The sequence below is a fragment of the Amaranthus tricolor genome, chromosome 7 (genome assembly GCF_026212465.1).
Source record: "Amaranthus tricolor cultivar Red isolate AtriRed21 chromosome 7, ASM2621246v1, whole genome shotgun sequence".
Taxonomy (NCBI): domain Eukaryota; kingdom Viridiplantae; phylum Streptophyta; class Magnoliopsida; order Caryophyllales; family Amaranthaceae; genus Amaranthus; species Amaranthus tricolor.
In genome coordinates this window covers 5,455,702-5,511,777 of record NC_080053.1, presented here as the reverse complement: position 1 = coordinate 5,511,777, position 56,076 = coordinate 5,455,702, and the positions used below count along the sequence as shown (strand labels likewise).

General features: G+C 32.2%; 3 protein-coding genes across 5 annotated transcripts; 1 reads left to right on the top strand and 2 right to left on the bottom strand.

The window, feature by feature from the left end:
* The first annotated feature begins 6,345 nt into the window (after positions 1-6,345).
* LOC130818392 (phosphopantothenoylcysteine decarboxylase-like) lies at positions 6,346-16,218 on the top strand. 3 transcript variants are annotated; one of them, XM_057684556.1, is made up of 3 exons: positions 6,346-6,426; positions 10,058-10,369; positions 13,947-16,218. In XM_057684556.1, the coding sequence occupies exons 1-3, from the start codon at positions 6,424-6,426 to the stop codon at positions 14,235-14,237; spliced, it is 606 nt and encodes a 201-aa protein (XP_057540539.1). In that variant the 5' UTR covers positions 6,346-6,423; the 3' UTR covers positions 14,238-16,218. The 3 variants fall into 3 exon arrangements, with proteins under 3 accessions (XP_057540539.1, XP_057540540.1, XP_057540541.1); XM_057684557.1 differs by lacking the exon at positions 6,346-6,426 and adding an exon at positions 7,629-7,808 and having other exon boundaries at positions 13,947-14,651; XM_057684558.1 differs by lacking the exon at positions 6,346-6,426 and adding an exon at positions 9,551-9,916 and having other exon boundaries at positions 13,947-14,651.
* Positions 16,219-25,494: 9,276 nt separating this feature from the next.
* Positions 25,495-29,726, bottom strand: LOC130818023 (expansin-A8-like). Its single transcript, XM_057684047.1, has 3 exons — positions 29,422-29,726; positions 28,426-28,738; positions 25,495-26,115 (listed from the first exon to the last, which is right to left on the bottom strand). The coding sequence occupies exons 1-3, from the start codon at positions 29,543-29,545 to the stop codon at positions 25,812-25,814; spliced, it is 741 nt and encodes a 246-aa protein (XP_057540030.1). The 5' UTR covers positions 29,546-29,726; the 3' UTR covers positions 25,495-25,811.
* Positions 29,727-30,423: 697 nt separating this feature from the next.
* On the bottom strand, positions 30,424-30,951 carry LOC130818420 (uncharacterized mitochondrial protein AtMg00810-like). The gene has a single exon (XM_057684591.1). It carries the CDS (start codon positions 30,949-30,951, stop codon positions 30,424-30,426), a length of 528 nt encoding a protein of 175 aa, XP_057540574.1.
* Between the last annotated feature and the right edge of the window lie 25,125 nt (positions 30,952-56,076).

Sequence of the window (56,076 nt, the reverse complement as noted above, 5' to 3'; positions counted from 1 at the left end):
AAAGCAAATAGTAGTCTAGAAAGATATAAAGCTAGGCTCGTTGCAAAAAGTACAACAAAAAACATGGCATTGATTATGATGAAACATCCTCACATGTGGTTAAGATGACTACTATAAGATGCTAAATAGCAGTAGCAACATGTAAGAAATAGACATTAAATCATCTAAAAGTGAACAATGCCTTTCTACATAGAGATTTAGAAGAAGTATACATGAAATCTCACCCAGAATATCCTAATCCAAGCAACAGAGTTTACAAACTCAAAAAAAATCCATGCTTGAAACAAGTATCAAGACAGTGGTTTGCAAAATTAGCATAAGAATTAATAAAAGAATACATTTAGTCTATAAATAACTATTCTCTTTTTGCTAAAAGGAAAGACTCCAAAGTGACATGTTTAGCCACATATGTCGATGATGTTATCCTAACTGGAAATGATCTATAAGAAATCAGACACACCAAATCACACCTCAACAAAGTTATTAGCATTAAAGACCTAAGAAAACTAATGTATTTTCTAGGGATAAAAATGCACTATCTACTATCAGGAGTTGTCTTACATCAACATAAGTTCACTGAAGAACTCCTTCTTACCGGTGGTTTCAAAAACTTTAAAAAGGTAGCAACACCCATACCATCTAAACTAAAGCTTTCTGCACATAAGGAAACTTTATTAACCGATCCTACTTTATATAGAAGTCTTACAGGAAAGCTAAATTTCCTAACAAATTAGCTCCAATTACGTTAAATTATGACAATCAATCTGCTATATATATATATATATATATATATATATATATATATATATATATATATATATATATATATATATATATATATATATATATATATATATATATATAAAGTTTAAAAAATAATACAAAAAAACGAGTTACAGATGTTGATTTGGACGAGACTTACTTATCCTATCCACATTTTGATGTGGGGTCCCCTCAAGTTTTTCGGGTGTCTAATACTAGTTCTATCCACTACCCTCACAACACAGTACAACCTCTTACTACCATAGCAGACGAACTAGGACATCTTAGATACAAAATGTAAATGTAGATGAGGATGATTAGTTTAGGACATTGTATAGATTAGAGTCATTATACAAACTTTATTGTATATATTATACTATTTTTATATATTTTGTTGAGCTTATATAAGACTATTACACAAATTGTATACATATCTAATGTTGAATGTGTTCATATTAGAGTCATTAATGCTTTAGGGTTTCAGCGATGAAATAATCCATCGTGAGCTTTGTAACACCCCTGAATTTCTGACCCTTCTACGATACCAAAACTGCAGAGGATGGGAAAAATTTGGGTGTTACATTGAAATAAAATAAATAAAATAATATTAAACTTTAAGAATTATGAATAGAAATTTCGGCAGCATTAGTGCTAAAAATCGATCATGTGGTAGAGCAATTAACACAATAAAAACATTAAACTAATCTAAGGCATCATTGCCTTTAAAATCTCACACCACGGCAGAATTATTCATCTTCGGCTTCTCAAATCAACATGCCAAGCATGGATTGTGGTTCCAGTGTCAATGCTTGCATTTTAAAATGACTTAACTCTTTAAAATCATATAAAGTTATAAACTATGCAGTGGAAAATACAAATTACAAAGGAGGACACAAGGCGTCATAAGAAAACGTATACAAACCAATGTTTACAAACGATAAATAAGAGCTACAAAATCAAAAGATAATGGTATGACATAGGTTATGCTTTGCCCTCATTACTCTCCCCCAATGCAATGCAATGCAAAAGAAGCTCTAATACCTGCTACGCTTGTCTATGATACTCCTGCTGCTCAACATCAAACCAAAGGCCAATGTGTCATAGCAGGACAATCATAGCAAGTCATCAAACAATCAAACAGAAATACAAACACGTACACGTCAGTAACTAACATCAAATATAATAAGGCCAAACTACTAGATAACAGTATGTTATACAACAACATAAGATGGTTTCACAAGACACAAGAACAAATAGTAATCGTTTATCATCCACCTATACTTCTTAATCTCATTACGTCCTCTCCAACCCGAACCATGTTTTCCTAAGTAAAATGCAAGTCTTCACACTCCTCTTCTCAAAACATAAACTCTTGTAAAACTTGAGTAGTATTAACTCAACCAAGGCATTAAATAGACTACCTAACACATGACCTTATAGAGCTTGTCTATCCTAAAGTAAGTGTGATCATAGTCTATCTTTGGGATTGGTAACCCCTTGAGGTAACTTAACTTAGGCGCACTTCTCACTAGCATGAACTAGTCTATCAATGAATAAATTTTCTATCAATGAGTAAACATTCTATTAATGTGTAAGCTTTCTATCAACGAATAAACGTTCTATCAATGAGTAAACTTTCTATCATTGAATAACTTTCTTTCAATGAATGAACTTTGTATTAGTGGATCTTTTCTCTACTTCATGGCATAGTGACAAGGCCAAGGGCGTTATCGGCCATCCCACACCCATGGCAAAGTATGAGCTCATACCCCCTCCGGCTGACCCTCTCGGATCCTACCTTCGGGAAAAATATAACACATTGGGACACCAATCCAGTGAAGAGGCCACCATATTGGAGTTTGCAAAGCCCACGTGGTAACACCTCGGTCAAGGGACGATGTCGGTCATCCGGTACCCAATGATAAAAGTATGCTCATACCCCCCATACATTGATCTTGTCGGATCTCACCTAGGGAACTATTAAATCAACTAGACATAATCCAGTTGAGTCACGCCATCTAATCATAATCTACTGCTTTATCAAATAGGAATAACTCCCACTTTCTACTATTAATGAGTGCCCTGAGATAGCAAAACCCACTGAGCAACTCAAACAAAATATGAAATTCACCTATAAAGGAGTCATTTTAACTCCAAGTAAGATATAATCCAATTCTTAAAAAAATAAGGGGATGGTCCCCGCCTTCTACTAACACTCTTATTCTCTAAACTATTCTAAGCTCAAGGATTTCATAATCGATAGCTCTTCATATAAAGTTTACTCACAGGTACCTCATAGTTTTGATACAATGCATATTATCACAATAAACAATCATGTCTTAAAGGAAATTGCATATAAGGGTTAGTTACTGCGTGTACGTACCTGCAAGCGTCACTGCACGACAAAAATCACAATAATCACTCAACTAAAGTTCTATCTCCCTCTTATGAACTAGGAACCTATACAAATTTGAAGTAGAACTAATAAGACTATTTGTCTTCACTTAAGAGCATCTGAATGCCAGAACAAGCTATCATTCACCCATTCAAAGTAACTTCCACTTATTCTAACACATGTTAAACCAATTCACAAATTCAATCTATACTTGCTCATAAGTTATGACATTAATTCAACAATCAAAGAAGCTTCCACATCCACTAAATCAACGATCAAATAAGTTTTCACAACAACAATGTGTACTTTATGACCATATCTTTAAACTTATGAGACTTAAGTTATAAAACTACATCACCATGTAATGTCATAACTAATAACACTTGTACAACAATATTAAACTAATAGCTTATAATGATGTTGATGTTAGTGATAACCTCAAGTTGGGGTATAATCTACTACAACATACAAAATTATGCATGATGACAAAGGGACATGAAAAGAAACATTTTCTCTAATAATTTGCAATAATAATGACAACAATGGCTTTTCCTACTTCAACCATAATAGTATTCAACTCTAATAACTACGACCAAACTACAATTAACTAACAATAATACTCAATAATATAAACAATATCCACCATCATCTTTAAAATACGAATGACAATTTACACCACTTTTGTGACTAATACTCTCAATTATAACAACTATTACCACTTATTCACAATTTAATCTGATATTGACTCGATCTATAGTAATTAGTATTTCGTAGCTGAATTCTACTGGAAAATAATACCCGAACCCGATCTGTACCCGGTAAAGCTGAACCAATTATTAACCGATGACAGTCCGAGACCGATTGACTACTCGACACGAACTTCAAACGACACCGAACCGATGCTAACCCGATAGCTCAAATAACTGATATTCAACTGAACCGTGACTAACCGACTTGACCCGATTGTGACCCGTCGTAACACACATCCGAAAAATAACTGATTCGAAATACAATTGAACTGAATGACACCCGTCCAGAACCGACCTGATCACCCGAATGAACACCTCTAGGTGTGAGGCGTGAGTTTTTTTCAGAATGTGAGGGAAAAAGTCTCACTTAAAACCCTAACTCATCCTTTTTTTTTCTTATTTTATTTGTTTATTTATTGTTCTAGATTCATCTTCTTGCAAGGTCCAACTAAGAAAACTCTCTTCGTGTGGTCACAGATTTTTGTAATAAAATAATAATTTTATTTCGAACTTCTTTATTTTAAAAATAGCAAAATCTATTTTTAATATAAATATGTTAATATTTAAATTTGTATATGAAAGAAATTTATTAAAACTAATTCAAAACGATTTAATATAATTATAAAATCTCCAAAAGTAATTAAAATATTTAAAATTATCGTTATAAAAATCTTGAAGTGTTGCAGAGCTTAGTAGTTGATTCACTATTAACTCATCAAAATAAATCAATGAAAATATAGGCCAAATATTGTTGAAAATTTGATATATAATTCATTATGATATTCAATAAGAGTTTTTAACTACAACATTCATTTATAAAATAAAACCATACCGCATAGCATTTTATTCCTAAAAAACTAATTCAATACCCGATATTACTTTTTGGGTTTCCTCATGATCATCTCCATTTCTTAACTTCTATGCGTATTCAAAACTTTATTTAATCGCTTCTTCAAGCTGTCTTAACTCGCTTTGTAGCTTTTATGTCTCTTCATTGAGGTTAGTATGATATCTTTCTGCCATTTTGCCCTCCCGATAAACCTACCTAAATTAACTACACCCTACCCGTATAACTTGGATCTATGGTCGTCGATTAGCACGTGCAAAGTTGTCTACAACACAGGACCCTGTTATCGGAGGGGCTTTAAAAATCAAATTTAATACTCATTTTATTTATTATTTTAATTACTGCAAGCACATATCAACTATTTCACACGAGATTAAGTAATAAAGAGCCAAATATTATTATTTATTTCAAAATCCGTGAACTATTAAGAAAGAAGCTAGTTGGATAGAAAGTTTCATTAATGGTAAGATTTTATCATATTAGTATATTTTTTTGTAAACTTTAAGGGTCTATATGATAAAGTTGGCATAGAACTCCAAAAATTTTTTGGGACGACTTAATTTGGATCAAAATCATTCTAATCTCAATCATATTCAACTTCGTAATTACGGTGACATCACTCTTGAACAATATCAATGCTTCACATCTAAACACAAAGATTAATACAATTAATTAAATCAATTAACTCAATCAATTATTAATTCAATCAAAGATCATCAAATAAATAAAGTATATTAAATAATAAAATAAAATTAAAAAGTATTATGAATAATTAATTCATAAACAAAGATATTAGAGTTATATACCTTAACTAAACTTACGAATTGGGATCACCATATGTTTTGAATACTTGTTGAGACAAGACTTAGGATGAACTGAGGGCAAGCATTTTCATATATTTTTATAGAATACTTGCTCTTCATGACTAATAACAAACTAAGTAATGACTAGTCAAAGCACTAACAATGGTCAAAAAAAGTTTGGGATCTTTTGTTAGTTATTACTCTAGGACTCTTTTTGACTTTTTATACTATCAAATCTTGTCGTTGTTCATAATAGTGAATAAAGTCCGAACATAAATTTAGATGTAAAGACGCTTATTTTGAAAATAAGATGTTTAAATATTTATTTTGGAAATTTTTGAATAAAATAACTCATTTAAAAAATAGTACTTATTTCTTTGAATTTAGACTATACTTCACTATGAGATAAACTCAATTGAAAATTTGTACATGGATAAATAGTGGAATTAACCCGTCAATAGCTAATATATTTTTTTCACTAGCTCTCTATTAAGGCCGTCTCATCGCAAGACAACTTCAATTATTTTTTATTATTTTTTTCACTACCAGGCTTTTTTATGAACTCATCTTACGATGAGATGGTCGCATACAAGATCGACTTTTTTTTTGATTTTTTGATTTTTGATTTTTTTTATTAATATTAATAATCGATAGTTACCCACGGATCAATTGATTTTTACCCTCATCCAACCGTCAGACCCCGACCCGTGCGAGCTTTTGTTGACATTCGAGATTTAATAGTGGAATTTAAACTACTTTTCAAGCAGTCCATTCTTTCTAGTCGCTGCATTCGATTGCCGGAGTCGGGACACTCCGCCATTGTTGACAGTTTTATGCGGCAAGCCACCGCTGTATACTCTTTCTCTGATGGTACTTACCTTTGGTTTTCATATTTTTCATCAGTTGGCATTGATATTTGATCAAGATTATATATTCCTAATTTGCTTAAGAAATTAATAATTTATGATTTTACGGTCAATTTTTTATGATAAATAGATTGTTTCGACTGCATTTTCCATGTTCTGCCTATTTATTAATTTATTTAAATCTGCATTCTTCTGTACTTACTTCAAGAATTGCCATTACTTTACTGTAGTAGCATTTAAGTATGGATTTTGTATTTTGTTTTTTGTTTTTTTTGAGTAAATTTTGTATTTTTTAAATACTTCTTGAATTATAAATAAACATTTATTTTCAAAAGAATTTAAGGAAACTATTTTGATTTCTAATTGACGTGATCTGTTTGTTTTTTCTTTGTTGAATGGGTATTGTGTTGGTTTTGATGTACTTTGCAATGATAAAGGATATTGTTAGTGTAATTGGTGACTTGAGTGCACCAAATAAATTCCATGCATTAGTGTGGTTGCATAGAAGAGGAATCTTATGGGTAATTCAGTGTTGAGTCTTAATTTGTGTGTTAATGATTGTGTTTAAGTTGGTGATCGGAATAAATGGTGTGTTGATGGAGGTAATTAAACATGCATATTATGATGGTAATTAAGGCATGATGAATGATAGTTAAGAAGACTAAAGGGTGAAGATTCTTGTACGAGGCATCGAAGTAATGAAGCATTGCCTTGATCGAGCATTGGATTCGGTTTTTTGACTCTTGATGTTTCTTGAAGTTGTTTATTGTGCATTAATCCTTAGCCTTAATTATGTAATACTCATTAATATTTCAAACCTCTATAAATAGAGGTCTCATATGCCATTGTACACATCCACAAAATACCCCAAGCCTAAACACTTAGCCTATCTCTCTTGTCTATTGTAATTCTCCATTTGAGAGTTCTTTGAACTCCTTTGTGATAATATAAGTGAGATACTACACACCGGAGGACGTAGCCTTGATTGGGTGAACCTCATTAAATCTTTGTGTCATTTTATTGCTTTATTTTCTCTTGCAAACATCATTTTCATTGAAAGTGTAATTTGTTCATCACAAGACTTCATACACTCGATCTTGGTGATATTAGAGTTTGAAACACGCTGTTTGAACTCTAATGTAGCATCGTTTTCAGATAATCATTATTTTTTTTAATGGATGAGAAAATGACCAAATTTAGGTCAAAGAAGAATAATAATAAGAGAAATTTCAAGGAATTAAAGAAAGAAGATAAGGTTTGAGAGCTTTGCATGATAAATGGGTTATAATAATAAGAGAAATTACCCAAGCAATGTTCCATCTGATGCATGGTTTGGATTTTTGAATTTAGGATTGAGGTTGTTTTATTCTAGAGTTCTAATATGGAGTAAGTTTCTTATTTTGAAATTTATTTTGACTTTAATTGTTACGCTTCAAGAAACTTGTTTTGATAAATTGGGCATTTGATCATGGATCGTCTCTGTTGTTCAATTATAGTTTTTCAGGTTGAGTAGCGTAAAATAATAGTTAGTGGTGGCAATTAAGTACTCAGTCCCAGTTGGTAGGGCTAAAACAAAAAATTTAAGTTGGTTGCTCAACAAAGATGACCTCTTGTGTTGTGTAGGTGGATTAACATTCCAATGTTATGCTTTAAAATAATCATGCTAAAATTGGATATTTTATAATGTAGTAGAGGTTTTTTGATTGGATATTTGAAGTTTATTTGTTGTCCATGTCTTAATATAATCAAGCTAAGGGTGAGTTACAATGAAATAAAAAAGTGAAATGGGTTGAAAATGTGTGATTTGTCCATGACACAAGTATCTAAACATAGCGTAGAAACGGTTGATGTGCAAAGGTGGGTTTTAACCTTCAACGACAATGAAACCTACTTATAATGGTTTTGATATTATCTATCTGGTCAATTGTCATATATATAATTAATATAAAATTAAGTTTAGAACTTCTTTGTACTAGATCATGATTTTATAAAGTTTGGAAGGAAGAGGATTATCAAAGGTATAGTATAGTCATTCATATGATGTACCTTATGAATTATCAATGCTTAGTGACTGTAATAAGAAAAGATGAAATTGCAACTCCGTTTTAGTTCATTTATTACAAGGTGTGATTTTAGTGTTCTAGATAACATGTTCTAGATAACGAGTTATATTTGATTGGTTCACATACATGACTTGCTTTAATTATATATATGGAAAAGAATAGTGTTGAGTGGAATTTTGTTAGTATTATGAACTCAAGTGATTCCCATGAATAAAAATGTTATAATTGCAAACCTTTTGGAGAGAGCCTTTATGTTCTTGAAAGGTGTTTTCAAAAAGAGTTATATTTTAAGATTGTTTAGATACTTTGACGACGATTCTCAGAAGTTAACATATTGGTGAATTTCTATTGGAGTAATTCATGAATGAATACATGCTTATGGGTTATTTCCAGATTGCTCGAGGTCTTCAATCATTTTGCAAGGGCTTTGTAGGGTCATTAGGAATAGGTCTTTATTGAACAATTTTCCAGTGGGGTTCATTTATCTTTTTTAATTTTCAAAATGTGTCATTTATTTGATGCAAAACAACCAGGGGTGACTTAAAGTACTAAGCTATTTTGTGTTCAAAGCTCATGCATTAAGCTAGAGTTTTGAGAGTTTTTATGTGAAATTTGATGAAAAATAATTGATGGTATAAACCGATTTAGTTGGAGCCTAATCATCAACCTATTTAAATGACACTCAAGCACGAAATAAATGTCAAATGAGGCATGATCCATCATTTGATGTTTCAAGATGGTGATGGAAAGGAAAGAAATTGAAAAATTAAGTTTAGAACCGTGAAATTCTCTTCGCGCTCCTTGAGTGTGTCTATGAACATTTTGTAATTTTTATATAAAGGCGACTGATAGTACTCAATATGGACATGTACATCTAGAGGTAGTAGTTAGGATAAGTCATTGTAAGTTGACTCATAATGTGCATATTTTTCTCATGCCAAGTATGGCTCTCATTGGATTTAGGTTTGTCACTTATTTGAACCAAAATTAGTTTCTTAGGGTTGATTTTAGGTCATTCTTCATCTGGGTTTTTGGGTTAGTCGACCAAGTTCGGATATGCCTAAAAGGTGTTAAGAAATTCAGATAATGTTTTGGTTTTTTAGGTTACCTCAATAGGGGCGAGTAATTCTTGCCTGGTATATGTGCTTATGTGCTATTTTGTTTGTATTTGCTTGTGTTTTGCTTGTTGGGAATCAATGATGTACGTCGGTATTTGGCTTTTGGTATTCAAAATTATGGAATCAAAGAAGAGGAAAATTATGCTTGTTTCCTATTGTTTATTTGTTTGTTGGTCTATTTAAATAGCTTCTTGTCTGATTTTTAATCATTACCTTTTCTTTTATATTGTGAAATGTGTAGTTTTCCCTCTCAATTTGTGTAAGAACATGGAAAAAAAATGCGGTTGCATGGAAATTTTTTTGAATTTTGATTGTGAGTAGTTTATTTTATATATCTTTTAAGCATCTTCAATTAATACAGAGTAGAAACATACACTGTTTTTGTTGATCATATATTTGCTACTTCTTGGTAGCTAAATTTTCAACCTTTTGAGACTAACATTGCCTTTGTTAGGTCATGGCACAAGGAGACACAATTACACCTAGGCTACCCAGAATTATTCTTGCTGCTAGTGGAAGTGTTGCTGCAAATAAGTTTGGAAAACTATGTCATTACTTTTCTAAATGGGCCGAAGTTAAAGCAGTGATCACTGATTGTGCCTATCACTTTCTGGACACCTCAACAATTCCAGAGGATATTGATTTGTACAGAGATGATGATGATTGGGATTGGAACATGTTAGGTGACAAAATTCTGCACATTGAACTTTGTAGGTGGGCTGACATCTTGGTTATTGCTCCCCTTTCAGCAAATACTCTTGCCAAGGTAAATTATTGTACATAATCTGATCGCTTAACTTACTTTTCTTGTTCGTATAGCCTGTTGTTTAAAATATTAATGCCCATTATTTGTCTCAAAATATATCAATACACTTTATGAAAGCAATGCTTAGTTATTGATGAGATGTCATAGAATTGGGGACTTGTTTTTGATTGTCCTGTTTTAAATCTTTCTTATTTGGTAAACATTTACCTTGGTCCCACTACTTTATCTCGACGATTTATGATATTTACTTCCTCTCTCTTTTACATTTCTCCATCCTCCTTGGTTTCATAAGTTACAATCACATATTAATAAAAAAGAGGTAGTATATTTGCTATTATTTGAAAATTTTCTTCCTTAAGGCTGTTGGGTTATGTGGACCACGGTTTCTCACAATGGAAATAGTTAATTAAGGCTCTTCCGATCATATTACTGTTTGTTATTGCATGAACAAACATACTAAGGAGTTTAAGTAATGATATTGAGGAAACTTTGATCAGAGAAAAATAACTCTGTATAATTGACTAAAATATGGATATTTGATACCATGCTGCAATCAATGGAAGGCATTACTAGTGACATAGTTGATGACTTGTACATTGATTTGATTTTAGGAATTTAGTTGAGATAGAAGGTATGAATATTATGGGATGAAGGGGTGGAAGGAATAGTACATACTATTTTGCATTGATTTTCAGATCCAGGATGCTTGGCTGTTTTTTGATTGGGATGACCGATCATGTTCGATGACCGTTTTCGTATGATTCATTGTTGGATGCATAGTTGGATGCATAGTTGAGCTACGACGAGCAAAACGTCATCTAACCCTACCCAAATCTCGTAGAAGCTTGAACTCTTTCGAAGACAAAACCGATCGTTGGAAAGCTTGAGGGTGCGCTTGTTTATTGGTGAAATACGACGAATAAATTGCTTCACAAAGAGATTTATTGGTATCATTTGAAGAGTCAAACTGTTCTTATTTTGAATGTATGGGTCATCTTGCCATACTGTGTACTACATAGGATTATTTTCATAGTTTACCATAAATTCAATTATTAAATTATGTGCACTTATTTATGTGAAGTTGGAGATGATGTTTACTATCAAGAGTCAATCGAAAACAACCGTAAAATCCTCCGCTTAGGTGGACGTCTGCGTAGGAACCCCCTAGTGCTTTTGGGGTAATGGAATGTTGTTGCTGGTACCATAAGATTTTGATGGTATTATGAATCTGCTATTGGCTTTGGTGCTTGTTCTCTATTGGGTTGAGTATTGACGTCCTTTGTCGCTGGAGTGGAACATGAATCTCTTTTGAGGAGGTGTGGAAGGTGGGAAATGACTCAAAATTGAGTATATTCCACAGCCACTATAAAGCAGAGTGAAATGAATCAATTTAGAGTGAAATGAATCATTAATTAGCCGTTGCTCTTTCTTTTGGGTCACAACATTTGTGGGAGATAGTATATTGTGCTACTGTGACATTGTCAACAGAATGACCTTGGATTTCTTCCTTTGGAATAACAAACATTGATAGATGTTGGTGCTTTCTTTAGTTAAATGACTTCGTCCCTTTTCATCTCTACGTTCAATGGTCTAGAACCCTGATGAGCGCAATACACTAAGTATGATGATGATGACGATCATGTATAATAGCCTAGAAAAATATTAGCCTGCAAATTTGACATATAGTAGCTAGCATACCAACACAAAGAATACTTAAGAGTTTTTGAGCACATATCATCATTGGAAAAGAAAGAACTATTGAAGTTTCTAGTTGAAGATGATGCATTCCATGACCATTTGTCCTGGTTAATAAGCTTAATTAATCCCTCAAGTCACATTATGAAGATACTATTTCAAGCACTACAACATGATAACTGTCGTTTGCTGATCAATCGGCGGGCGTTCATATGTTTGCTAATATAATATAATAATATTAGTGAAATCTTCCAACTGCTGAACTGATAGTTCTGTTTGAGGAAAAACAAGTTGGGACATTTGTTCTGCATTCTGAATTAAATAATAGAACTCATTATTAGTTTTTTTTTTTTAATCTTAAAATGTTTCTTGGCTTTTGTACAAAAAATACTTTTCAAATTTGAGTAGCATTCTTATTCCACATTTCAATAACAAACATTTCATTGTTCGCAGCCTACCTGTTCACATGTCAGTATACATGCTAGTGTCCTTGGAAAATTAAATTTCACCATGTTATATAAACTGCTAAAATTAGCTCAAAACTTTCCTATTGTGGATATAAATAGGTTTAGCATCTTGTCTAAAGTTGGATTATTTTGGTCAACACTATCCTCATGAAGGGAAAGTGTGAACCAAAGGGAACTTGTTGATCATTTATTTTAGTTTTGTTTGGCATAATGTTGTAACAATATTCTTTTTCCTGTACAAATTAGATCAAAAAAATTTTGAGAGCTATATCACCAGTTTGTTTTTCCTTTGCATTTTGTGTTATTTATAATGAATTTTGTTCCTAATCTGGTATGACATAATTATTAAATAGAGCTAACTTCAACACCTCGGCCTAAGGGACCGCTGGTGACTACTCATGGAGACTGTAGACTGGCCTTACAGACCAATACAAGTCTTTTCAGCGCACTTTGGCCTCACTCGTGCGCACCCAGGAAAACTTCCCAGGAGGTCACCCATCCTAAGATTGCTCCCCACCAATCAAGCTTAAGTATGGAGTTCTTAGCAAATAGACTCCCATGAAAAGAAGATACACCTTGTTGATATGAGTAGTCTATCAATCCTTTTTAAAGCCAAATCTAGGGTAGTCACATGTACAGTTTTCTAGTTTTGTTTGACATAATTTGTAACAGGAATCTAGTTTGGTTTTTCGGATAATTATGCCCAGGCTTGTTTTTTTATTTTTATTAATATTTTTTTGTTTTGTTTTTTCTTATCTTGACTCTAAACAGGGTTGGGGCCTTGGGGCGTAAACTAGCCAGAGGGATTGCATATTAAATACTATTTTTTGGGACTTGATTTAATGGAGATGGTTATAATAGTCTCGAGTGAGGTTGTTGTTTTGTCCATTCTTGATGGAGCAAACGATTCGTGATTTCCTTATCTTCTATTATTATATGTGTATGAATACATACATACATGATACAAACCTCGATAAACTCCCTAGATGTGAGCAACCTTAATAGCATTGCAACGATGTAGTGTTGATTGCTGAGAAGGTTCTTGAAATACAAAGCTTTGGTGAAATCAATTATAGTAATGCTTGGAAAAGATGTTGAAGTGGCTTGTTTATTTGTGCTGATAAGTAGGCTAAAATGTTGGAGGTGGAAAACAAGGTTTTTGGATTTGATCTTGTTTGTTTCAGTGATAAATCAAGTCAGATTGTATAAAATGACTTAAGAGCTGAATGAATCACCCATGTAGTTTTTAGATTGTAGCCCCATCTGATCCGTTAATAGTTAGTCCATAATTTATTGACCATGAATAAAGATGATCTGATTTTCTTTGCCGTTCAAACCAGTATTTTGTTAGCTGCTGTTTCAACTTATATTCCTCAGTGAAGTCTTATTAGGTAGCTGATTTAATCTTTCTGTAGATTGCAGGGGGATTATGTGACAATCTACTCACATGCGTTGTCCGAGCATGGGACTATGACAAACCGTTTTTTATTGCCCCGGCTATGAACACATTGACGTGGAAAAATTCATTCACGGAGACTCATCTTATGGCAGTCGATGAGCTCGGTGTTACTTTGATTCCTCCGGTTACTAAGAAGCGGGCTTGTGGAGATTATGGAAATGGCGCTATGGCTAAATCATCCATCATTAACATGACCGTACAGTCGTTCGTGGAGTTGCAACCACTGCCTGCTGGCTCAAATGTGTAGTTTGTGTAGTTTGATTCCTCCGGTTTAATCTCTTTCGGCAGGTCAATTCTTCTTGTATATTGTAGGTGGTCAGGTTGTGTAAATGTATTGGTTCCTTGGCATTGGGTGTTCCGATCAAACATCCATTCTTCTTGGAGATGTCATAGTTACTTCAGAAATGGTCACTTTAAAGCATAGTAAATATGTAGAAATATATGGTATAAATGAATATGGAAGGGGGAATAGGAAATATTACTTTAGAAATATATGGTCTGCAAATTCCTGAAAAATTGAATCGGTGTAGAAGAATATGTTCCACAGGACTATGCAAGCTTGTGGAAATAAGAATGTAAGTAATCACCAACATTTTTAGTAAAACTTAGAATCAAACATTTAAAATGGAAAGCATTACCCTTAAATAGCAATGCAGGTTCTCCAGCCTTTCTCTTCTGAGTTCACCATTGAAGACTACACCCCAAGTCACCAGTAGCAAATTTTATGAAACACGCTCATCCTATCCAATGTATTGTGACAGCTGCATACATACCAACAAAAAAAGAGATAGACGCAAAGACAAAACACAAGATAATAGTAATGATAGGATGAGACATAGTGTGGCAAAATACAAATAGCAGCAATGACATAACATAAGACAACAACACTGACAGAATATAAACAGCAACATTTACAAGACAATGAGACACCAGCAATAAACAACACAACTCATTCATAGGGATTCATTTAGAGAAGGTCTATGAAGTAGCATAAATCTAATGTTTTCACGAAGCATCCCATGTAAAGAAGTCCTAAGCATCCATGATATGGCTACTAAAGTCTAAATGCATAGCATGTAGAGTGTTCAAAAGTTGTGTACAACATAAAGAACCCAAAAACAATTTTAGTAGAAGTTTCGGAGGTGGTGTCATCTAGATTAGAACTACATTCCATCTGGCCAAAGTCTAAACGACGGCGCATTTGAGGTTCTAGTGCTGGTGGACTTGCTGAAGAGAGGCAGCTAAAGAGGATCAGAACTGGATGTTAGGTAGGTATCTTGATTAGCAGTGGGGTGGAAAACATTTGTGAACTTTCTGAAATTGTAGGTGGTGGAGAATCAAGAACAACTATATCATTTGGGTCTATGGCCTTTAATGAAATGTTGGTTTGGAGCTGTCCGATTTGTGGCTGGATTTCTTGTGTTGGAAGTGGTTTGACCAAAATTGATTTTAACACCCACTTTAGAACTCCGTTCTTTGATAGCGCAGTTATGGGGCCCACTTCAGTACATATTGGTCTATCTTTGAATGAGCTTGCTATCTCTTCATAAGAAGTAATCTTTTCTCGTTAATGGCAAAACATATTAATAATTCTGGTTATTTTTATTAACCCCTTTTATCTCATTCACTTATTTCTTCTATGAAGCTCGAGAGCTCGAGTTAAATTCATTGGTAAAGTTCTTCAATTTGTTAAGGTTCCAATCTTAAACTATGGCGGTATTAATATGTAAATATAGCAATTATGAGTTAGTATCGTTGCTATTTCAACTGTTTACAATGCTAGTTAACTACTCTTCTTTGTTATAGGAGTATAGATTCCCATCTACCAGTACATTTAACATGAGATTTGTCCTCCAAGTCACGCTAGAATGATGGCCTTTCTGACCAGCCTTTGGTAGTTAATTCACTCCCAATTTCAAAGGGAATTATTCCCGACGATGAAGTTCCTGACATGTTGTGTTTTCGGGCAATTTCATGGCGGATTGCATTGTTGTATAGGCCTTTTCACCTGTGCGAAGTGTATCTTAGTTAAGAAGATCCCTACGACCTTTGTCCAAAGAGTCATCAATTCCAGCGGGAAATTGATAAAGTCCTTGTCCTTGGATCATCCCATTGAAGGTGGTGATATCCTGGGGCGAAGCTACATTGGGGCCAGGGGAAGCCCGACCCTCCTTGCTGAAAATGCGATTATTGTATTTTTAGCTTTGGCCCCTTTACTAAAATATGAATATCATATATAATTAAAAAAGTATAAAAATATAACAAAAATTACTATAGTTTGATGGTTGGAGTAATATATATTAGAATAATTATAGAGAAGTTTCAACTCCATTTGTTGAATATATTTTTCGTTATGATTCAAGTTTATTTCGGTCTATATGATTTTTAAACTTTCATAACTTAATTAGTTTTTACGTTGTAAATAATTTACTTATATATCGACTATTTGGCCCCCTAATTCAAAATCTTAGCTTCGCCGCTTGTGATATCCTTTGCACAGCTCATGGAATTGGGCATCCTTTAGTCGATTTCCTTCCATATGACCACCATTTTTCCATAAAAAACTTCAATGGAGTTCCATGCTTTATAGAGTTGGCTTATCAATCCACATCTAAGTAAACATGCTGAGTGGCTGTAGAAAATAGAAATACTCAAAAGTTTCCTATTGTGGATATAATAATGTTTATCATCTTGTCTAAAACAGGATTAGTTTGATCTAAGACTATCAAGTGTGAACTACAAGACTACAAGTTGGAACAAGATATTCTGAGAGCTATAATTACTTGTTTTTTTTAATCAATTATGGACTCTTGTTTAGGACTTGCTTTATTGGAGATGGTTATACTAATCTTGAGAGAGGTTCTTGTTTTGTGCAATTTGATGGAGCTAATAGCTAACCATACATAATTTTCTTTGCCTCTATTATTGCACGAGTAACATTATATTATTACATTTTCAGTCGGTCTCTTGAGAGACTGTCTCGTCTTTCAGGCGCAACCCATTAAACCTTAATCTTCACTTTTTTATTCTTAATGACTACTTACATTATTCTTAATGCCTACTTATAATATACTTAACGCCTACCGAAAAGTACTTAAAATGCATACTTATAATATTCTTAATTCCTACCGAGAAACTTAGCCTTCTAGTCTATTTCTCATATCCTTAATGCATACTTACAATATACTTAATACCTACCGAGTAAGTACTTAAGTACTTACAATATTCTAAATGCTCACTTATAATATTCTTAATGCTTATTAAAAAACTTTCTCTATATTTTTGAACCAACCTAATTAGAGATGATCTCTCAAAAAAATCGTCTTTTACAAGAATTTATGTTATATTTTAATGGCCGCTCAGCTTGCGTAGATGTTTAAGATTTAAGAACCCATTTTGTAGAAGCTTTTTTGAGTTTTCATACTTCCTTCAAATGGTATGGTTTTACTAAAACATTCATACAGAAAAATAGCTATTACTCAAATAATAAAGTGTTAAAATTGTTTCATTTAATCATTTTGGACTGTTTTATTTGTTATTGATCTGAATAATCTTATATTTATTTCACAAATTTTAGAAATAAATAACTTTGTTCATCTTCATTTTAATGTTTTATTAATGCTTACGTTTCCATGTATATTCCACTAACTTAATTTTAACATTTTTATATTGTTTATGGTCTCCATATATTTTCTCTGTACTTTATTTGAATATTTTTTATTAGCCTTAGTTTTCATATTTTTTTTCATACTTTATTTCAATATTTTGTAATATTTATGATTTCTAATTTTCCTTCATTAAATTAATCATTTAATAAAAAATATATTACTATCTTAATTAATTACATGTAAGAGTTTTACTTTATTCGATTTTACTCCCTCCATTACATTATACTTGCTATATTTGACTTATTACGCAATTAAATATGTTATTTTATTCATTTATTTATATGTTGAATCATACACATCTAAAAATTATAAAAATTTAATATTATGAAAATATGCAATAAGACGATTCAAATAAGATCACATTTGATTATGTTTTTACTTTCCATTAATCACAATATATAAAATAAGTTTGGATGAATAGTACCCATAAGCATGGATGAATAGTACCTAATATCTAATCAATTTATTTCAATTGTTCGATAAAGATTTGACAACGCCGTAGAAAGCAATATGCAAGTCCAAAATTGCTAATAAAGCGTTCTTGAATGTAATCTAAAATAATTATATGCAAGTAATAACTAAAGAAAGCAATAAATGAATCTAATATTTTCACTATTCTTTCATTTCATTTTAATTCAATTCAACAAAATACAATTGGATATGGTTGAACTATATAAATACTTGTTCTATTAAACGTGCCTTGATTATCGAATATTTGTATCCATTTTTTAAATAGATAGCTTCAAGTGTAAAAAATCACAAATTACTATGAGACAGTTTTATCAAGAGATGCATTCTATTATTTAATGTATACTATGAAAATACTCTCTCCGAACCATTTTAGTTGTCCCATTTCCTTATTTGGCAAAGTAATTTTAGTTGTCACATTTCTATTTTTGTTAATTTTTTTTACCTAAATATCCTTAGTTCACACACGTAATTACGAATATACCCCCATATACCTTACTTACCCAACTACCCTTCACTACTTACCCTTTTTAATAGACCCCACAACATCCTTAATAACCGTGCCCAAGCAAATGGGACAACTAAATTAATTCGGAAGGAGTATAAGCTTTTTATTTAAATTTGTCCTACGGAAAAACTATCTCATAAAAATAGCTTGCAAAAAAGAGTGGCTCTGAATTCTGAATTGTGAAGTGTGAAGTGTAAGAAGCACCAGGAAAAAAGTTTGCCATAAAATGAGGATCACTTATTAGCATTCACGAGGATTGTTTGAATGCTAAGCACATGGGGATTGTTTGGCTGCCATCAATTTTACCTGCCCCTACTTGAACCCTCAAGTGGGCCTCAACCTGCTCTTTTTCTGTTCTACAATTCCATAACCTTATCTCATTTCGACTTCCCAAACGTCCTCTTCTTTGTAGCCTCATAGTGAATAGCCCATTTCATGTTTTAGAGCTCGCATTATGTCCTTTTACAAATTCTTAAATGAGACGGTTTTATAGTGAGACTATCTCTATTAGGATGATACATATAGATCAAGAGTATTAATGTGACCACTCATAATTTTAAAGTGATTATTAGAAAAATGGATTAATTATATGCTACCTTTCATAGTGAGACGATCTCTTACAAGACGAGCTGATATTCTTTAGGTAGGGTACTACTTACTACTATCATGCAACACTGCCCTTAGGGTCTGAAAATCCTCATATTCAAACTCTAGTTTTTAGTCTCTGCCACATTAAATTTTCGCTAATTTTTATGCACTTGTTTAATATTTAGACTCATCTAAGATTCTTCCAAATTTTACATTTTATGCTCATATTCACTTCACAGTCAATTGTATACCTTTATTTATTATTGATTCAAAGAAGAAACATTACATTGTCCCAACTTAACACTATATTTAAATAACAAATAAGAATAGAAAACATATATAGGAAGGTATATGTACCAGAACTTGGCGCATGGTTCCAATGTCCTAAAATGTGGAAAAATCTGTCATTAGAATGGTTTTGCAAACTCTTGAGACCTTCTTAGGAGAGAAAACCCCTTCTTGCTTCCCAAGCAGGGGGAAAAGGCTGATGACGATTTTCTCAGAGGACCCACCTCTCTGAGAAAAATACCATGACCTACTAGAGGTCAAGGCAACCAGACCTGAAGACGTCAGGGTTGCTAGGAGTGACAGACCAGTACTGGGGAGAACAAAGACGAAAATAGAGTTGATTGCACCATGGGAAGACTATAACTGTAATGATAACGTGCCTAATGGCAATTGTAGTCACGTGAGAAAAGTGTTTATACATGTATATGGCAAGGCACAACTACCTACCTTGTACTGTACTACTGCATTCAACATTAAACGACAAAAAGACAGTTGCAAAGTAAGAACCAACCAATCATGAGCTCCACATAAATTACGTAAAACATTCTACTGGTCCCCACACCTTTTGATGATTCCAAAAAAGATTCTCACAAGGTATTATCATCTGATACAATATTAGGGTTTTGGATCTTTCTAAGCCCACTACTATAAATACACAGTGTTATGTACTACCAAAGGTACGTAAACTCTTAATATTCAAGCATTCTAAGCATTCATACTCTCTAAGATCTCATATGCATAAAACAGCTCTAATACTTCTTCTTTAGAGTGAAAGGCTACTGTGCACTCTAAGAGAAAGGTTAGGCAATTTTTTTAAATACTTACTGACTTTATCATTGGAGGAGGTCCCTTGGAGCACTCTTCTTCGGCCCTCATTTGTTTACTATGCAGGTTCGAATTCAAGACGTTCTAGATAATAACCCAAAACCTTATACGCAGTTCATAAACTATTATGGACTTAAAAGACACTCTTGACATCACTGTTAAGATTGTTGATTGTTCAGTTTTCATCAGAATTAGAAGGGAAAGGGAAAGGATGGAAGGAAAAGAATAAGAAGGGAGAGTTCACCTTGTTTGTTTGGAAAGGAAGGAAAGGGAAAGAAAAATGAGTGTTTTTGCTCCTAATCTTTCCACATTAAAAAGAGATTGTATTCTTAATAAAATTTGTCAATGTTTTTCCTCAAACACCCCCCTCCCAAATCTCTCTCCTTCCCTTTTGTCATCCAAACCAAAGATAAACACAGTGTACAAGTATAAAAAGCAAGTCTTTATATTTGAGTCAACTCAAGACTTGAAACTACCTTAAAAGTTATTTGTTATATGCAAAGTAGTTATTCATGTTATATAAGTCATGAAGTATGAAATGGAGATATTCATAATACATTCAAGGTATAGGACACTTCAAGTATCCCGCACAAGACAGAGCTCGGGTGGGAGGTTTTTCTTTTTCTTAAAAGATACGGACAAATCATACTCGTTTCCCTAAGAAGGGAAGGGAGTAAAGAGAGATGCGCGCAATCAAGAAACCTCCCAATTGATACCTGCGTCCAGTAGGAGTCAAACTCTAAAACTTTTGCTTCACATGCAGATGCTCTATCCATTGAGTCACAAGCGCTTTTGGTAATACAAGTATTTTGTAATTTTTTTTTAATTTTACAATTGGACTGACCTATTTAAGTGGTCTGTTCAAGAGACCGCATGAGAACTTGTGTTAATTGTATGATTAATTTTATATTGTCTTATATTTTATAATTTATAATTAATTAATGTCAAAACAAAACACCCAATACCGAAAGATTTTATGAAGAGGATTGATATGGAAGAATCAAATAAAAACGGCATTACATGTTCCTTTAAACATGGTAGGCCCTTAATGTCCAAATCGCAGTAATTAATACATTGATTGAAAGCATTCGTTGCGATTATTTAAAAAAAAAATTCTTAATGAAAATTTTCTTTTGTGAAAAATTTATTTTTTTCAAACTGGTGTATTATATTAGAGGTGTTTAATAAAATTGCTAATTAGATACTTTTAACTTATTATTATGAAACAAATAGATGATTGTGTTGTCAAACCTTTTAATTTTAGAATTTGGTAAATTAACTGATCGGAACAACTTATTATAATGAGTAAACTAGTTTTTGACAAGCTGCTTTAACAGCGCGTTTAAATTTAACTGCTAAATTAATTAATAAAACTAATTAGTTAAATTAGACACTATAATTAGATATCAAAGTACCAAGCATTTGCATGCAAATTGGTGCACATTATATATAGCATATATTAATTTTTAAAACTTTTTTAATGGCATAATTGTTGATACCTGGAGTGGACGGTTAAAATTATATTGAGTGTGAGCTTTTAGAGTAGACTAACGGTCTGTTTGATAGGTGGTAATAAATCGTGGTAATAAGAATGAAAACTAGTGTAATTTTAGTTGAAAATTTTCTTAGCTACCTTGATGGTCATGCTTGACAACCTTCAATCATCTCGTTTTATTTATAAATTCATTCTAATGCATTACCATTTTACCATTGGAAAATGTGGTATTACGTGGTAATGAAAATTTGTAAACAAAAAAATTTTTGATGAAATTTTACACTATAAATCATCCCCATTATCACCATTTAATAATACCATTAGTTAAACAGGCCGTAAAAGTATTAGTTAAGTTTTTGGTCGGGTTGACATTTAAACATGGTATTATATGCTCTAGTCATAGGTTTTATTGATCTCATTCTCATCTACCCTTAATTTTATGTAAAATATTCAGCGTTAGACATGAGGATAATATTGGAAAATGAATTGTCATTCATTTTATGAATTGATGAATATATACAAAATGTAATATCTAGTTTTAGGAAACTAAATAAGTTAGATTATTTTACAAATGTGAATCACATCTGTAGCAGTTCTCACTTTCTAAATATTATACAAAAAGTATGACATTTAAGTATTTTAATAAATTTCGCTACACCATACTTGAACCCAAAAAAAAAAAAAATCCCTCTAACAGGTCAACCGGTACCCACTATAATTTAGTTCCTGGCCCATGACCCGACCCGGTTACGAGTCGGGTCCCCGATCCGAAACTTGTAATCTTTTTAAATAAATGAATCGACATTTAAGATGCGGGTTGGTGGGATCGACGGGTCGGATATTTTTAAACACGCCTACCAAATATGCCTCTATTTTCATAAATAGTATTATCTCTATTATTTAATGTTTTTTTTGTTTGAAATATTTCACCATAAGGAGAGAGAAATTTAATTAATGTTTTTCACACATATTTAGAAGATAAAATATATCTATGTGAAATCTCGTTATATTCATTTTAATGTATATTTTTTTATTATGTATTTTTTATAATTTTTTATTATGTGTATTTAAAGATATTGAGATTTAAAATTTGCATTAAAAAAAGTAAATAAAAAAAACAGAGAGAGTAAGATGTGAAGTAGAAAAGCCAAAAAAGACCACAAACCAATACACTTGCATCAAATCCAATATAAAATTTGGAATAATGGGAAATTTTGAACACAAGTTTAATAACATATATAACAACTAACAATTACATTGACCATTTTACAAATTTTTCACAAATTGAAACACAAATCAACAAAAATAGATTGTATAGCTTTATAATGACTCAATTCTGACTATTCTTGATAATCGGAACATAATTCCTAAAATACTTATGATATTTTATTATTCTACAATTCTACATGTAGTCGGACATGTAGTCAGAAATTTTGACTAAAATTAGTCGGTGTGCAGACGGAATATGCGACTCATTTCTGACTATTTTAGTTAGACAGTAAGTTCTAACTACCTAGATAATCGGTGTCTACTAATTATTTTTATTTTATTAAATAAGTTTAAATTTATTTTATTATTGAATTTCAATTTATTTTTATTGGGAAAAAAGAAAATAAAATATATATTGAAAATAGTCGATTTGCCACCAACTATTTTTCGAGTAAGGCATTGAAAATAGTAGGTTGTTCATCCACTATTTTTCGGTGATAAGGCGTTCGGAAAATATTTCGGTGGGAAACTATTAAACTAACTATTTTTACTGTTCAATTTCCTTTTCCTTCCATTTTAATTAATCGATTAATAGAGGGAAAAGTGTTAGAAAGGACTTAATAAACAAAAAAATTTCAAAAAATACCTAATAAAAAAGGTTTTGTCAAAAAATACGTAATAAAATTTTTTTCTATTCCAAAGAGTACCCGTAAACGTTTTGCTTCAGTTGACCGTCAAATATAACGCTTTTGACTGGTCAAAATCGAAAATTTTTCTTCCTCGTTTTTAATATTTTTTCCAATTCAATTTCCTTACTATCTTCTTCTCTACTTTTTACTCAAAATCGAAATTAAATTGAAAAAGAAATTAAAGATGAGGAAGAAGAATTATTGATTTTGATCAGTCAACCGTTATATTTGACGGTCAATTGAAAAAAAACGTTACTTGGTACTCTTTGGAAAAGAAAAAATTTTGTTAGGTAATTTTTGGAAAAAGATTTTTTATTAGGTACTTTTTAGAAAAAAAAATTATTAGATATTTTTTGACAATTTTTCATTAATAAAGAATATTTAAATTAAAAAATATTTTTTGATTAAAAACAATAAATGAACATTAAATTATAATTTTAATGATAACTAATCAAACTTAATTTAGATTAATAACTTAGATTATTTTTAAAAACCTCAAAGTTGTTTTATTAGGTAAAATATAAAATTAAACGGCAAAGATAAGGGAGGAGGCGACCGGTTTTATTGGAAGACCGAATTCGCAAACTGGAGAAAAATGGTCACTTTTTCACTTGTTTTGTGTTGCTCTTCAGTCTTCACTACCACATCATGTTGCTCCTCAATCACTTTTCCACTTAGATGTTCATCCAATTGTTGCAATATCTCTTATTTGTGATCGCTTAGTATTTTCCCAAAAACAGCTTTCCAGCGCTTTTTCTTCAACGGCACATGGAGTTATTGTGAATGCCAGCATATTAACGGGGGACACAAGTGCACACACTTCATAAGCCAAGGAGATATATACCATCCCAAAACCATATGGCAATGGGAAGAAGGTCTCTAATAGCTTGTAAAGCGTGCACACCATTTTCAATTTATCGATGTGGGATAACTCATCCCAACATTTCACATTTTTAACGGAAAAGATCAATGGGTTTTTCAATCGATAAATCAATTATTAGTTATTCATACTTATCATGTAAAAAATTATTTATTAACAATAATGTAAAAGTAGCGGTAAAAGTTTTGGTAGATACTGAAAGTGTCCTTTACCTTTTCTTTGTAAATTCGAAATATTAAAAATTTAATTAAGTTAAAAACAATAATGAATATATTTTACTATTTGTGTCAAAAACAGCTAATCAATCTAGTTTTTAAACAATACTTATTCGATAATGTCACATTATGTATTGGGTACAAAACTTAATTCTAAGCTATGGACAAGAATAAAAAAAATGCTACCCCTCGTGTTTTGCCAAACTTAGATGCTACAGTATGGAATATTGTTATAGAATAATGTATATGCATGAGAATACACAATTTACGTGGCTTGGACAATTTGACTTAATCAACAATTGAGAAAAATTAAAATTTTTTTCTCTGTGTGTTCTGTGGAAGTAAACAAAAACATATATCATGATTCATAGATATTTATATATATGTTTTGTAATCTTAGATTAAAACCCTAAAGATATATAAAATCTATAAAAACAACTTCAAATCTTTTTTATTAGTCTATATTTGTTTTGAAATAAAAATAGTCAATAGTCAATGGGGACAAATTAAATAAATTTATTTCAAACCTTGAATTTTTTTTTTATTAGTAAGTATTACAACTCATTTAGACAATTAATTGAGAAGACTTACAACACGAATATTTTTTCTCTCAAACTCCAAACATATGTAAAGTCACGTTCAATAGTATAGTCCTTACAAGAAATTATCTATTGTGAAATAACTTTTAACTTTTTCATATAAACATCAAAAGTAATATATTTCTTTTGGCCATTAAAAACCAAGATAATATCAATTTCTCACATGCAAAATAAATTTTTACATTAAAAAAAAAAAAACTTTTTCTAGCTAGCCAGCTAGGTATATATCTATAAATAACATATCATTACATTTTGTGGGTGATAAATTACACCACAATGAAACTATCAATTACTACTTCCTTTAATTTTCACAACGGAACATATAACATATCTTAAAGATTCAAATCTTCGAGTTAATAAATTTGATAAATAATGTTGATGTGAGTGTTTTAGAATTGAGTACCCTCATAAGATTGGCCAAATTGCCAATTAGAAGGAGCAACGTCATAAGTAGTGATTGTTCTTCCATCACTAGTAGTAACTTGAAAAGATAGGCTTTGGCCATCCAAATAGCTATTACTTTGCCAATTTTGACCCCAATTCCTTGACATGGCTTGCCACCCAGTCTTTGAACCCTTGATTGACACAGCGTGCACGTCGCCCGCACCGCCCACATTTGTGATCAGCACCAAATTGAAGTAGGAATGTCCATTGATCGTAAATCTTACTCCTCCTGATCTCACACATGGTACTCTGCCAAGTTACAAAATTAATCAAGAACACTACTATTAGCTTATACTTCAATAATGGTAGTATGGTACCTTTTTTTTTTTTTATTTATTTTTTTTAAAGAAAGGCGGGCTGAAATAAAATACTAAGGAGAAATGTCTAATAAAATATAATTACGGATTCACTTAAGGACCATTTCAGCCTACAAATTATCACACATTATAGAAAAAAGTCCATTTAACAAGTTTATGGACTACAGAGTTACACTATTTAAAAGATAACTTAAATTTTGGTGAATCAAAAATATTAAAAAAAAATTTTATAAGTAATAAAGATAAGATACAAAATAATGGTACACTTGTGTTAATGTTAACTTATATTGAGATTTATAGGTGATAAAGATAAGACATATAATATTATCATCTTTGATTTAGGGTATAATAAATGTAAATATATTTTTTTTATCTCACGTACTCAATTCATAATAAAAGTATGATTGAGATTGTAACTTTAATTTATATATTATAATTATTGTTTAATGAAAATTAATCCAATAATTTAAGGAGTTATAAGATTGTAACTCGTCATTTTATTCTTAGTAATAATACAACATTTGAGCTAAAAATTGAAAATTGATTACGAAAAATTGATTACGAACACAACGTACCATAAAAATAATGAAAATTTTTTTTTCAAAGAAAAAAATAGTTTTAAGGTTTGATGGAAATGCCTCACCTAACACTTGCTAACTAACTTTTTTTTTTGATAAAGAATATAAATTAAATTCACTTCGATTTGTTGATCCTATTTCCATATGTTAAATGGTTATTTTAAAACATAGGAAGTTTAAAAAAAAATTAAAAAAAAAAAGAAAGAAAGGAAAATGAAAGAAAAAACCACTCACTTTTAAAATAATTATATCTAAAAATTCTGATCTCAAATAAAAAAACTATGATTTTGAATTTTGATTTCGGTGAAACTATAATTAAAAAATGTACTCTGAAGTATTTTGAAAAAGATTCATTGATGAGTTTATAACTCAACGACATTCAAACATATATTTAAAAAAAAAAAATCTAAAGTTTCCTTTTCAAATTCTAATTTATAAAAAAAAAACCAAATGAGAAAATTATAAAAGCCTTTTTGTCTTTTTTATTTGGTTAAGAGAAAATCCTTGAAATAACTTTGTTGTTATTTGAAGAGTTTTTTTAATATTGATTACCAACTTAACTATTTTATTTTTATGATTTATTTTTCTTTTGCTATTTGTTTTTAGCTTTAATTCTATATGTCTTCTCTTGTCTTATTACATACTTTTTCTTCTATGTGCTTTTATTTATAGACTTTCTCAAGTCGAGGATTTTATTGATCACATTTTTCTATAAATATGATTTATCGTATTTTATTTTTTTTGAAATTATGATTATTACTCCGCTTACTATGATTTACAACATCAAAAATGTGGGTCCGTTTTGTTCCCAACAATAATTGACGAGTATTCACGTGCGAGTTTATTTAGAGAATCCAATAATTACACAATATAAGTTGGCCAAAGAGACAAAATGTTGATCCTCTATAATTTATAATTTTTTTATTAATTTTTTTTTAAAGAATTTCTCGTCCTTTATGACTTATATAACGGTTTTTTCATTATTATTTCCTAACATATCTTATTTCCAGATTTTTTTTTATTTGAGATAATTTCCAAGATTTTTTTTATAATTGCAAGTACAAATGTGATTTTATCCTAATTTTTTAGCCAACATACGTAGTGTGATGTTTATAATAAATAAATAAATAAAAAAAAAACAACGAATCCTTTCGTTTATCAATACTTGAACAGTTATAAACTTAATTTATGCTCTGTATAATTAAAAATTTGACGTACGTGCAGCATCATGATATTAAACTTAAACTAGTTAAATAATTTTACAAAGAATAAAAATAGAAAATCAATTTAAATTCTGAATCTTAATTATTAGAATAATACTTCCTCCGTTTCATAATACCCGCTACATTTTTTATTTTTGGCAATTTCATACTACTTGCTACATATCCGTTTTTAGTAATAAAACAATCATTTAAAGTTCTACCTACCCCTATTTTTATCCTACTCTATACCTCTTTAACTTTTATACCTACCATTATTTAATCTTTAACTATTCCCAACAACCTATTTTTTCTTTTTCTTTTTCAATTAACAATAATAAAATACTATACTCTATAAAGTAAACAATCAACTATATTATAGGTCAATCATTTTTCTTAATATGTGTGCCTATGCAATTGTAGCAAGAAATAAGAACGGAGGAAGTATATAAATATATGAAGTACCTTTGGAAGGTGACGGGAACAATTCCGGCACGATATTGGGCAATTTTTAAGAAAGAAGGTTCAGCCAAATCAAAGTGTTGAAGAGGAGGATTACACCATCCACCGTTGTCATTAGACAAAGAAGGGTTTGGAGGGCAAAAATTAGTTGCTGTCACAATAATACTCCCTGGGAGACACCATTTTGGGTCACCATTACATGAAAGCTCGTAACATGAACCACAACTCAATCCGTTATTGAACAAGGCTGTACTTAACGCCGCTGTGCTTGTCCCGTACCCTTCACTGTATAAGTTTCCATATCCACATGCTCCCCCTACATTTCAATCAAAGTTAAAAACAAATTAAACCTATGTGAAATTTAAAATTAATATATATTAAAAAAATTTAATTTTTTAGTCCTGTATAACACTTATTCATGTAAAGCTGCAATATAATTGCTACAATGAAAATATTTTGTATTTTCACTAATAGACACAGGGTGAATTTAAAATAAAATTAAGTGATGTCAATGTTTTAAGTTATATTTCTTAAAAATGTAAACAATAAGTCTCGAATCTGAAATAATGTTATCACAACTAATATCTTAATTAACCAACTTTACCAGTGTTATTATAAACATAGTTAGAATATAACATGTTAAATGCTACTCCCTCCAAACCATTTTAATTATCACATTTCTTTATTTGGCAAAACCATATCAATTGTCACATTTTTATTTTTGTCAATCTTTTTTTTAGCTAAATATTCTTAATGGACCCCACTTACCCAAACTAATTAATTAAATAACCCTTTATTATTTACCCATCACTACTTACCCAACTATCACCTTTTTAATGGACCCCACACTACCCGTAATAACCGTGCCCAAGTAAATGGGATAATTAAAATGATTTGGAGGGAGTATTAGTTAACAACATTGAATAAGGTTACATCTGCCCTTGAATACACGCATAAGACTTTGTGATCGAATTCATGATATAGAAATGATATACATACCCATAGTGCCGGAGGCATCACCTCCACCATAAAAAGTAGCATGACCAAAATCAGCAAATGCTTCATAAAGGGAAAGATTGATGACTATAAAAGGTAGAAGTAATGCTGCTAATAAAGTTGCCATTGTTGTTAATAGTTAAATAATTAAGTTGTATTAATGAAACAAAGAAGGGGTTTAGAGTGATGATAATTTCTAGTAATAAAAGTTAAGGCATATGATGAAGTGGTATATATAGAAAAAGGTAGGGCCAAGTATGACACCAAAGTTGTCTGGAAATGATATCGACTATCCAAGCTTGCAATACCTTAGAATGACTAATAAAATACATAATACATTACATACTACATATTGATACAATCAACAGACAACATTGGTTAATGTTTTGGTAGGAGCAATATCAATTAAGGATTTTCAAGTAATTAAATGAAACCACGTGGTAGGACTTCTCAATTGTGCAACTATTTGGTCCCATCTTCACATGTGTTTGTTAATCATCCCTAAATCTTCATTATTATTGTATAGTAGATTTCTTTGATTTTTTTCTTTTTTCATAATAATCTTATGTAATTTTTGAAGAGGAATTGAGGATTTGAAGGATGGGACTACATAGCTTAATCAAATTTTTATTTGATATAAAGCATGCTGTAGGGAAACTAAAAACCCTTAGTCTTGTATTACTCACAAGTAAGGTATATATACAAGTTAGAATAAAACCCTAATACATAAAGCCCATTATTATTATATACAATAGGCCCAAATACCCAAAAATCCCTAACCCCCCCCGCCCCCCTCCCCTCTCAAGTTGGAGCATGCAGATCACAAATGCCCAACTTGCGAAGAAGAAAAGAGAATTGAGCTTGCCTCAAAGCCTTAGTGAAAATATCAGCTAGTTGTGTAGTAAAATAACCATGAGAAGGGTTAATGGTACCATCTTGAATGGACTCTCACACAAAGTGACAAACAATTTCAATATGTTAGGTGCGTTCATGAAACACATGATTTCAAGCAATGTAGAGAGCAGACTGACTATCACAAAACAAAGACATCACTTTTGGGTGATGCATCCCCAAACTTCTATGAAAACCTTTGAGCCACTTAAGTTCACAAGTCACAGCAACCATGAACCTATACTTTGCTTCAGTTGACGATCTAGAAACAATAACTTGCTTTTTGGTTTTCCACGAACTAGGAGAATGTCCAAGAAAAACTAGCCAACCTGATAATGAGCGACGAGTAAGAGGACAACTAGCCCAATCTGAATCACACCATCCACTTAAAGATAGATCACAATCGGAATGAAGAATAATGCCTTGACTAGGACATCCTTTAAGATATCGAATTACTCGAATAGCAGCATTCCAATTATCATGACGTGGAGCACCAAGAAATTGAGAAAGGATGTGTACAGAATAAGCCAAATCAGGTCTAGTAAAAGACAAATAGATGAGTCTACCAACTAACCAACGATATTGCTCAACATTATCAAGAAGAGGACTAGTAGAAGTTGCCAACTTATGATTTTTCTCCATATGAAAAGAATGGGTTTCGAGCATAGATTACCCAATTTAGCAATGATATCAAGGGCATACTTCCTTTAACACAAATAAATACCCTCTGAATTTCTAGAAACTCTAATACCCAGAAAATATTTAATTACATCAAGATCCTTCATATGAAAGTATGAACATAAATACTGTTTAAAAGTAGTAAGAGCATCAGAATCATTCCCAGAGATTATTAAATCATATACATAAATAAGAATATTAAGTTGAATACGACCGTTCTGATAAGTGAAAAGAGAATAATCTAAATAAGATTGCCGAAAACCATAATTTCGAAGAGAAGTAGCCAACTTAGTAAACCAACATCTGGGTGCTTGTTTAAAGCCATAAAGAGATTTATGCAACCGACATTCCTTACCAAGCTGAGCACCGTGAAAATCAGGTGACATTTCCATATACATTTATTCTTTAGACAAATCTCCATGCAGAAAAGCATTGTGGACATCCATTTGGTGCAACTCCCAATTTTTAGTTGCAGCTACAACTAGAAAAACACGAACTGTAGTCATCTTCGCTACTGGAGCAAAGGTATTTGAGTAATCAATCCCTTCAACCTGGTGATTCCCAAATACAACCAATTAAGCCTTAAGCCGCTCCACACTACCGTCTGAGTTGTATTTAATTTATAGACCCATCGACTACCAAGAGCTTTCTGTTCGGGAGGAAGATCTATCACACGCTAAGTATCATTGTTTTCTAATGCTTGAATTTCATTTTGCATAACTTCTTGCCAACCGGGGTCTTTCATGGTTGCCTTAAAGGATTGAAGTTTTGAGGCAGCGGTAATAACTACAAGAAAATTTCGGTGCCCCAAAGAGAATCTATTACAATTAACAAAATGTGCTATAGGATAGGAAAAATACCCGAGGTCTGGGACGAAGTAGATGACGGAGGAAAGAAAGATGGACTGACTTTTTGAATTGTATTAGTAACAAACCCAAGAAACTTTGTAGATGGATATCTTATACGCTTGTCTTTCCCTCTTTGATCATCATCGAGAGCAGTAGGAGTGGTCACAGCCTCCTCCCTCAAGGAACTATTAGACCCAATACTTGAGGCCACATTATTACTAGGATCATTGGCCGCAAACTCATTACCACTAATCTCTTGGCTAAAAATGCTTGTAGGCTGAACTTTTTCGTTGCTCGTAGACACTATCTTCTCGCTACTTGTGGGATTAGTAGTAACAACCATCTCATGAACAACCCCTCCATCAATAATAATCGGCATTCCTACTTGCATCAAGACCAAGGAGGTCATCAAAAGAATTATCAATATAATCAAAATTAGGTGCAACAATATTCTTTGTTGAGGATGAGGTGGAAGGAGTATTATGACCAAAAGGAAACTCGGTTCCATAAAACTTCACATCCCTATATACAAAGTATTCACCTATTTCAAGATCATATAGTTTCCACCCTTTCTTGCCCTGCGGATATCCAACAAATCTTCATTTTCTACTCTGACTCATAAATTTGTCCCTCTTGGATTTGATATTATATGCATAGCACAAACACCCTAAGACATGAAGTATATCATAGGAAGGGGGAGTATTAAATAAAACTTCATAAGGACTTTAATTGTCAAGCAAAGGAGATGGTGTGCGAGTAATTATATAACTAGCGGCCAAGACACAATCCCCCCAATAAGATAAAAGCAAATTAGCCTGAAATCGTAAAGCCCGAGCTACATTCAAAATATGACGATGTTTACGTTCAATCCGTCCATTTTGTTGAGGTGTATCAATATAAGAAGTTTGAAACAAAATTCCATTATGCTGAAAATAATCTCGCATACAATTGAACTCTGTGCCATTATCACTTCACACCACTTAAACTTTCGCATCAAATTGTCGCTCAATCATGGAAAAAAAGAACTAAACATCTTATAAACCTCGGTTTATTCAAATAAGAGATATGCCCACACTGCTCTAGAATTATCATCAACCAAAGTAAGAAAATAAGTAGCACCATAAGAGGGAGTATGATACTTCCCCCATAAATCACAATGTATAATTTCAAAACATTTACTTTGTCGCTTTGTTGTCACTAATAGGAAACTTATCTCTTGTTTGTTTTGCTTGATGACATATATCACAAGCTTTGCTAGAAAAACTACAAGATTTAACCAAAAAATGAAGTGACCTCATTGCTTTATATGAAGGATGGACAAGACGTTGATGCCACAAATCAGAAGAAGAGACCTCATCGATATTCAATGCAACAATCCTGGAAAAGTCATGAAAATAGTACAGTCTATCTCTCCGTTCACTCACTCCAATCAAAGTCCTCAAGAATAGATCTTGTATAACACAAAATGTTTTAGAGAAAAGCAAAACACAACTCATATCATTAGTCAATTTGGTAAAAGAAATCAAATTGCATTGTAGATCAAGGACATAGAATACATTTCGTAGAACAATATCGGAACTCAGTTTCACATCACGCTTCATGGTGGAGACAACATGCTTACCATCTGGTAGCCCAATCGGACACTTAGTAATAGTATAAATATTTGCTCAACAAATCAAAATTACCAGTAACATGATGGGAAGCACCCGCATCAATAAGCCAACAAGATGTACTACCATTCAAACGATTGCGAAAATCGCTTGTTCACGAGTGACCAAGCCAATCAAGAAATTGTTGTCATTGTACTTTCAGTACTCCAGGCAGAAAGTCATTAAAATGTTGACCATAAGCAGCTTCGTCATTGTGAGGACGTGATATCGAAGCTATGACATGAGATACTTGTGTTTCACGTAAAAAATGTATTGCCATCATAAGAGAAAAGGAGAGACAAATTACCTTGAACTTGTCGAATAAAAACCAATCGGCTAACACATCAATTATACCAAATGAATTACACTTACACTCAAAAAAATTAATTACACTTACAAAAGAATTAAACCAATCAAGCGGCCATAACACCGATTCCCAAAACGAGAAACGAATATCAGAATACTATGAATTGCAGATAAAATAAAAATACGCAATACCATGAATTGTAATTGCACTGAATGGGAGTCAAACAAACCTAAATGAAATTACCAAAAGCAATTATATGAAAACCACCACAATTCACTTCGTCCACTGCTGCAATGAAAGCAATCGATTGTTTTTCTTTTTTTTTTTAAAAGAAATCAGATGATTAGAAAAGGGAGGAAGAAGATTAACTAAGCCTGATACTATGTAGCAAATTAAAAACTCTTAGTCTTGTATTACTCACAAGCAAGGTATATATACAAGTTAGAATATAACCTTGAACATAAAGTCCACTATTGTTTATATACAATAGGCCCGAATACATAATAATCCCTAACACATGCTTTAAATAATTCTTAATTCATATTAATATTGAAGCTAAGCGTAAAATAGAATGAAAGTAAAATAATAAAGCAAATTGTTAATAACCCGCAACAAATTTTCACAATAAAACATTTGACTCTTACTATATCTTTATTAGATATATTTTCAAACAAATCTCGCTCCCTATAAGTGACTAGTTTATTATTTAGAAATTCATCAGTCATGATATTATGAAGTTTGTTCTTAATGTATGTCATTGTAAATATATCCTTTCCATCGACGTCATCGACACTCTAAGAGTCAGCACTAATTTCAAAAGAAGATAGACCTTTTCATGTTGTTAATTCTTCTTTAACTCAACAAGGGTCATAAAAAGCTGGTTTAGATTTTTCAAAATGAAAAATCGATCATCATTTTGAACGTCATAAATTAAATTCTAAAGTTGGTACTTAAAGTAGATCAAACATTAGTTGAAAACTCATTAGGGATGAAAGTGAGCAGCTTTGAGCAACTTCTTTGAATCAAAATCAGCACATATATTTTTTGGGTAAAAGTATGACATAAAAATAAGCAATTCCTTATTACCAATCTCATCAAATGGATCATCTATTTCCAACAATATTTGACCAATAAGGCTGAAAGACTTTCTCTTCAAAATGGTGGTCATTAGTCTTTTGAACTTGTCAACATCTATATCTTACCAAATGAACAAAGATGGTATCCATTATAGGAATACCAATGTTATTTGTAGTGTAAAGTGAAGTATCCTTCTCCAATATTTTAATATATTGATAAAAAATAGTTATATACTAATTAAAATATTGATAGACAAATTACAAATGCAAAAATTTAATAGAACGCAATTTAAATTTTTAAGGGCGCATAATTTAATTTTTGCTCAAGGCTTTTGTAAAATAGTTTGGGCTAGCTTAATTGAAGACATCTCACGGTGAGACGACCTCAATAAAGAATTAGTATTTTAATAATACTTATATGTTCTATACTTATCTTTCTCTGACTTCATTTTAAAATTTTATATTTTTTGTAGTCTCCACATGTTTTCACTAACTTTACAAAAATATTTTTTTATTAGTTGTGGTCCTTATAATTTTTTCACTAATTTTCTTTTAATATTTTTTAATGTTTATGATCCTCAATTTTCTTCTATCAAACTTATTGTTTATTGTTTAATAAAATAATATATCCATTATCTAAATAATTTAATTTTTATCAAATCTCGTGAAAATTCCTTATAAGAATTTCAATAAGAAACAAAGAGAATATTAAATTGTGTGTGATACTTCCTCCATCCTGAAATACTTGCTACACATCGATTATAGGCACTATTTATCACTTAAACTTATTTTATATATTACGACTAACGTGTAATTAAAAATATAGTCAAGTAGGGTCTTGTTTGAATCTCTAATCAGATACTTTCATAAGATTAACTTTTTATAATTTTTAGATATGTATAATTCAATATATAAATAAAGAAAATAACATATTAGATTCCGTGTAAAGTCAAATATATAAATTATAATGGACGAAGGAAGTAAAATACTTTTGTTCCAAATTAGTTGCAACATTAGAAAAATGATACTATTTATTCATTACTAATATGATTAGTTTCTAATCTATAGTTTAAAACACAAGTGAGATATTGTTTGATTTATCTCATTGCAAAGATTATTAATATTAAATTTTTATTATTTTTTATTATGCATAATTAGAGATATTAAAAATTAAATTAGTATATAAAATTGCTTGAAAAAGCAAATGTTGAAAGTAAATTAAGAAAAAAAAAAATATTTGTCCTAATGTGAGATGAAATGATAACATGACTTGAAATCGTTGCACACGACACAACACAGTGTTATGAATCACGTGCTTCCTTAGTTTACGTCGCATCAGATTTGACGTCTCAATTCTTTCAATTTGACTTGCCAGCTTTACATATTTCATTTTTTTTAGTTTTTACTATTTTTAATTGTCTTTTTCTTTTTTTATAGGCAGTTTACTTTGATGGTCCTTTTTTTTCATTTTAAAACATATACTATTTTCTTTAACGTTCTTTTCATTTAGAATATTTTATTTTAAGGAAAGAGAAATTTAATTAATATTTTTAAAATATATTTAGAAGATAAAATATATCAATGTGAGATCTTGTTACATTCGTCTTAATATATACTTTTTTATTATGTATTTTTAATAATTTTTTATTATGTGTATTTAGAGATATTGATGTTTAAAAATTTTATTAAAAACTGTGCAAAAATTAATGGGAAGAGCAAAAAAAACGGAGGAAATATTTTCTTACCAAACTATTCTCATGAATTACTTTTAGAGAAATTCCACATGATAGTATCGAACTTTCATGAAACGTGAGAGGTGGCACTTTTGTAAGATTTTTCCACATTCTAGCATCCAGTTTATGCACTATTTAACTGCCGTAGCATTTTTCGTTAAATTCTTGTCAATTTTCGTTCAAATCACCATTTTCACGTTTCTACCCTTATTAAGTGTTGGTTGTTGTCTTTATAATTTGTCCTAAATTATTTTTATGCTCTCAGATATTGTATTAATTTAATTTTCATAACGTTTAATTCTCCTTTTGTCATTTTGAATGAAAACAAAATTGTTACAACATTTGAGAGCGTTGATGAATTAAACGGTGAATTAAATTTCAAAATGATGAATTAAACATTTGAGAGCATAAAAAGGGTTTAGGGCAAATTATAAAGACAACAACCAACACTTAATAAGGGTAGAAACGTTAAAATGGTGAATTAAACGGAAATTGACAAGAATTTAACAGAAAATGCTACGATTGTTAGATAGTGCATAAATTGTAGGCTACCATGTGGAAAAATGTTACAAAAGTGCTACCACTGGCGTTTCATGAAAATACGATGCTACCATGTGGAATTCCCTTACTTTTAATTACCAAAATGCCTAAATCTTATAACCAAGGTTGTCAGGATCGGAGTTCTACGTAAGATCGAAATCAACCAGTGGGATCGGATCATAGGATTGGTTCGTATGATCAGAAGATCCTACAAATTTGCAGAAATAACAAGTTTTATTATGTTTATATTTATGTTTATTGTTTGATTATTTCCATAGAAAATAGCATTAAAAACCCATACTTTTTTTTAAGATTTTGCTTCAATTTTAAAAGGACAAAAATGCATATCTTACTTTTTTAATGTCGTGTTTATTCTATGTCATTAATAAAATGTAATATATATATATATATGATAGACACTACACATGATATATTTAAAGCATATACGCACAAGGATATAATAATAAACATAGTAAGCAAAACAGAACAAAGATACTAACGTAAAAGATTAATTAGTAGTTTTAAACTAATGATCCTAGCGATCCTGTAACCGATTCGAAATTTTCAATTAATTATCCGATTAATTTTCGATAAATTCTTAATTCATAATCCTTAACTCCAATTAATTTAGTCATCATAATTTTATTTCCTCAAGATTTAATTCCCTTATCCTATTCGATAATCCCTTAAAATTTCAATACGTGTCCGATTTCTTTAAATTATTTCGAACTAGATATTTTAAACTTCTAAAATATTCTTTTTGAGCCAAAAAGTTTTAATTACTAATTTATATACTACAAAATTTTCAAAATTATTTAAGTAACTTACAGTTTACTAAAGCTTTACGTTTTAGATGCTTAATTCCTAATTAATTTTGTTAACAATTATTTTAACGACTTTAACACTTTCACTTAAACTATTTTATAACTAGTATAGTTATAATACTACATGTAGTTACACTTTTAAGCTTGTTTTTACACCTAAACTATTCTTAACTACCTAAAACTAATAAGTCAAAACCTATCCAATATTTTAATCTTGTTTACTTATGAAAGTAAACCAAATTGGACAAAAAAATCCTAAGACCATACCCTCCTTACCTTGGAGGTTATTCTAGCAAAATAGGCCATGTTTACTTGATTTTTTTTTTTTTATCAAAATATCTCAACAATAATACCTTAAATTAGCCTATTTAAGTACATAGTCAATCTTGCAAAAGTGGGAAGAAAAATCAACCTATGTTTCCCTCTTGTAAGACGTGGGGTTTGTCCTAAATTCACTTTATAAAATCATATACTTTTACCCTAAAATTAATTAGTTGAAGAAAATTAAGAAGAAGAAGCATAGTTGGGTATAATTTTAAGTACTTGAAGATCATCATTTTGGTGTATTGGGCTTAGAGCATTGGAGCTTGGAGGATCACACTATCCATTTTCCTAAAGTATTAATTCTTAGCGATAATTAGTGATGGCCACGGTTTGGGTTGGGCCGGTTCCGTTCCGGTTCCATCCGGTTTTGGTTCCACCCGGTTCCGAATCCATGTGGAACCCGATTCGAACGTTTCGGTTCCGGTTCCGGTTCCGGGCGGTGCCTTGGCGGTTCATGAGGCGGTTCCGGCAGTTCCAACTCGCAGGTCGGGCGGGTCGGACCATTGCTTCCATTCTTATTTTTCCTTTAAATGTAATATAAAAATACTATAATAATGCGGACGTATCTTTGATGATTACTTGATTATTAGCTAATTTCATTGCTTGTCATCATTATTAAAATATTTACTAAAAAGAATGAAAAAAATAAATTAATACGAAACAATAAAGATGACTAATAAAAAAAGAGGGAGAAAATGGACTTGAACCTAGTACCCGAAGGAATACTAAGCTGCCTACGTATCCCGAAGGAATCAACGCCCATGTAGTTCTTTTTTATACCTTTTATTTGTAGTTGTTGAATGTTGATTGATCATTGTTCGATTGATCCTATTCTTCTTCGTCTTCGTCATCATCATCTTGTTGGTTAGATGCTTCCGCTGACTCTCCTCCTGACGATGATGCAGATGTATTCATCATCATCGCCTTGATCATCATTGTTCTTGAGTCCTTGTTTTCGGAGCTCCGCTTGATCTCAATCTTTCCTACAAACACATATTTTAATAGTATGTGGAGTAAGACGAGATCTCTTTTTGTCTAGAACTCTTCTACCTGCGCTAAAACCAGACTCCGACGCAATCATAGAAGCAGGATTTGCAAGGATATCCTTTGCAATTCCCGATAATATGGGAAATTTTATGGATTTTTCTTTCCAACATTTTAAAATATTATAGCTACCTTTATCAATTTCAAAGTGATGTTTAAGATAATTATTTAATTTCAAATATAAAGTGGAGGGTGAGGAAGAAGATGGTCCTACAAAACTATCATCTTAGCTTATTATGTTAGCTATTACAGGATTATAATAAGTGGGACGTGCCGAGACGCTAGCACGCTTAGACGTATCGCGACTTGGATTATATACACTAGCATAGTAATCATAAAGTTCTGCTAAAAGTTTTTTACAATTTCCAACATAATTATGTACAGCACTAGGCGGGCGATCTAATGATTGGTATTAAAATTCAATTACTTTAGTAAGGATTTCCGTCTTAAAACATGGGTCAAAAATTGTCGCAATTCCATAAATAAAAGGAAAATTACTAAAATAAGTCTTCCACTTGTCCATCATATCTGCAAGAATCGGCTTTAAATATATGTTAGTATCATCATGCGAATGTTTAAGAAGATGATAAAAAATAGTAATACATTCACTTATTACAAAGTGGACGTTTGGTTCGTAAACATATGAAAAAATCTTAGTTGCGTGGACATATGCTTCTAATATTTTCTGTACGCCTATAGCTAGTTCCCATGTTTCATCACTTATATAACTATCTGTACACTCACTATATAGTTGTGTTATAACTGGACGATAAGCAATAGCTTTTTTTAATAAATCATGGGTTGAGCCCCGAGGAGTATCTAATGACCAATACACTTTTTTTAGTTGATAATGGTCACATAATTGCTTATATCTTCTCTTTACCTATCCAACACTAAGCCACATCACTATGTCTCTAATGGGATCTAATAAATCACTTAGTTGTCTAATACATGTTTGGCAAGATAAGTTAACTATATGAGCACAACAACATACGTGTAATAATCTACCAAAAAGGATAATACTAAAGGCAGGTTTGTTATACAAATTTTCGATGCATTTAATGTTGTCAGTTGCATTATAGGTATAACAACAAAATATCTTATCTAACAAGTTCCAGTCTTTACATATCTCTATTAATATGTATTTTATGTTTTCACCCGTATGTCTTTCGAGCATTACCTCAAAAGCAATTATTTTTTTTTGAATAATCTAATTTTGATCTATCCAATGTGCTGTTACACACATATAAGGTTCTAAATGTGGGGGAGCAGACCAAATATAAGTTGTTATGCTAACCCTATAATTAAAAGATTTAAACAAATATTCTAATCCATAGCGCTTTGATTCATATAATTTTATTGTGTGTCGTTTAAGAGTGTTCCTAGGAATTACTCTATATTGTGGTTGCAAAGTTTTTCTAGTGTAATACTCGTATGCCCTACTTTCACCATGGTTAAATAGAAATTCATCACAAATTACATATTTAGAAAATTCATCAATCATATCATTACGATTATATTTAGAAAATTCTGGATAATTTGGTTCAAAAATTATAATTACTAATCGAAGGTGTTGTTGATACCGACGGAGTTGAAGTGGCCTTTCTTTTGGAGCTAAAACCTCCAATTTTGCCATAACTTTTTTAGAGGCTTTTTTCAAAAAAGAAGACATGATAATATTGAAATAATAATGAAATTAAGAAATAAATATATAATTAAAAGACTAATTATGTAATTAAGAAATAATCAAAAGACTAATTATGTAATTAAGAGAATAATTGCGTAATTAAGTAATTAAGTAGAGTGAGTAGGAGAAGAGATGAGTTGTGAATGAAAATGATTAAAAGTGTGGTGTATTTATACAAAAAATCCCAATGGCTAGTTAACGGCCGGTTACAAATAATTGCTAGGCCGGGTGAACCGCCCGGTTACAAGGAACTGTTGGGCCGGGTGAATCGGTTTCCGGTTCCGGGGCGGTTCCTTGGAACCGGTGGTCCGGGTGAACCGCCGGTGGTTCTTTGGTCCGGTTCAAGCAGTTTTTTCCGGCGATTTCACGGTTTCGCGGTTCGGGCCAGTTCGAAACCTGTCGCGAACGGTTCCGGTTATGGGACGGTTTCAATCGGTTCGAAACCGGTTCGATTTCGGGTAACCCGTTTCGTGGCCATCACTAGTGATAATATAGTATAATTTCTTACACTAATTTTATGTGAAATTTTACATTATATTTAATTTACAATGTGCAAAGTATGAAATATATAGGGCATGATTAATTAAGGAAATTGGTTGATGAATTTATGATTATGTTTATACTAAGTATGTTATGCTGAATGTTGTTAGTATGTTGTTTAATAAATTTTGAACATATTAGAAAGTTGGGTGGATTATTATGCTCTAACTAAAATTAAGTTTTACTTATGTATAAATTTGTGTTAGTATGTTTATGGGTTATATGCTATATTAGGAATGTTATTATAATTAAGTATGTTTATGCTAGAATTTATTTTTAATATGTTTATGTTAGTTTTAAATAATGTTAATAAGTTGTGAGTAGTTTTTATGAACATGTTATATTTAACTAGGATAATATTGAAAAGATGTTATTAGAATTTATTTGATATTTAAGATATCCTTAATGTTTTTCAAGTTATTGTGTAGAAGTTTTTATTTTTTTTAGTGATTATGTTAATTATTTAAACTTAGGATATACTACAATAAAATAAATTAAGTTGTTTAGAAGTGGAAAATACTCCAAAAGTAACCTAGGCCATTTGACCATATTAGTTTATATATAATAAAAAAATTAATTAAATAATATAAGTTACTAAGTATCCATAATAAGATTAAAATATATTTGTGAATAACTTTTAATAAGTATGTCAAGTGTTTCCTTGAATATATGAGGAATTATAATAAAGATAACTTTTATGATATTAAATAAACTAGTCATACAAAATAATTTTTTTAGTTTACTATTTGAGCAAAAATTTATGTACAAAGATGTAAAAGTATTTTTAGAAATTTGTCTCTTAAATTATGAGTGAAATATTGATTTATATGAAAATATCAAAAAATAAAGTTTTACCCGTTTTATATCTAAAACATTGATTTTCATGAAAATTATAAAATTTACTTAAAATAATGATTTTTGTGAAGGTATAAAGTTTTACTTGCTTTACAACTAAAAATATTGAATTTTAGTAAAATTACAAGGTTTACTTGAAATATTGATTTTTGTGAAAAATTTGTAAGTGTCACTCTGCTTTAATAACTAGAGATATTAATTATTGAGAAGTTAGAAGTTTTATGATTATTTGCTAAAATATTATTCTTTTAGTAAACTTAATAAAGTTACTTGTTTCCCTAAAACTTGAAACGTTGACTTTTGTGAAATTGTTGGATTTGAGAAACTTATCTTGAGATTACAATTTAACTTGGAGTTATAAATAATATAATTAATTATTCAAAAAGAATAAGTTGTATTGATTCTAAGTTAGGTAATATCGATTTTGGAAGTTTATTTCAAGAAAAATAAATTTTATTAGCTACTAGTAGAAAATATTAAATTGGAGACTATTAATCGAATAATAAGTAAAATTTTCAGTAATAAATGAGGAAACTATTTAATGTAGAGTGATTAATAAAATTTAATGAGTAAAGATTAATTTATGAATTACAATGGCCTAAAGGTAAAATTTAAGTCTGTAGTAGTAACTATATTAAATAAAAGAAGTTATCACCTAAGTTGAATAAAGTCAAAGTTAGCATGTAATAATGAAAATGTGATGAAGTTATGTGAAATTATTAGATTATTGGTTAAATGACCCTAATAGTAAGGTAATGTCGAACCATGGACTGGTATGTAAAATTTCGACGCCCATGTTAGCCGGCACGTATAAATGCGGTGTTAGCAAGGGGGTTAGCTACCTACCCTGTAGAAGCTCGAGCATAAACATTGGCGGGGTGAGGACTCCCACCACAGTTAGATATAGGGCTTCGGCCCTAATCTAGCCAGACCCTTACATATATCAGGTGTCATATTGTTGTTCTTATTGATCAGTGATAAATTTGATTAGTGTTGATGCAATGATGCGTGGTAGGTTATGAGTATTGATCAAATGAACTTACTTAAGTATTAAGATTACCGATAATATAAGTGGCGTACTTCTGCCAAGGTTGAGAATGGTATCTTAATGACTTAAAAGTATAAAATCGTAAAGAATATAGTAAAATTATACAGTGGTATCAATTAGTTATAAGTTCGTACTTTAATTATTATTTTGTAGATATAGTGTACAATTTATGTATTTTGAGTTGGATAGGGATTTATGCTCGGCGTTAAACGCTGATCGATTCAATCGGTTGTCATCTGTATTATGGATGACAGCATTTTGCAGGAATTAGTTTCAAGTTCTGATCCAGGCCGCAGCTACCAATTATTTATGCTATCAAGGACTTAGCTGCATTTTGTTATTCACTTGATGTTTGATGATCTTGACATATCTAGTTTTAATTATTATGTATTTTTTGAACAAACGATATGTATTTCATTTGCCTTATCGGATGTAACATTAGCAAATCGGCATTTTAAGACTTTCGCATTGTTATTGTAAACATTATCATTAATGTTAATTACGTATCGAGTCTGCCACTTCTGTTACAAATCCCACCAACGATCTTAGCTGATTATAACGATCCCATCAACGATTCCAGCTGATCCTACTCGATTCTAACGATCCCAACAACTATTCCACTTGATTCTTATTCTAAAAGCCATCCTAGTCGTTGGGTCTGATCTGTATCGCAACATTGTATGATTCTACACGATCCAACTCGATTTTAACAACATAGCTTATAACTTAACATAATCTAATCAGGAAACCTATAAACCTAATTAACACTAACCATGCCCTCCCTTATATTTATCCCCACCCACCCACCCTTGTCATTATCCTATCCCCATTCTTGCACCCTAGTTCATCATTTACCCATCCTCTTTCTTCTTCGTATGATCTTCATGCCCGAACTTCATTTGTAAGCTTCATCATCATCGTCTCTCATCTTTCATCCTTCATTTCTTTTCTCTCTTCTCTATTCTCTCATCCCTCATCTAGGATCTGGCTTTTTAGAACCCTAAAATAGGGTTTTTTGAATCCGGTAATTTTAAACTCTAAAACAAGTTTCTTGTTCAGATCTACACATAGATCTCCAAACTCATGCATATCTTATCCCTCACTGAATTATTGTTTGTTGATTGTGAAGAACAATTAAATGAGGTTGATTCTTATGTTTCTTCTCCACATTCTTCAGTTGAAACTGATCCAAATTGGTGGAGAACAATAGAAACTTATGATGAAGAATTTGAGGCTATGTCTGATTTGGGACTTGATCTACCTGATGATGATCTATTTCTAGAATCTCATGATGAAGATTGACATGGTGAAGATGATGCCACTTTTTATGATGCTAAGGGGCCCTTCTCACGTGTGTGTTACAATTATCTTTCTGACTAATGATGTTAATTATTGTTATGTTTGATTTTATACATGTGCATTGTATTGTTGGTCTATGATAATCTTTTTAGGTCAAAAAAGCTCGATCATTTCTGCAAAAATGAGAACAAACTAGGTTGGTAAAAATCTATGAAACTATTCACAGCGCAACTAATCTTTTTTGATTTTAGGAGGCAAATTAATTTATTTCTATGGATCTCAATGATGAGAACATTTTGTTCTCTGAAAGATGCGCCTGCAATATGTATTTTTTTGTCATTAGGGGCAGAGCAAATATTTTGGATGCCCTATTTATATTTGCGATGCCTTTAAAATGGGGCCCTTTATTATATCAAAAGATAAAAATTATTTCCCTTCAAAAAAAATAATTTAAGACAACATGTATTGTAATATTATATTCTAAAATTACTTCAAATATAAAAAAATTTTATAAACAAATCACTTAAAAAGTATTGCTTAGAACCGGGCCTGAATAGCACCATTTAATATTTAAGGCCCCTTATTTCGAGTGCCTTAGGCAATCGGCTTGTAACACCCCTGAATTTCCGACCCCGTGTACGAAACCAAAACCGTGAAGGACGGAAGGAAATTCGAGTGCTACATTAAAATAAAATAAATAAAATCAAAATAAACTTTTTAAATGTCAGTGGGAATTTCGGCATCATCTGCCCTAAAACTGTGTGTTTTTTGTAGAAAAACAAAAGTATTTAGAATCTAATAAAGTAAAGGCATCAACGGCCTATCAAACTATGTCACGGCGGAATGATTCAACGCCAACTCCTCATGTCAAGCATGGATCGTGGTTCCAATGTAAACGCTTGAGTTCAAATGACAAAACTTTTAAACTAAAACATACAAAGTTATAAACTACGCAGCGGAAAGACAAATATACAAAGGGGGTACACAAGGCCTCATAACAAAACATATACAACCAAAGTTTACAAAAGATAAACAAGAGCTACAAAAAATCGAAAGATAATGGTATGACACAGGTTATGCTTCGCCCTCATCACTCTCCCTCAATGCAATGCAATGCAAAAGAAGTTCCAATACCTACCATGCATGTCTATGATCCTCCTACTACTCGACATCAGACCAAAGGCCAATGTGTCATAGCAGGAATATCATAGAAAGTCATCAAACAATCAAACATAAACACAAACATGTACACGTCAGTAACTAGCATCAAATATAATAAGGCCAACTACTAGGTGACATTATGTTATACATCAACGTAAGATGATTTCATAAGACACAAGCACAGATAGTAACCTTTTATTGTCCACCTATACTTCTTAATCTCATTACATCCTTTCCAACCCGAACCATGTGTTCTTCGGTAGAATACAGGTCTTCACACTCCTCTTCACAAACCTTCCGTACATTTCAAGATTATCAAAAAGTACGACCTTAGGTGGTCACGTAGAAGTGGAAAGGTTGTTTGAAGAATTACATTAGATAACAGGACTTTTCGTGTTGTTACGAGTTCAAGTGATACAGTTTTTTTTTAAAGCCATATCTACTAGATCTGTTACTTTTGTAAACATTGAGGAGAGTTGTCTTACAAAGAGAACATATAGAGACCTAGATACTAGGGTGTGTAGTACTGAGATCAAAGATATTAAATAATTAGAGTTCCATGGTCTAACCACACTATCCTTGTATATGTTTTGAGGTTACACTAGTGGAAAAAAACGTATTTGCTGCTCATCATTTGCTGCGGTTTATTTATATTCGCAGCAATAAAGAGGAAAATTAATAAGAAAAAAAAAAAACTATAAGTGCTGCGGTTAACCACAGGACCGCAGCAAATAGCCTTCAAAACTCATTATGTGCTGCGGTTAAGGCCGAACCGCAGCAAATAGCTCTTTGGAAATTTGTTAATTGCTCCGGTTTTTCATGAACCGCAGCAAATAAACCTTCAAAATTAACAAAATTGCTCCGGTTTCCTTTGAACCGCAGCAAATAACCTTTGGAATTTTAAGAAAACCCGCCATTATCGATTATCAGTTTCTTTTATTTCACAATAAACGATTAAACTACTGCTGCCTTTTTTGTTCTCTCAAACGAATACCCATTCTTTGTTCTCTCAAAACCCATACGTTTGCTACTATTGCTTTGTTCTCTCAATCAAACGTTTGCTCACTGTACGTGTTCATCTTCATTTTCATTCACAAACGAACCCAGAACAAACGTTTGCTTGTTCTACTGTGTGCGCATTCTTCAAAACCGTTGTTTGAAACCAAAGGCATTTGCTTGTTCATCTTCAAAACTCACGAATTAAGGTAGTATTTCTCTTTTTAATTTCAATAAGCATTGAAATATCTCATTGTTGCTTATTGTTCTTATTGCTGGTCGCATTACTTTGTTCTTGTTGCTGGTCGCATTGCTTTGTTCTTGTTGCTGGTCGCATTTAATGTCAAAACCCTTTTGTTCTTGTTGCTTTGTTCTAATGTAGATCATGATCAAAACAAAGAAATGAAAATATCGTTTAGAGATAGGTATAGTCTGTATGATATGTATGATATGGGCTAAATGATCTGTATGATATGGTCATCTTATTTTAGAGATAGGATTGCATATAAAATATCTTTTATCCAATCTTGATGAAAAAAATATCCAATCTTGATGAAAAAAAAATATATATATACATATATATATATATATATATATATATATATATATATACATATATATATATATACATACATACATATATATATATATATATATATATATATATATATATATATATATATATATATATATATATATATATATATATATATATATATATATGGCATGTATTGTGAATTACGTTTAGATGATAGATACTACTTACTAGATAGACTATGGCATGTATTGTGAATTGGTTATAGTTGTGTTAGAGAACTACCCACTTGTGATCATCGTAGAATTAAAAGGGTCGAGGGAATGAACGATATATTAGTGCAACTTGAACTTTGTTAATGATAAGTAGACTATGAAATGTATTGTGATTTGTTTAAGGTTAAGTTAGTGAGCTTCTCACCATCTTGATTTTCACTAGGAAAAGTTAGAGTAAATATGTTTTTAGGAATGTGGTTTGTTGTTTATTATTTATATTGTGGTTTGTGGTTTGTTAATTAATTATTAGCATATTTAGTAAATATGTTTATTATAAATAAGTATATATGTTTAAAAGTTGTGTATTAATTTTGTTTTGAATCAATTAATCACACTAATTAGGATGACAAACGATCGTTCTTGGATGTATGGAAGCATTGAATCGTCGGAATCTATTGATGGCGTATTAGAATTTTGTAGTATTGCGGTTGAACATCAAGTTAGGACGGGGGGAGTTGGTTTTTATTGCCCATGTGTCAGTTGTGGCAATGTATCAAAGGTAGATAGTGTTGATATCCTTAGGGAGCACATACTTCGACGTGGGTTTAGGCCTCAATATCATGTTTGGGTTTGGCATGGTGAGGAGGGAGTTTACAAAGAGAAAAGTGTTGTTGAGGACGTCAATAATGTGGCCGATGTCAATGAGGATGTAGTAGATCATGTTGATGGGTATGAGACAGATGAAGAGAATGTCGATGAGGATGTGGATCGTGTTGATGAGATGATGGAGGGAGTCGAGGATGAGTTAGGAAAACGTCCTCGTGTTTTTGACTTGTTGACAGAGGCTTCTCAAAAACCTTTGTACTCTGGATGTACAAAGTTCACCAAACTAACAGCAGTGTTGACAATTTTCAACATTAAGTCAAAGTTCAATTGGAGTGACGCTAGTTTCACAATGTTATTAGAAGCGTTAGGTGAGTTGCTTCCTGAGGGAAATGAACTTCCAAAGTCGACATATTATGCCAAAAAGCTCATGTGTCCTTTCGGCTTAGAGTACCAGAAGATTCATGCGTGTCCGAATGATTGTGTGTTGTATCGGAATGAAAACGAGAACTTAGAAGAGTGTCCTAGGTGTGGGTTATCGCGCTACAAGCGTAAAAGGGCTCGGGATGCTAAAGGGCCCCCGGCTAAGGTATTGTGGTATCTTCCAATAATACCTAGATTCAAGCGCTTGTTTTCTATAAAGAAAGATGCGTTAAATTTGAGGTGGCATGCAGATAGGGTGAAGAAAGGTCACTTGCTCACACATCCATCTGATTCTCCGGAGTGGAAGAGTATTGATAGGTTGCTTAAGACTTTTGGGGATGAGGTTCGTAATTTAAGGCTCGGACTGTGTACGGATGGAATGAAACCCGTTCGGCAATCTTAGTTCTCAACATAGTACTTGGTCGGTACTTTTAGTGATCTATAATTTGCCACCTTGGTTGTGTATGAAGCGTAAGTATATAATGCTTTCGCTTCTTATCTCGGGTCCTAAACAACCTGGCAATGACATAGATGTGTATCTTGCACCTCTCGTTGAGGATTTGAGAAAGATGTGGGATGAAGGCGTTTCAGTGTTTGATGCATATGCTAATGAGGAGTTCAACTTGCGTGCAATGCTTTTATGCACCGTTAATGATTTTCCGGCATATGGCAACTTATCGGGGTATAAGAACAAAGGGAAGAAAGTATGCCCGATATGTATCGATGACATGGAATCCACGTGGATTCCTAAGTGCAAACACGTATTCATGCACCATCGAAAGTTCCTCCCACGAGACCACCAATATCGTAAGAAGAAGAAGTTGTTCAATGGGGGTTGAGGACACCGTGCACGTCTTCGACTCATTACAAAAACCTAACAGCCTACCTCGCAACACAAGATTCAAAGCATTGTTGAATGCGTACGTAATATTAATTATTTTACCAATTTGATTTAATTAAGTGTTATATATATATATATATATATATATAAATGGTATTACTTTTCCCATGCGTTTCAGCGCAATGAAAAGAGTGCGTGGACAAATGGGATCTACATCCAGAGCCACATTTCCAAAATGGATAGCAAGAAAGGTACACAAATTCGATTTTATGGGTTTTGTATAGTTTTGGTCAAATGATCATCAAAAGAACACGAAACAACCACAAACACTTAAACAAAATTCTGATCTAGCAAACTGTCGACCAGCCCTCCTTCGGCTCAGCTTCTAGGAGTCCACGGGGATTGTTAGAATGGTTTTAGGACCTTGATAGCTAGATCCAAGTACCAAGATTCCATTTCCACTTTAGCCTAGGTCCTGGATGCATAGGTTTGGTCTCCACGTGTCGTGCAAGGTGGTCTGGTCACTAGTTTGATGCTGTCAATTTCGCGTTTTTATTTGTCAATTTCGCGCGTAAAGTAGGTCAAACATGGTTTGTTATGCACGAAACTTGGCACACAACACTATTTGGCATATATTATTGTGTTGAAATGGTTAGAATTGATAATAATAGTCATATGCTAGAAATTAGAAGTTAAGTTGCGATTTTATGCGTTTTTAAGCGTTTTTGTGAATTTCGCGCGTAAAGTACTCAAACTTGGTTTGTTATGCACGAAACTTGGCACACAACACTATTTGGCATATATTATTGTGTTGAAATGGTTAGAATTGATAATAATAGTCATATGCTAGAAATTAGAAGTTAAGTTGCGATTTTATGCGTTTTTAAGCGTTTTTGTCAATTCCGCGCGTAAAGTAGCTCAAACTTGGTTTTGATGCGAAACTGGGGCTGATTAAGGCCTTGGTTATGCAAGGATTAATGTTGTGTGTAAGCTTTGATTAATGACACAGTCACAAACTACAAATGATCATGAAAAGAACACGAAACAACCACAAACACTTAAACAAAATTCTGATCTAGCAAACTGTCGACCAGCCCTCCTTCGGCTCAGCTTCTAGGAGTCCACGGGGATTGTTAGAATGGTTTTAGGACCTTGATAGCTAGATCCAAGTACCAAGATTCCATTTCCACTTTAGCCTAGGTCCTGGATGCATAGGTTTGGTCTCCACGTGTCGTGCAAGGTGGTCTAGTCACTAGTTTGATGCTGTCAATTTCGCGTTTTTATTTGTCAATTTCGCGCGTAAAGTAGGTCAAACATGGTTTGTTATGCACGAAACTTGGCACACAACACTATTTGGCATATATTATTGTGTTGAAATGGTTAGAATTGATAATAATAGTCATATGCTAGAAATTAGAAGTTAAGTTGCGATTTTATGCGTTTTTAAGCGTTTTTGTCAATTTCTCGCGTAAAGTAGGTCAAACATGGTTTGTTATGCACGAAACTTGGCACACAAAACTATTTGGCATATATTATTGTGTTGAAATGGTTATACTTGATAATAATAGTCATATGCTAGAAATTAGAAGTTAAGTTGCGATTTTATGGGTTTTTAAGCGTTTTTGTCAATTTCGCGCGTAAAGTATGTCAAACATGGTTTGTTATGCACGAAACTTGGCACACAACACTATTTGGCATATATTATTGTGTTGAAATGGTTAGAATTGATAATAATAGTCATATGCTAGAAATTAGAAGTTAAGTTGCGATTTTATGCGTTTTTAAGCGTTTTTGTCAATTTCGCGCGTAAAGTACTCAAACTTGGTTTGTTATGCACGAAACTTGGCACACAACACTATTTGGCATATATTATTGTGTTGAAATGGTTAGAATTGATAATAATAGTCATATGCTAGAAATTAGAAGTTAAGTTGCGATTTTATGCGTTTTTAAGCGTTTTTGTCAATTCCGCGCGTAAAGTAGCTCAAACTTGGTTTTGATGCGAAACTGGGGCTGATTAAGGCCTTGGTTATGCAAGGATTAATGTTGTGTGTAAGCTTTGATTAATGACACAGTCACAAACTACAAATGATCATGAAAAGAACACGAAACAACCACAAACACTTAAACAAAATTCTGATCTAGCAAACTGTCGACCAGCCCTCCTTCGGCTCAGCTTCTAGGAGTCCACGGGGATTGTTAGAATGGTTTTAGGACCTTGATAGCTAGATCCAAGTACCAAGATTCCATTTCCACTTTAGCCTAGGTCCTGGATGCATAGGTTTGGTCTCCACGTGTCGTGCAAGGTGGTCTAGTCACTAGTTTGATGCTGTCAATTTCGCGTTTTTATTTGTCAATTTCGCGCGTAAAGTAGGTCAAACATGGTTTGTTATGCACGAAACTTGGCACACAACACTATTTGGCATATATTATTGTGTTGAAATGGTTAGAATTGATAATAATAGTCATATGCTAGAAATTAGAAGTTAAGTTGCGATTTTATGCGTTTTTAAGCGTTTTTGTCAATTTCTCGCGTAAAGTAGGTCAAACATGGTTTGTTATGCACGAAACTTGGCACACAAAACTATTTGGCATATATTATTGTGTTGAAATGGTTATACTTGATAATAATAGTCATATGCTAGAAATTAGAAGTTAAGTTGCGATTTTATGGGTTTTTAAGCGTTTTTGTCAATTTCGCGCGTAAAGTATGTCAAACATGGTTTGTTATGCACGAAACTTGGCACACAACACTATTTGGCATATATTATTGTGTTGAAATGGTTAGAATTGATAATAATAGTCATATGCTAGAAATTAGAAGTTAAGTTGCGATTTTATGCGTTTTTAAGCGTTTTTGTCAATTTCGCGCGTAAAGTACTCAAACTTGGTTTGTTATGCACGAAACTTGGCACACAACACTATTTGGCATATATTATTGTGTTGAAATGGTTAGAATTGATAATAATAGTCATATGCTAGAAATTAGAAGTTAAGTTGCGATTTTATGCGTTTTTAAGCGTTTTTGTCAATTCCGCGCGTAAAGTAGCTCAAACTTTGTTTGTTTTGCACGAAACTTGGCACACAACACTATTTGGTATATATTATTGTGTAGAAGTTGTTAGAATTGAAAATCATAGTCATATTCTAGAATTTATGTGTTAAGTTGCGATTTTATGCGTTTTTAACCGTTTTTGACACTAACTTCTATTTTCTCTTAGTGCTTTCAACAACCTCCTTCTTCCGTTGACTGCGGCTACTACGCGCTGAAAATTATGGACGATATTATAAATTCCGTGAAGGAATTTGGAGTCGAAAATATAGATGCCGTAAGTATTTGTTACGTTCTTAATTAAATATATTATTGGTAAAATCTAACGTTTCTATATTAATAGCTTTTATTTTAATATTATAATATAGGTTTTAAACGACATTCCGAGGGAAACACGCGCTTTGAGAAGTGAAGAGATGCGCGAATTAAAAGACAAGATTGCCGTGTATCTTGCTAATATTTGTCCTTGATAAATTGTAATTACTATTGATTATTTTTTATAGTTTATTTAATGTATATATATATATATATATATGTACGTACATATTATATTATATATATATACGAGCGAGAGTTTATTATTACAAAGAGATTAATGTTGATTATCTGTGATTATCATTGGATTAATCACTGTTATTACATTGTAATATTATTGCATTATTATAAGGATTAAACGGAAAAAGAAAAAAAAAAAAAAGAGACTTATTGCTGCGGTTTTAAGCCTGACCGCAGCAAATAATGACACACTTATTGGTGCGGTTTTCCCCCTGACCGCAGCAAATAACACCCATTATTTGCTGCGGTTTTAGCCCATAACCGCAGCAAATAATGCCCTTATTTGCTGCGGTTTTGAACCGCAGCATTTAAAGTAGGACATTTGCTGCTATCACTATTGCTGGGGGCCAAAACCGCAGCAAATAATGGCAAAAAAACCGCAGCAAACGAGGTTTTTTCCACTAGTGTTAGTGAGTTACGGGGTCGTAACTAAGTTTTAAGGGGGGTAGAATGCGATAGAATTTCGCGCGTTTACACGCATTTCCTCCTGCGCTTTCACGCATTTTCGCGTCTATGATAACAACCTATTACATATTTACATGCTTTTGATTGACTGTTTGAACCAATTTGTGTGATATCTACATGCTTTTGATTGATTCTTTGAATCAATTGATGTGATATTTACATGCTTTTGATTAGTTGTTTGAGCCAATTTAGGCGATTATAAATACTCGAAATGAGATATGTATGAATATTCTAATAGATTGAGTATCCTTTTGTTAATAGTGCAATAAAGTCACGATCCTTGAGTCAATTCTGGAGCTTAAAATAATTAAATCACCTTCTTAAGTTATTAGAAATACAAATTTTCGTGAATTGTACTCTTGTTACTCTAGTTTCGAGGACGAAACTCCTTTTAAGGGGGGTAGTCTGAAACACCCCGAGATTTTGTGACGTCATTAATTAATATTTTAATGACTTGTGGGTATTTTATAATTATATTAAATTAATTTTGAAATAGTTTTAATAAATTCCTTTCATATACGAATTTAAATATTAACATATATTTATATTAAAAATACAATCACGATTTCTAAAATAAAGAGGTTCAAATCAAAATTATTATTTTATTAAATTTGTGAGTACACGAAGGTCCCTTGCAAGAAGATGAACCTAGGTAAACAAATAAATAAATAAGTGTATAAATAATATAAATAGGATGAGTTAGGGTTTTAGTGGGTATTACTCCCTCACTCACTCAATTCACACGCCTCACTTCCCTCTCTTCTCTCCTCTCTTTCTTTTCTCCCTTTCCTCCTTGTGTGCCACCAGCTGCTGCCTCGAGAGGCTGCCCATAGAGCCCCAGGAGCCACCACCACAGCCGCCTGCCATTTTCCCTCCACCGTGAGCAGCCACCGCAGCAGGGAAAGCCTCCCTTCCCCACAAGGAGTCACGGCTGCAGTAGCTTCCTTTCTCAGCCTGCCGCCAGCAAACAGGACCTAGGCAGCCGGTTTTTTTGGCCCTGCGCCACCACCTCCGGAACCTCCTCACACTTCTTCATCCTCTTGCTAGTTTTATTTTGTGAGACATCTCCTTTCTCTTATTTGATTTCATCTTATTTCCAGTTAAAATTTGTAAATTTTATGAGAAAAGGGTTGAACTTTGTATGATTGTCATTGAATCTTGTAATGAGTGAGAATTGGATTGATGACTTGAATGTACTTATGAATTAGGTTTTTGAAATGTTAATGAAAAGTATTGAACTTGCATTATTTTACTGAATCTTTTTGGTGGGTAAGAATTTGATTGATGAATTAAATATGTTTATGACTTAGGGTTTGAAGTGTGATTTGAAATTATGGGTTTTGTGTCGATTTTGTATTAGATTCTTCGAATCTTAGTATGGGTAGTAATTAAATATGTTATCTTTGAACATGAAACGATTAGGGCTTGGATTTAGAGATGAAATTACTAATAATGTGTGTTTTATACTATATTTTTGTGATGATTGATTAAATAACTTTAAAAGTTGTTTTAAGATTTGGTCGATTGGTTATTATTGTGAATAATTAGTAATGGTGATGACGTTAGTTGACTATGAAAGTGATTTTGATTGATTAAATTGAGAATAATAGCTACTAATTGTTGTGGTTTGATTGTTGTGAATTACAAATACCCTTAATAGGTTGTTATTGAAGTTATAGATACATGATATTAGTAAGCCAAGAACATAATGTCAACTTATCGTCGATGGTTGCCAAGAACATAATGTCAACTCAGTGGCTTTTGGCGCGCTGTTATCCCAGGGCGCTCATTAATAGTTAAGAGTGGAAGTTATTCCCATCTGATAAGGTACTAGATTATGATTAGCTTGCGTGACTCAACTGGATTATGTCCAGTTGTTTTAGTAGTCCCCTAGGTGAGGTTCGACGGGACCACCGTAAGGGGGGTATGAGCATGCTTGTGTCATTGGGCGCCGGGTGGCCGATAACGCCCCTTGACCGAGGTGTTACCATGCGGGCCTTGCAAACCCCAATATGGTGGCCTCTTCACTGGTTTAGTACCCCAGTGTGTTAGTTTTTCCCGAAGGTAGGACCTGAGAGGGTCAGCTGGAGGGGGCATGAGCTCATACTTTGCCATGGGCGCCGGGTGGCCGATAACGCCCTTGGCCGTGTCACTATGCCAGGAAGTAGAGAAAAGATCCACTGATAGAAAACTATTCAGTGATAGAAATTTTATTCATTGATCGAAAGTTATTTAATGATAGAAGGTTCATTCTTTGGTAGAAAGCTTACGCGTTGATAGAATGTTTACTCTTTGATAGAATATTTACTCATTGATAGAACATCTACTTATTGATAGAATAGTTTATGCTAGTGAGAAGTGTGCCTAAGTTAAGTTACCTCAAGGGTATTACGGACTATGATCACACTTACCTTAAGATAAACAAGCTCTATAAGGTCATGTGTTAGGTATTCTGTTAATGCCTTGGTC

Bases quoted from the DNA above. Each gene is read 5' to 3' on its own strand.
- LOC130818420 (XM_057684591.1), bottom strand. From the start codon at position 30,951: ATGGAGAAAAATCATAAGTTGGCAACTTCTACTAGTCCTCTTCTTGAT.
- LOC130818023 (XM_057684047.1), bottom strand. From the start codon at position 29,545: ATGGCAACTTTATTAGCAGCATTACTTCTACCTTTTATAGTCATCAAT. The intron at 28,739-29,421 runs GTATGTATATCA...ATTGAAATGTAG, and splicing joins TGATGCCTCCGGCACTATGG to GGGGAGCATGTGGATATGGA. The intron at 26,116-28,425 runs GTACTTCATATA...GTAACTTGGCAG, and splicing joins GTTCCCGTCACCTTCCAAAG to AGTACCATGTGTGAGATCAG.
- LOC130818392 (XM_057684556.1), top strand. The intron at 10,370-13,946 runs GTAAATTATTGT...ATCTTTCTGTAG, and splicing joins CAGCAAATACTCTTGCCAAG to ATTGCAGGGGGATTATGTGA.